Source organism: Dendropsophus ebraccatus, chromosome 2, assembly GCF_027789765.1.
Source record: "Dendropsophus ebraccatus isolate aDenEbr1 chromosome 2, aDenEbr1.pat, whole genome shotgun sequence".
In the NCBI taxonomy this organism is placed as follows: Eukaryota; Metazoa; Chordata; class Amphibia; order Anura; family Hylidae; genus Dendropsophus; species Dendropsophus ebraccatus.
Window position 1 is genome coordinate 87,381,870 of NC_091455.1, and position 72,089 is coordinate 87,453,958.

Genomic DNA, 72,089 nt, shown 5'->3' on the forward strand with positions numbered 1-72,089 from the left:
TCCAAGTTCAGCAGCCCCAGCTAATCAAATGCAGATCGTTCGGGTTTGGATGGACTCGAATCCTAACCCGGTTCGCTCATCTCTAGTATTTACTTATTTAATTCAATTTTTTATATGTTGCTGGGGAGCTGGTAAAAATGGAAAAGGATGAATTATCATTTACCAACCCTGGTCCCCTACAGCTCCAGGTCCATTGACTTTCAGTCCCCATCAGTCTATATTCCTTATTTTTCACTTTTACCACTCCACAAAAATGTAAAACATTTTAAGGTGTCCAAATACCACTTTAAGGGGTACCCATTGCTTTATTGGGACTGTGTGCATTGCTAGAAAGATCATTGCCTGAGCTATTTACATTCATGTCTGTTAGTATTCTCTATGCAATAGCTGGTCAAGAGTCTGTACAGTATATTAATGTTTTTTTTTTCTTATATCGCTCTGGTCTCCAAGAACTTGTCTCGCAGACTGAATGTTTATAGCAGGTAATGTACACTATTAAATGAACACTAAATTTTCAGACCATAGAGTCCATTTAATCAAATGCTACTAACAAATAATGTTAATTGTTCACCTCCATGTAATAGCTTGGTGTTCCCAGCTGGGAGAGTGAAAGTGCTTCTTGTAATAAAAATATTGCCTTTCCAAATTATTCATTTTATAGATTACCAAGGGAAAGAAATATATAAAGAAAAGGTTTATGTGAAGGAACCTGAGTGCTATTTCTCTACAAGTACGGATAAATTACCAGCGTGGGATTTTTAACCTTTTAGATGTATTATGGCTTTATTAATCCACATGACTGTTATGCTTTAAATTGCAGCTATTGTAGCCATAAGGAGGTTTAGGAAATATAACCAGCATAGGTAAAATATAGCTTTAATTGACAGTATTTTCAAGAACTTTATGCAGATCCATTGATATGTTATACATTATAAGCTACTGTTGACATATGATTACATTAATGCATGACCCCTCCATTAAGTTAATGTAGCTGAAACAGGGATTTTTTTCTGCTATAAAACATACAGTCATCTACTTTCCTGGAAAAATGTGTGCATGAAAGAATCTTACTGTCAAGAATTCCATCTGAGCCAACTTAATCCAGGAATCAATATAAATTGTTGACCCAGATAAAGAGCAAAGTCAAATTAAAAATGATTTTTTGGATTGCAGGTTTTTTTTAGACAACACACAACATTTCTATAAAAATACTGTCCAGTACAATAATGATAAAACACTATGTCAAGTCATTATATATCATCCAAAACTTTATCTTAATAATTATTGTGATATCAGATAAACTACTTTTGCAGGGACCTACACTGGGAGCCATGGTAAATATAGTGTTTTCTTCGAATATAGTAAGTAGACAACAAGACATATCCTTGATTTCAAATAGAATTTTAAATAATAATAATAATAATAATAATAATAATAATTAATGATAGTAGTAGTAGGATAACTTTATAAACACACCACTCTACTTACCATTTACTGAACCTGATTTATAACTGATGGTAGAGATGATAGAGTTAATTATACAATTCTGTTGTTTGCAGCTGAAACCAGTTAATTTATTCACAACATGCACACACCATATAGAATAACTGCCACATTTGATTACAACAATCCAAATAATGAACATGCTCATTATTTACTACATACTTTTTTTTCCATCTGTTGTTTTACAGATTGTTTTATTTTCACTCAAAATTACCGTAGTTTTTACTATTTTAGGCCTTGTTCACATTTAAAGTATAACACTGGCCGTTCTGTGACCCAGCCGGATCACAGAACGCTAAGTGATCCCGAAACCGGGAAAAGACCCAGTGTGCCCCGACTCATATAGACCCATTTCGTTGCTGACAGTGGACGTAAAAATACTAGCGAAGGTCCTTGCCAGTCGCCTATCTGCAGTTGTCTCGAGCCTGATCTATGAGGATCAGTCGGGATTCATGCCAAACAGAGCAACCTCACATAATCTTAGGCGCTTACACCTCAACATACAGGCGCTTTGAAAGGTTGGAGGGGCATGCTGCGGTGATCTCACTCGACGCTGCCAAAGCTTTTGACAGCGTCGAGTGGGAATTTCTATGGGCAGTAATGAGACGCATGGGGTTTGGGGAGGGCTTTATGCGATGGGTTCGGTTGCTCTACACTGACCCAAGGGCTAGAATAAGGGCAAATGGAGGACTGTCAGAGAGCTTCCCACTATTTAGGGGCACGAGACAGGGGTGCCCCGTCGCCCCTGCTTTTTGCTATCGCAGTGGAGCCCCTGGCCTGCTTAATTAGAAATTCCACAGATATAGTGGCATTTCCTTGGAGGGGAGGGGAGGAGCGCATATCGTTGTACGCCGACGATATGTTGTTGTATAAAGATGACCTAATTGCCTCCATTAACCCTATAATGTCTATTATCACTAATTTTGTCCGTAGCTCGGGACTCACTATCAACTGGGGGAAATCAGTGATTATGCCCCTGAATCCACCCCTACCTGAACATAGTCTTGATCATATCCCCCTGAAAATAGTAAATAAATTTAAGTACTTGGCTATAATTATTACTCCACATATCAAAACTTATATTTCTGATAACCTTCTCCCCCTAATTGCTAGGATAGTTATTAAGGTGGATACGTGGTGCAGACTCCCTCTGTCAATTGTGGGAAGAAGTACTGTAATCTCCTTAAAATGATACTATGCCACAGGTTTTGTATATATTACATAATTCCCCGATATGGATTCCGAATAAATATTTTAGACGCCTTAATACTATTTTTAGAGAGCTTATCTGGAAGAAATCAACTGCTAGGATAAAACTAGAAACCTTGCAACGAGGCAAAGATGATGGTGGGCTTGCTATACCTGACCCATATATCTACTTTCTAGCAGCTCAGCTGCAGTACATGAAGGGATGGGGACAAAGGGATGGCCTAAGCATCTCCGATAGATTAGTTTCTTGGCTTACTGGTCTGTCGCCCCCCCTAGGGGCTGTAGACTCAGCGCATACTAAAAGTGGACAAAGGGTACTCCCTACGCTGGTCTTGATGGCCCAGGTGTGGGAGAAGGTGAGGGCTCTCCTGGGCCTGAGAAACATGACGGTATTTACCCCACTCTGGCATAATCCAAAATTGCCGGAAGTGTTCAAACTTGAGGGCTTCTCCCCATGGGACAAGCTAGGTATCTACTTTGTTAACCAAGTTTGGAAGGAGGGAGGAATGGTTGCCTTCGATAAACTTAAGGAGGACTTTCTTTTAACAAATAGAATGTTTTACTAATATTTACAGTTAAGGCATGCTCTCCAGGCACAGAATGGTCTCTCCCCTATTAGTCTGGGCTCCCACTCCTTGCTCTGGGATACGGCTGATAGGGGCTCTGGGAAGGGTGCTATTTCGGTGGCATATGAGGTATTGCTATCTGCTCGTATACGCGCACAGCCACTGGCAGTACGGGAGAAGTGGGGTAGAGATCTGGGCTAGCTGGATGATGCACAGTGGGATGAGCTTCTAAATATGACGCCGACCTTGTCTCTATGTGAGGCTCATCATATGTCTCAGTTGCTACTCCTACATAGAGTTTACAAAACTCTGCACTTTCTCCATAAAATTAGATATAGGCCGACCTCCTCCTGCCCAAGGTGTGGAGATACAGAAGCACATATTATGCATATGTTTTGGGCTTGTAGGGAGCTGGAGGTATATTGGAGGGGGATAATTGCTCTTGTGAGAGATATATTTGGTATTGTCTTATCTCTGACACCTAAACATTGTATTCTGGGACGGTTGGGGAGCATTCAACCTGATGACTATACTGCCCTAGGGATACAGCGAATCCTCTACCAAGCCAGGAAAACCATTGCGTCCAAAAGGACACATGCTGACCCACCGACGGTGGGTGAATTTACCCGTAGAATGAATGCAGTAATTAAGCTTGAGAGGGGGTTATATGTGAAGCGGAGATGTGTCAAGAAATTTGAAAGCATCTGGGGGAGGTGGGTGGATACTCCTGGCTTGCCGTCACCTATACTGCATAGAATCTGTAGAAATCCGTTCCAGGTGCTTCTAAATGCAACTTAGCGGTGCTATGATACTCTGACATATCGTTGTATCATACTGTTTTCTCTGACCTGTCTAGTCAGCCTATGATTCATATCGTAGGAGAGGGAAGTAGCAAATTGCTTAGATTCTGATAAATGTTTACAGGACATGTACATGTTTTCTTCTGTTTTGTGTATTCTTTCTTTTATACTACTTTTATTACTGTCAGATATTATTCATTTATGTGCACACAGTTACGATGTGTGATAACTGATTATATGACATGACTCACAGCTGGACACTTTTACCTGTCCTACATTTTTGCATTATTCCAATTGTTTTGGCAACAGTTTTTTTTGTCTACATGTAAGAAAAATTACAATAAAAATGGTCTGATTTAAAAAAAAGTGTTACTGAAGATCATCCCGGCCCAGTAATCTTTAGGCTATGTTCACACTGCGTATGATTCCATCCATAGTTCGTACGCCGCCGTACATGTGCGGCTGAAACTACAGGCGTGGGAAAAATCGACATGCGGCCGGATGCGTACGAACCGCGAACATACTCCCGTAGTACAGTTATGCTTCCCTAGCTTGATTCGAAGCGATCTGAGGCAGGTCATTTACTTGGAAATCTTCGCCCAGCCCCGTAAACCACACAGAACCTTTTGGATCGGAAAATCAAGTTCAATTTGCCTGAAATAAGTACTTCGTACCGGACCGCCGTGAGTTTCAACATTTCCGTCCTCAAACAATGGTCTTGTTCATTTTTCATGGCGCCGTATACGATCCGGCTGTAAGCTCGTAGTGTGCACTGTGTGGGCGTATATCGTATACTTTCAAGCGAACGCATCAACCTCAAAACTACGTGCGTATATTCGCGGTTCGCACTACGGACGGATTCATACGCAGTGTGAACATAGCCTTAAAGTGATACATATCAACATCTAAGTAACCAACGTACTTTAAAATTGGCCATACATTTGGCCATAAAACAACAGTAACACAGCATTTTAAAGGATAAAAAAATGTTAGCAGAGATAGACATCTTTACTTGTCATCTTTATAAAGATTTCCGAAATTTTCAGTTCACAGTTGGATTGATAATAATAAATCAGGGCCATTATTTCAAACATTTCTCCTTTAAAAGAAGTATCTTGCATTTAAAAAAAAATGTATACACAAAATTGAATAATCCTGTTGAATTTGGTTGGATTTCCAAGGCTGGGGTAAATGAAAGCCTATAACATCAGAAGTGGAAGAACCGAATCTTTAAAAATAAACTGCAAAAGCAAAATGGATGTGCTGTCATGTAAAGTAGCTTTCCTTGACTAGTAATTGGGGAGCCACATGTGGCTCTTGGGTCCGCTGTATGTGGCTCTCCAGCAAAATATTGTGCATCAGTAGAATCAGGGAACTCTCAGCATTATCAAGTTTTGTTACTAGGCTCAAAACCATATCACTTGATATTATATTCTTTCACACTGTATTGTGATGCCTCTCATATAACCCTGTGTAATAGCTTTTATAACAGCTAATGTGATATTGTATTAGCATTTGTTATCTACTGTTATCACACAACAATATGATCACATTACTATGTTACTCCACCTTGTTTGGGGCATATTTTTGGATGACGATTTCCTCTCTTTCCTATCTTTAAATTGTATATAAATGTAACAAGTGTATTGTACTGCTGCCATGATTAAGAGACTATTGTCTCGAAACGTGTTGGATATTTTTATAATCTTTTTTGTACGTCCATTTTTAAGGATATGAAATAAAGACTTTACAATTTTTTTTTAACATTGGAAGCTGCGGACCTTCTACATTTTTGTATCTACTGACTGTATAATATGGTTCTACACCATGTGTTGCAGTTGGTGTGTTACACCACTGTGCCTAGACTTGTCAATTTAACATTAAATCAATGGATAGAAGCATTACTCTTCATTTTGAAAGGCTGCAGGTGTCCAATGTAAATAATAGACACCCACTGATTTTAATGGGTGTCCTCTGTATTATCTCTCAAGCCATAGCACAACAATCTCATGCATAGGTAACAGATGCTAACTAGAGCCCCTGACAATTGCTACAAAGTAAATACCTGCTTTAAAATTGGTAAGAGACAAGATAGCCCACAATATCACGCAAATGCATACTGAAAATGTAATGTATATTCTTTTCTTTCTAATTTATGTTAAGATAGTTGTGAAGTTATAAAAAGACTTATTATACAAAACAACAACAAGAGAAACACCATAATCACTTCCAGCTATGATGCCTTTGTATTCATTGTACCAAAGAATAGAACTTATTATATTTTGCAAAGTAGTCAGAAAATGTTGCTGATATCATGATGTTTATTTCAAGTTAAAACTTAACTAAACAGCTATGAAGTTCTATTGTTATGGTAATATCAAAAGGCTATATCCATTTGCTCCAAATTTCGGAAGAGAAATCCAGCATATTTAACATATCAGTACATATACTGCATACAAATGTATATGCTCAAATCACATAAAGGACCAGCCCCCTCCCTAAAGCTAAAACTTTGTTAGATTTGTAGCTGCTTCTATAGAGAAAAGAAGGGAAAGGGGTGGGGGGGCATAATTGAAATCTTTAAATATGCGGGAGAGGGGCCGGAGAGCCACCTTATGTAATATAAATTTAAAAAATGAACACAGGATAAAGGGGACACAATCTGAGATTAGTTGGGGGAATGGCCAGAAATAACATAGGAAAATATTTCTTTACTGAAAGAGTTCCATATGCTTGTGCCGTGGCCCAAGTTGCTGCGACTGGTATTGAACCTGCTGGTGGGCTCTAGTATTTTGGGGGCTACTCCCTCTCTGAGACACAGGGCAACCGGACCTTGGTTAGGACTAATGTGAGGTGCAGAGTGTAGATGCAGGTGCGCCGGTAGAAATGAGTCCCACTTTAAACAACATTCAACTTTACTTAGAAAAGGTATCTTTAATGCAAGAGTAGTAAACAGTGCTCAGGTACTGAGTGCAAAAATCAATAACAGCAACAGGAACTGACAGAAGATGAGTTATTAGAAAGTAACATTGTGGGTGTCAGGGACTAGGAGAGCCCCCTGCCTAATGTAGTGAGTACTCTGCCGAGATGTGGTGAAGTGTCTATAGATAGAGAATCTTGAGGAGAATCCTCCTACTTATATATGGATGAGTCTCAGTTACTTCAAGTGACCGCCTTCTGCCCTTTAATGTCGCCTTTCCGTTCTAATGGGGTAGTACGAGTCCCAGGTCTTTGTCACTGGGTGAAGCTAGCTAGTAGTATCCTTCCTACTCAGCTGAGGATAAGTCAGTAGAGAGCAGCTAACTTGCACTGTGTTCTACTGGGGTAAAATCTTAGTGTTTCTCTTTTTTCTTTAGGTGGTTGACTGTCCTGAAACTAGAAAAATTCACAGCGTAGGCAAGGGGTGAGACTCCCTTGTCTCCGGCTTCCCTGGAGGTGAAGTCTAGCAACTCATGAAGGTTGAGTCATTAGCTCTGGAGAACAGCTTAAACACGTCCTGCCTGGCCTGAAGCCAGGCACTAACTAACTAAAACTAAAGGAAAGTCAAGACTATACTGGGAGGTCTAAGAGTAACTTAACCTCATTTTGACTGCCGCTCATTGCGGGAGAGTGTGGTTGGATTAAGGTACAGCAGCTTACTGTCCTAACTGTGACACTGAAAGGAAACACTTTTGCCTAGGTGTAAAAAAAGAAGAAAACACATATTGGGACACTACATACTCCCCCACTTAGAAAAGTGCTGTCCCCAGCGATGCACCTGGGGAAAAGTGGAGAAGGAAATTGGCAAAGCAAAGGTTAGCAATACACAAAGCACCATATTTATAACAAAGTTTTCACCATGCAAGAGGCAATAGTACAATCGTCCATCGTGCAGGGAACTAGCATATACAAGGCAATGGTGTGCTCATCCGTGGTAACAGAGAATAACACTACTAGGCAATCGTGAGGTCGTCCATAGTTGGGCACATATTTGGTAGGGTGAACCAACAAGGCACCATGGTGTTTAGTAGGGTAGAGTCTCTCTCTGTGACACTGAATAAAAACACTTTTGCCTAGGTGTAAAAAAAGAAGAAAACACATAGTGAGACACTCCACTTGTAACAAAGTTTCAGCAGATGTGGTAAATCTACAGTAACTGAATTCAAAGATGCCTAGGATAAACCTATGTTTATCTTGTTTATGAATACAAAATAAACTCCCAATATACCATTACCAATAGATTTATCTAGATTCATGAAAATGTTTCATTGAAAGAAGTTTTTTTGATGTGCTGAGCTCATATAATTGATGTGAGTACGTCAACCACTGATGGTTGTGGTATGGTATTTCTAGTTCTGATTTTACTTTGCCTATTGTTCTGTTTCATTAGACATGTCTGCCATGCAATACATTGCATTTGCATCATCCCCATGATCTTCTGTGAACACCTTGCCTACCATTGTATTAGTATTTTCTCCACCTACCAACATGTGGCTACAGCTAAGACTTTGATGACCTTTACTACTTGTGTTGGTCCCAATTAGGGCCAGTTTTGAGCCAGCTACAGCCTGTGGCCACTTTTAGTTTTTTTTCCAGGGCCAATTAAAGTTTCCAGTCCATCCCTGTTTGTGTTAGAAGTGCAGGAATAAACAATTATTAAACATATCATCTGGGAAAGTTGCTAACTTTAGCTCTTGTGGGTATGGAATGTGTTTATTGCTAAACCAGACCATTGTTTTTGTGATGTAAACATAATCACAATTTTTAGGTCCTAAAACGGAATGTGTCATCACTTTCATGCTGCTTAAACTGCCAGAAATCAATCTTGATTGATAGATCTCTCCCTTTACGCAAACAGATGGAGAGATCTGGCAAGGCTGGTGGTTTAAGGAGAAACCGCTGGGGATTACCCCAATGACATGAAAGTGATGACAGTTTCCTATTTTACAAGGACCTGCCTACCTCTCATTTTATATTTCAGATGCAATTGACTTTCTATACTGTAGATAAATTAAATATTAGTGACTATGACATTCATGTAAACATTTTTTAAGTCTACAAATTTACTAATGATTTTTCTCTCTTTCCCTGATTAGACAAGTGCTTTCTCAGTCATTGTTTTTTCCCTAGTGATGAGAAAGAAATGTCAAAGAAAAGAAATATATTTCATAATATATTGCATACTTGCATTGTTTTTATATTACTGCCTTTATAAACAACACATTAAACATACTATTCTTACCCTACCACACCCTCCCAGTGTCCTCTTTGGATCCCCGTTGAACATTCCCGCTACCACTTTCAAAATGGACTTGTCTCAGCAGTGACAGCTTGCTTAGGGAATTACTGACTGAAACTGAACAGTGCTGTGGCCAGTGATTGGCTGAGTGGGCTGTCTCTACTGATGTGAGTACCATGGTGGGAGTGTTAAGTGGGGGATACAAAGATGCCGCAGGAGAACTGAGTGTGTTTAGTTAAGAATAGACAGTTTATTATTAGAGTTAGGCAAATTGTAAAATACTGGAGTCATTGCTACTCGAGTCAAGTATTTTTTAATGCTCGAATTCTTGACTTGAGTAATGCGCCCCATACAAATCAATGGGTGATTTGAGCATTTTACCAGGTGCTCACAACTCAAAAATGGAAACTGCCTGGGTAGCATAGGGAATTTTAACTTAGGACGAACGATCATTCAGAGCGGAATTTAATTTTTTTTTGTTCTAATTTTTGTAGATTTTATTCCTTCAGGGAATGTTATAAACAAAAATTAGAATGAAAAAATGTAATAGCTTTATGTAAGACACATTATACAAGTAAGTGAGGTGGGGGGTGCTGGCAATATTTGTGTCAGGAGCCATGTCAAGGCCAATAGTTATGTTCGGCCATCAATTATTTGATCAGCATCTGAGCTTGCTTACTCACCTTTATTACTTACAGTATGTTGTGGATAAGGGCAGCTATAAAGAAAAAAGGGCCAGAGTACTCCTTTAATTCTTATTTAAGACTATGAAATGTGATGCTCAGAGCTTCCTACATCGTACAAGTAAGAGCAGAAATGAATAACACTTCTTGCTGTATTTCATCACCGTGAGTATATTTCATGGTTCTTTTGCTGCAATCCTGCAATTTGAAAGGTTGCATAGATAATGTATGAACACAGAAAGAGGATTTGGAATTTTAAAGATCTCAAGTGAAAGGTCAGCTATTGGGTGCACATTAGAATGGTTACTGAACACAAAGAGCATTTTACCAGCGTCTAAATTAGTTGAAATAATAACTTTATTCAGAGCTGTTTATTACAGCATTAGCATTAACTGTGATAGGCAATACCATTAGCTCCAATTTGATTTCCCCTCTCTCCAGTAAAAATCCTCATTAATCAGGAAAATACTGTGGCACAGGATAATAGATAATTCATGGCCAACAAAGCATTTGATGAGTTAAGCTGCAAAAATGACTTTTTTCATATAAGAGAGGGTTGGTGGGTCAGACACATGAAATGTTTGACATAGAAAACCAGAATGTCAAGTTCATTATTCCATTTCTGTGCTTGAAAACAAGTATAAAAAAGAAAAGCAGTGACAAAATGAAAATGTCCCCCCACCTTCCATTATTTAATGAGGTTGTAGTGCAGTGTTTTTCAATGTTAGAAATATAAGGCCTTTCCTGAAAATAACACCTAGCTGTAGTTATTTCATAAGCTCCCCCCATGCCATACATTAGTGTTAGCTGATACTGTGGTGGTAGGTCTTACCACTGTCCCTGCACTGCAAACACTTCTCCGAGGACAGTTACTGCAGCACATGTGAGCTGAGAGCACATGTCTTTTAACTGTAAATTTGCTCATCTCTAAATAAGACATCCCCTAAAAAATAAGACCTAGTGGATCTTTAGGAGCGAAAATTAATATAAGACACTGTCTTATTTTCTGGGAAACACGGTGTACAAAAAACAAAAAAACTGCGCCACTCACAAAATGATGCAAGGGGGTCAACAGTCACACCAACCCTGGGGGGGGGGGCTAGTGGAGCCGGTGTGGCAGTTGTCACAGGGCTCAGAGTGGTATAAGCACATGCCTGTTAATGGTGTAGGTGTAGTCCCTGGTGTTCCCTGAAGTCCAGATTACTTCTTAAAGTAACAGTACAGTGCGTTTTGTCAACAAGTTAACATACAGCGTTTTGCACTTGAGAATGATTGCTTGCGGTTTCCCTTGAATACTTGTGATAGGTTGCTAGGCAGTTTTGGACTTTAGATAAGGATACTCTTAATGGTTTTAGTAATAAAAGACTTGTATAAGTGGCTAGTGGGCTACCAGGAGGGACAGAATTCTGCCAGGGAGACTCTTTTGTTACTCTTTAGTGAATTCCGGCCGCAAAAAGACCTGTCAGTTCACACAGTGAAGCGAGTGGCTCCGGCCACTTGCTTCACTGTGTGCTATGGGAAGCTCTGATGCGCGCGCGCGCTGATGCGCCTGCATCAGAGCTCTGCGGCCGGACGGATCATCCGGCCAGTACTTAAGTCACGGTCACGGAACGGCCGGTCTGATATGTAGTGTGAACATAGCCTTAGCTGGGTTCACACTACGTATATTTCAGTCAGTATTGTGGTCCTCATAGCAACCAAAACCAGGAGTGGATTAAAAACACAGAAAGGATCTGTTCACACAATGGTGAAATTGAGTGGATGGCCGCCATATAACAGTAAATAACTGCCATTATTTCAATACAACAGCCGTTGTTTTAAAATAACAGCAAATATTTGCCATTAAATGGCAGCCATCCACTCAATTTCAACATTGTGTGAACAGAGCCTTTCTGTGTTTTCAATCCACTCCTGGTTTTGGTTGCAATATGAGGACCACAATACTGACTGAAATATACGTAGTGTGAACCCAGTTAAGGCGTTAATGATAGGCAGCTGTGGGATTACCTTTATTACCTGATCTCTGTTTATAGTCCATTCCTGGTTTTGGCTTCAAATCTTTGGCAGATAATCTGTCAAATAATCTTTCCATGTAAATGGTCTCCTTACACAGGTTTGGACCCTTTTTAAGCCCTTTAGGACCAGACTAATTTTTTTTTTTTTGCTGTTTTGTTTTCTTCCTCCTCGTGTTTAAAAGGCCATAGCGCTTACATTTTTTCACCCATAGACCCACATGAGCCCTTATTTTTTGCAGCACTAATTGTACTTTGCAATGGCAGGTTTAATTTTTGCATAAAGTATGCTGCAAAACGAGAAAATTCAATGTGTGGTGAAATTGAGAAAAAAAAAAAACACATTTGGGTAGTATTTGTATTTACTCCATTCACCCTGGGGTCTTGTTATGCGTGTTCTTCAAGTTATTACGATTACAAGGCTATGTAACATGTACAACTTCTATTGTATTTGATGGTTTTTAAAAAATTAAAACCCTTTTTAATAAATTAATGTTCCTTTAACCCATTAAGGACCAGGCCAATTTTGATTTTTGCGTTTTCGTTTTTTTCCTCCTTGTGCTTAAAAGGCCATAGCACTTGCAGTTTTCCACCTAGAAACCCACATGAGCCCTTTTTTTTTTCACCACTAATTGTACTTTGTAATTTAAGGCTGAATTTTTTCATAAAGTACACTGGAAAACCAGAAAAAAAAATAAACGTATGGTGAAATTGAAAAAATAAAATAAAAAAATAGCATTTGTTTATTTTGGGGGTATTTATTTTTACGCCATTTGCCCTGGGGTAAACCTGACTTGTTATATATGTTCCTCAAGTCGTTATGATTAAAACGATATGCAACATGTATAACTTTTATATCATGTGATGGCCTGTAAAAAATTCAAACCATTGTTAACAAATATATGTTCCTTAAAATCGGTCCATTCCCAGGCTTATAGCGCTTTTATCCTTTGGTCTATGGGGCTGTGTGAGGTGTGATTGTGTGAGGTGTCGGTACCTTGATTGCGCATATGCGACTTTTTGATCACTTTTTATTACAATTTTTCTGGATTTGATGCAACCAAAAATGTGCAATTTTGCACTTTGGGATTTTTTTGCGCTTACGCCGTTTACCGTGCGAATATGATAAATTAATAGTATGGGCGATTACGCATGCAGCAATAGCAAACATGTTTATTTATTTGTTTACTTATATTTATAACATGGGAAAAGGGGGGTGATTCAGACTTTTATTAGGGGAGGGGGCTTTTTATTGACAACATCACTTTTTTTTACTTTTACTAGAAGCCCCCCTGGGGGACTTCTAGTATAAGCACTCTGATCATTCATTGAGATCTATTCTGTATAGTAATACAGCATAGATCAATGAGATAGGCACTCGATTGCTTCTGGCTGCTGCAGCCGAAAGCATCCAAGTGCCGAGCCGGGATCAGCGCCATTTTGGCAAAGACCCCAGCAGGTAATAGACACGGAGATCGCTCCTCCGGGACAACGTCCCGGGGGGGGGGGGGGGGGAGATCTCCGCCACAAGACACCAGGGATCAGATGCAGTAAGTAATCGGATGCATCTGCATCTGATTACTTGATTAGCCGGCATGGAGATGGGACCGTGCCCGCTGATAGCCGCGGCTCTAGGCTACATGCCGCACCGGCGGTCGTGAAGGGGTTAAAATTGCATTATTACCATGCTTATAGCGATTTTATCCTTTGGTCTATGGGTCTGTGTGAGGTGTCATTTTTTGCGCCATGATGTGTACTTTCTATCGGTACCTTGATTGCCATATGTGACTTATTGATCGCTTTTTATTACAATTTTTCTGGATTTGATGCGACCAAAACCGCACAATTTTGCACTCCGGAATTTTTCAGCGCTTGCGCCATTTACCGTGCAAGGTTGGGAATGTGATAACTTAATAGTTCAGGCAATTACGCGTGCGGTGATACCAAATATGTTTATTTATTTATTTTTATTTATAAAATGGGGAAAGGGGGGTGATTCAAACTTTTATTAGGGGAGGGGATTTTTTATTCCTAAAAAAACATTTATTTACTTTTTTACACCCATACTAGAAGTCCCCCTGGGGAACTTCTAGTATGCCTGCTCTGATCTCTCATAAAGATCTATGCAGTATAGTGATACTGCATAGATACATAAGATAGGCACTCTATTGCTTTTGGCTGCCGCAGCCGAAAACAATAGAGTGTCGAGACCGGAATCAGCGCCATTACAGCGCAGACCCCGGCCGGGACCAGAAGCGGGGATCGCTCCTCGGCGACCACCCCCACTAGACACCAGGGAAGTGGCAAAGCAGCATTTTAAATGCAGCTGTTAGCTTTGACAGCTGCATTTAAAATGCTAATTAGCGGGCACGGTCCGATCGCCATGCCCGCTAATTACCATTTTAAATGCAGCTGTCACAGCTGCATCAGTAGCTGTCTAAGTGCCGCGGACCCACGCTACAAGCGGCACCCGGGATCGCGGCGGTTTACAGCAGGGTCGCCATGTGGCCCCCCTCTGAACCCCCCACCCACACGAGGACGTACAGTGGCCACAGAGTTAGACTTTGACTCACAGGGGCCACCCTGGTGTTTCCCTATTTAGGTCCTAAAGCTCGCAACAGAGTGAGGACCTTAGGGACTACGTATCAGGGTGGTTTGGTGCTCTCCCCACTAGGAGGCACCCCTTGGCAATGGGCTTCCTTCTCTGGAGAGAGGGATATCTGGCTATTCCCGTGTTTTGAGACTCGTAACTGAGGCTCCACGGACCCCTTTTTTGCATATTTAAATTTTGTATGGGACAATCAATGGAGACTCGTAAATGAGTACTCCATTGGAATTTTTCACTGTTCTCCCTGAGTTCAGTGATTGTTGTGTTTTGTTGGTCTATTTATCATTGCCCCAGTAGCCAGAATCCTGCTCCACACTGACGAGGGGCAAATACCCCGAAACTGCAGTCTGTGGATGGATGCCTAGCCTTGGTAACCCTTGTCTTATGTCGTTATACTCGCCACAGAGTTACACTTTGACTCACAGGGGCCACCCTGGTGTTTCCCTATTTAGGTCCTAAAGCTTGCAACAGAGTGAGGACCTGAGGGACTACGTATCAGGGTGGTTTGGTGCTCTCCCCACTAGGAGGCACCCCTTGGCAATGGGCTTCCTTCTCTGGAGAGAGGGATATCTGGCTATTCCCGTGTTTTGAGACTCGTAACTGAGGCTCCACGGACCCCTTTTTTGCATATAGGCAGGACCATAAACAGAAAAATATCCACAGCACTCACTATAGTAACTAGCTTACTGTTTTATACAGGAAACTGGGGCTAGTCTCCCATTGGTGGAGAACAACTGAGGCAACTCGACTTCACCTTTACATCTCCCTAATTGTCCACTGGGTTAATATACTGGCAGCTGGGCCTCAGGCATGAAGCGTTATCACTTGCAGAACCTACTGGTGCAGAGCTGACATGACAAAACTGCTGCATAAAATGCCTGGCATATATGAGTATTTTACAAAATTTCAACCTGCTGCTGCTTACCGGTATGCACTAGACCATACCTTGGACCTTTCAACCCACCACCCATGTGTGACTGTGTATGCAGCAGCAGGGTTTAGCAAGACAAGGATATTGTAAAAGATAAATCAGAAAAAAAGTTCTTGGCAGGCTTCAGCACCTGGCCACACTCTACCCCAGAAGGGGGGTAGGTTTTTTAGGGTAACAGAGGAGACACTGAAGCCCCTTTAAGAAGTGTATCTTCAAGAAGTGCAGACACATAACAGTATCTGCCGTCTTTAAAATGTTTTGACACAGTTATTTAAAATGGAATTGATGTGGCAATACTGTCAACTGGTAGACATTTCAGTATACATAAAATATGAAGAGAAAAACATGTAGATATAACACATTAATTTAGGTAAAACTGAGAAAAGTTTGTGGTCACTGACAAAATTAAACCTGCTCTGGTTACCTTTAGTCAGGAAAGACTGTTTTTTGTTTTTTTCTTAATAAACTGGCCAACACTGTTTAAGTGGCCACAAATGCTTTACTATTAGACTCAACGTGAGCAACGACTTCTCGAGCATTGAAAAATGCTTGACACAAGTAACGAGCACTTAAACTCAAATAATGCAAAGATCCTGATCCTTTTGCTGTCTTAGGGAATGTTCACACTGAGGAATAGGTGGGTTTTCAGCGAGGAATGGAAGAGGAAAGTTTTCTGCTTGAAATTCCTCTTCTATTCTGCTCTGGCATATTTTACGCATTTTTCAAGTGGAAATTAAGAGCGGATTCCTCTTCAATTCCTATTTCTCAGTGTGCACATACCCTAACCATAGCTCTCTCCTACTCTTTTTTTTCCATTAAGTCATACTCTGCTTTTCTGCATATGCTCCTGCATTTTTCCCTCTCCTTCTTCCACACAGTCTAATTTTTATATTCCAATGAAAGTATCCACCATTTACACTTTTTATTACCCTTACACATTTTGAATAAATGCAGCTGAATGATTTACTTGTAGATTTAATGGTTGATAATCATTTCGAATGTTTCAGCATCATTTTTATGGCACCAATCTGTACACACTCCATAAAGACTTTTTCAGCTGCTTTTTATATATCTTCCTGTATGGAGCATAAAACTGTATGATGTTATATTAAAAGATGAAATAGGAAACAGGTGGTTCATAAAGATTATGTGTAAAAACCATGGAAAATAGGCTTAGATTTTATAATGGTGTATGAAATGATATGTTCGACACAAATTCAATAGAATGTCAGTGTCTGACAATGGGGAATTACACTTTGCTTTTATTTTATGAATTAAGTTTATTTCAGCTATTACTTCCATTAAATATATAACTCTGCTATTATCTTCTTGTCAGTGTACCCCTATATTTGTTTTAAGTGCCTAAACCTAGCAAATACACCATTTTACTTGTTAATGGCTGCAGCCTCAAAAAGGTAGTTATGTAAATAATATAAGAATAAAAATAATTGCAATAGGTTACATCAAGCTGTTAATCACCAAACTGCTAAGCAGAGTCAATGTTACTTAAAGAGGACATGTGGTCAGTATATTGTTTTGTAGCCTCAGGTGTCCTGATTCCAACACAGTTTCTTGTGGTTTTATCACATGTGGGACTATTTGGGGAAAAGTGCAGATAGTCAGCATAAGGCTATGTTTACACATAATATTTCTGTCAGTCTTTTGGTCAGTCTTTTTTAAGCCAAAACCAGGAGTGGATTAAAAACACAATAATTTTGCCTTGTTAGTTTAACTCCTTCAAAAAAGACTGACCAAAAGACTGTTGGAAATACTATGTGTGAACATAGCCAAATCGCTAAATCCCCATATCTTGAGACCAGGAAAGCGGGAGGGGTGAATCAACACAATACAAACAATGGAATCTTGGCAACCAAGGCTACTTGGCTATACTGTAAAAATACAAGTTAAAGAGAATGTGTCATAAGAAAATGACTTTTTGTTTAAATAATGTTTTTATGTTAAACATATTTTATAAGAATTTTTGGTTAAATTTTTTCAAATTTTTCCATTTTCTATCTATATTATATAATAATTAGAGATAAGCGAACCTCGAGCATGCTCGAGTCCATCCAAACCCGAACTTTCGGCATTTGATTAGTTGTGGCTGCTGAAGTTGGATAAAGCCCTAAGGCTATCTAGAAAACATGGATATAGTCATTGGCTGTATCCATGTTTTCCAGACAACCTTAGAGCTTTATCCAACTTCAGCAGCCCCAGCTAATCAAATGCCGATGGACTCCAACCCGAACCCGGTTCGCTCATCTCTAATATTAATCCTTAAATCTTGCAGTTTTCATTCTTACCACTGGGGCTAAAACTAAGCTGAGACTTCCTGTTGTGTCTGTGGTGATATGAGGAAAGTGATCTGTACAGCATTGCAGCGACATGTGACACCAGTAGATAAAGAAGACAATAGCAGCTCTCTGTAGAATGACCTCATCACAGGTCACAGAGCACAGTCAGAAAAGTGTTACATTCATCTCAAGGAGACAGAGTCTGTCTATTGTCGTGTATGTCCATGAACCTTCTTTTGAAGCAGGTCACTAAATGCTGTTAAAAACAGCTCAGGCAATATGGTAGCCCCCATAACAATCTACAAAGTGAAATAATAAAAAAATGACAGAAAATAAAAACAGATCAGAATAAAAGTACATTTTTTAAAATCTGAGTCTAAACAGTTAAAGAAAATTCAGGTGACACATGCCCTTTAAATTTAACTCATTAAACATAGTTTTCCTACTATTAGGGTACGTTCACACGTAGTGAGTTCGCAGCAAATCCATTGTGATATTCAGTACATTACAGTGAGAATGTAGTGATGGCTTTGGTTAACTATTTGACTGCTGTGGGGTTAAAAAATAATAGTAAACAGGAAATGCTTACCTGCCCGCGATCCCCCAGCAGGCTCCCAAGAAACACGGGCGGGTAAGTAAAGTCAGTTTATATATTTTTACCCCTAGTTAAATAGTTAACCATAGCCATTACTACATTCTCACTGCGTAATGAAAATCTGCTGCCAGAAAGCAGGGACATGGACTTTAATGGTATCGCAGAAGCTTTACTTGAATTCTTCTGTGAACTCACTAACTGTGAACGCACCCTTAACATTTATTACCAGGATGAGAATAATTGTTAGATCAAGGTCAACCTTCACTTTGCCAAACCAAAAACCTTTACTCCTATACTCCCTTTTGTATGGTGTATGGTCCTGCTGTTTCCATATTCCCCATGTAAGGAGTGGGCCAAATAGGAATAAAAAAAACATGGGTAAGCATGTTTAACATAGATATATGTACTGTATATTTAGTATAAACATCCTATATTTGTATTAAAGCCATTTTGTATTTCATTTGTAATATAACAGTAAGATGTATATTTTTGGGGGATTTGCAAGAAATACCAATAATTAGTATAATAATAACTTAGTTCTGTTTAATGATTGTATTCTGCATTTTTTTTTTTTTATTCTAGAACATTCTTGTTGACAGATTCTATTCAGTCACATTAGATACACAGACTTCCAAAGCAGATGAGTATAATAGATTTTTGCCCTTAGCAAACTCCTTTTCGAACTCATTTGAAGTATTTTCTTTCATTAATTATTCATCGTAATTGAGGAAACAAACAGCAGAATAATAATATGTGACTGTCATCTGTTCTTACAGCAAATAAAACAACTTATTTAGCTGTTTATTCTGTTCCACATAAAATAAACTGACCATTACAGCGTATTATCAAGTACTTCAAATAGCAGTCAGAGAAGGTATAAAAGATAAGGTCGTTCTGCAGTAAGCTATAGCAACCAAACTTGTTGAAGGACATCAAATAATACAGTTATATGAATGAGGAACTGAACTAAATCTAGATCTATATAGTCTGGAGAAAAGAAGGGAAAGGTGGACACCATTGAAATATTTAAAGCGAAAGTACCATCAGGTACATCGCTTTAAGATTTTTACATGAATTGACTGGCACTGGCATGGGGATGCCGGTGGCGCGGTCCTCTTTTTGAATCGCGGCCTGGTTCCTGTGCAGTCTGTTCCTAGTCTGGTCTATTCCCAGACACCAGTCTGACGCACTGGAGGCCGGTCTTCCCTCCCGCCCTCAGGGGGACGAAACCCCTCCCCTGTGTGATGCAACTTTATCAGAATCAATGAAGCTGTGTTATTGAGGGGAGGGCCGATCGTCATACTGGGGGCGGACGGGCAGCATCTCTGCACTGGCGCCAGTCTTTTGATGCAAAAATCTTAAAGTGATGTAAATGAGGGTACATTTACTTCAAAAGTAGTAGATGCTTGGAAAAAAAATCAGTCAATGTGATAGGTTAATCAATATAATAGTAAAGGAAATATTATGAGGGCAGACTAGATGGACCAGGTGGTCTTTTTCTGACGACAGTCTTCTTGGATGGATGGAATTATCAAAATGTCAGTAAAGGGCGACATTGTAGTTATGCATGACTTTAACATGCCAGATGTTGCATGCAGTATCCCTTGTGCATCTACATGAAAAGCAAGAATGTAAATAAGGTCCTTATAGAGGAATCTCTAAAACAGCTTGAGAGGTCACAAACAAGAGGAGAGAACATTCCAGATTTAGTATTTACTAATAAGGATCGGGTATCTGAAGTTAGAGTGGAAGAAAATTGAATCAAATGGGTGGGATAAAACATCAGGAGCAAGAATTCAATTGGCAGTACTTAAAGGAGAAGTCCTGCTAAAACTATTTTTTAATATGTTATTACTTATGGAAAGTTAGACAAATTTTTAATGTACATTAATTATGGGAAATGCACATATAGGGCTATTTCCCTAAATTTAGTAGATCAGGGAGACTTCAGATTCTCTGAAATACTGTGATGTCACGAATGTATATGAGTACCATTGACTTCTATATATAGTGAGCCCCTGCTGGACACTCCATTGGAATTACAATGGATGTGTATGTACTGTAAATGTAATTTACCGTATGTTTTTGATTGAATACATTCATGGAATACTTTGTATTCCATAAATGTATTTAACCAGTACATTTAGAGGGCACTGAGCAGGGATGCAGAGATATGCCTATGCATCTACCTCCCTCCTCCCTCCCTGCTCGATGCTGCTGCTGCCACATATACACAGTACTACTCCTCCCATTATCTGCTCATAGTATGAGCAGAGGATGGGCGAGTAGTACCTGTGCTATCCCCATAACGCCGCCGCTGCCACACAGCTGCTCCTCACAAGGGCTTTAGCATGCCCCCTCCGCCGCTCCCCCTCCTAGCTAACAATTTTCAACTATCCTGCCGCTCACCTCCTCTCTCCGCCGCCGCTCACCGCTGCCGCTCTCTGCTCCCACATACCGCCTCCCACTCCGCACTGCATGCCAGCCGGGAACAGGAAGCACCCCCACCCCGCAGGGAGCACCGCGCTTCCGGTGCTTCCTGTCCCCTGCCGGCATGCAGTGTGGACCGGGAGGCGGTATGTGGGAGCAGAGAGCAGCGGCCAGTGGCGGAGAGAGGCAGTGAGCGGCGGGATATTTAGAAATTGTTAGCTATAATGGGTCACTTAATTTTTTTTTTTTACATTTTTTTTTTAAATAGTGCCATACATTAACAATTCCATGTCTGACTGTGAGACTAATCTCATTGATTTCTTTGATTATATCACAAAAGTGCTCTCATTACATTAACTCTTTAAAGACAAGGTCAGTTTTTTTTTCTCCCTTTTTTTTTTTTTTTAGTTTTCTCCTCTTCATGTTTAAAAAGGCCATAGCACTTGCATTTTTTTTCCACCTACAGACCCACTTGAGCCCTTATTATTCGAGAAACAAAATGTGCATCGACAGACTTAACTTTAACTTTAAATATACTGGGAAACAGGAAAAAAAATATTTGGGTTGTGAAATTTAAAGGGGTTGTCCAGCAAAAAACTTTTTTTTTTTTTTTTTCAAATCAACTGGCATCAGAAAGTTATATAGATTTGCAATTTACTTCTTTAAAAAAAAATCTTCCCTTACTTATTAGCTACTATATGTCTTGCAGGAAGTTTTATTTTATTTTCAGTCTGACACTGCTCTCTGCTGACATCTCTGGCTGAGACAGGAACTTTGTCTCTGTTTTCTATGAATCCCCATGGAAAACCTCTCCTGCTCTGGATAGTTCCTGTCTCAGCCAGGGATGTCAGCAGAGAGCACTGTGTCAGACTGAAAATAAAACATTTCCTGCATGACACATAGTAGCTAATAAGTATGGGAAGACCTGGGATTTTTTTAATAGTAGTAAATTACAAATCTATATAACTTTATGATACCAGTTGATTTGAAAGTTTTTCGCTGAACAACCCTTTAAAAAAAAACAAAACAGTATTTTCCATTTAGTTTTTTTTCCCCTTGTTTAGGCTATGTTCACACAACATGAGAAACCAGCTGTTCCGTGACTCTGAAAAGATCATCCCGGCAGGTACTGCAGTATCGGCTGGATGATCTTTTGGGCCGCAAAGTTCGGATGTGGGCACGCACGGATGCAGAACACTCCACTGCACACTATGAAGCGAGCAGCTGGATACGCTCGCTCCACAGTGTGCACTGACATGGTCAGTTGTTTGCGGCGCCGCAAGAGATCCTGGCCGGACTGTATACTATGTGTATACGGTCCGGCTAGGATCCCATAGAGGAATAGGCAACGTATGTTTTGTGAAGAGTATGGTCGTTGTTGCCGATTACAACAACGGCCATACTTTTACGCAAACATACGTTGTGTGAACATAGCCTTAAGCTGTTCACCCTATGGTAAAACTGATATGTTATCTATGTTCCTCATGTCAGTACAATTACATACGTTGAGGCAAGGTATGTAACTTTTATTTTATTTGATGGCTTTTAAAAAATTTAAACCTTTAAAAAAAACTAAACAAAACTAAATGTTCAAAATTGCTCTCCTTATAATGTGTTCATTTTTTGGTCTATGGTGTTATTTGAGGAGTCATTTTTTTTTGCCATTATCTGCACTTCCATTGGTACGCTGTAAGTTTTGACAACTGCATATGAATGGTTAATTAGCCTCTTTTCAGCAAAAATTATGAGTAAGATAAAGGCCAACTCCTTCTCAAACTTTTGGTTATTGGGGAATAGTTAGGAGGAAATTAGATGATAAAAACAGATGCTGCTGTATGCATTTCTGTAGAATCCATTTTTCGGTTGACTTAGATAATAAAAAGAAATGTATTGAAACGGATCAAAGATTTGGTTGACCACGTTTTTTTGTACATTAACCCCTTAAGGACAGAGCCTGAAATGGCCTTAATGACAGAGACAAATTTTATGAATATGACCAGTATCACTTTATTCATTAATAACTTCGGGATGCTTTTACCTATCCGGCTGATTCTGAGATTGTTTTCTCGTGACATATTGTACTTTACATTTCTGGTAAATTGGAGTCGATACTCATAACGAATCTTTATGAAAAAACCCCAAATAATGTTAAAAAATGTGAAAAACTGAATTTTTTCAACTTTGAAACTTTTTTGCGTATACAGAAAGTGGTTATACCACATAAATTATATATTAAATAGCATTAGCAACATGTCTACTTTATGTTGGCGGCATTTATTAAACGATCTTTCATTTTTTTTAGACAATAGGAAGCTTAAAACATTAGCAGCAAATTTCCAAATTTTCTGTAAAATTTCAAAATCAGATATTTTTAGGGACCTGTTCAGGTTTAAAGTGTATTTGAGGGGCCTGTATGTTAGAAAGCCCCACAAAGCACCCCATTTCAGAAACTGCACCCCCCACACTCTGCAAAAGCATATCCAGAAAGTGTTTTAACCCTTTAGGGGAGTCACAGAAATAAAAGCCAAGTGTGTAAGAAATTTGAAAATTTTAATTTTCTGTGCAGAGATTTTATTGTAATCCAATATTTTTCATAATTATAAACCTATTACCAGAGAAATGCACCCCAATAATTATTGCCCCTTTTCTGCAGTTTATAGAAATACCCCATATGTGGCCCTATTGCGCTATTTGACGCAACCACAAGCCTCAGATATAATGGAGCGCCTAGTGAATTTCAACGCCTCCGTTATATTTGGTCATTTTTGACTGTACCACTTCAGGTTGGCAGAGGCTCTGGGGTGCCAAAACCTGAAAAAGACCCCTAAAGGGACACCATTTAGAAAACTACACCCCTCAAGGAATGTAACAAGGGGTGCGGTGAGCATCTGGACCCCACAGGTGCTTCACAGATTTTCCGAACAATATGGCGTGAAAAAAGAAAAATGTATTTTTTACACTAAAACGTTGTTCTAGCCTTCAATTTTTTATTTTCTTAAAGGGATAAGAGGAAAAAAAAGACACAAAATGTGTAGCGCAGTTTCTCCCGAGTACGGAAATACCCCACATGTGGCGATAAAGTGCCAAGGGGGCGCAGGACGAGCCTCCAAAGGGAAGGAGCGCCAATTGGCTTTTGGAAGCTGAATTTCACTGGAAGGGATTTCAAGGGCCATGTCGCATTTACAGAGCCCTCGTGCTGCCAAGACACTGGAAACCCCCCACGAGTGACCCCATTCTGGAAACTACACCCCTCAAGGAATCTAACAAGGGGCACAGTGAGCATATGGACCCCACTGGTGACGGGCACAAATGTGGAACATGTGGGGTATTTACGGACTCAGGGGAAATTGCTCTACACATATTGTGTGTTTTTTTCTCTTTTAACCCCTTGTGAAAATGATAAATTCAAGGCTAAACCAACATTATAGTGTAAAAAATGTAATATTTCATTTTCACGCCACATTGTTCCACATTTGTGCCCGTCACCAGTGGGGTTCATATGCTCACTACACCCCTTGTTACATTCCTTGAGGGGTGTAGTTTCCATAATGGGGTCACTTGTGGGGGGTTTCAACTGTCTTGGCAACACAGAGGCCTTTTGAATGCAACATGGCCCCTCGAAATCCATTCCATCCAAATCCAGCCTTCAAAAACCAAATGGCGCTCCTTCCCTTTGGAGGCTTACCCTGCACCCGCATGGAGCTTAATGTCCACATGTGGGGTATTTCCGTACTCAGGGGAAATTGCTCTACACATTTATTGTTTTTTTTATCTTTTAGCCCCTTGTGAAAATGAAAAAATCATGACAAGATTAATGATTTAGAGTAAAAATTTTACAAAAATTACACTAAATGTTGGTCTAGCCTTGATTTTTTCCATTTCCACAAGGGGTTAAAAAAGAAAATGAACACAAAACGTGTAGGGTAGTTTCCCCTGAGTACGAAAATACCCCACATGTGGGCATAATGTGCCATATGGGCACAGGGCAAGCCACCAAAGGGACAGAGCGCTATTTAGAGGCTGGAATGGAGGATGGAGGCCATGTCGCAATTACAAAGCTCCTGTGCTGCCAGGTCAGTAGAAACCCCCGACAAGTGACCCCATTCTGGAAACTACACCCCATAAGGAATCTAACAAGGGGTGCAGTGAGGATATGGACCCCACTGGTGACAGTCACTTACGTAGAATGTGGAACCCTTGCTCCAGCAGCTCAACCTTCTTCCCCACAGCCTGGCCCCTCCAGGGAAAGGAGGGATTCAGATCCAACATGCTCCCAGGAACTCTTTTCTGGACCCTTCCCTGAGTCTGAGCAACCAGAGCAGTCGATCTGTCCCGATTCCTAAACTATGCATCTCATGCAGTCAGTGGGTGATGTGAGTGGGGACTTGCAAGTGTGGTTTGAAGAGGTCTCTGATGATGACTATGAGACCTGGTTGTCAGATAGTGATGTTGTTGTCATGGAAGTAACTCAAATATGGGAAGCAGAGTGAGGAATTGGAGGAAGAGCTGCTGGATGAGGACGAGGTGACTGACCCTAGCTGGGTGGATAAGCCTAGTGTAGACAGTGCTTCTGAGGGGGGGGGGGGAAGTTTAGAAACTTCATAGCGGTGGCTGTCCCTCTGTGCTCTGCTGTGTCAGGCCTAATTTTTTGGAGGTCGAACGCCTGCCTTATCTACCTTGTTCACCGAGTTCTCACCGCCATGTTTTGTCAGGTTTAATTTTTGGGAGGTTCCATGCCTGCCAAATCTAAAGGCCAGTAAAGGCCACTTTATGGTCTTTTTTTAAATCTTCAATTTCAATTTTCAAATCAAATCGACTTCAATTCAACTGCTATTTTGCAGGGCTGTCAGGTCATCTATTGTATCTTCAAGATACACGCCACAGTTAAAAGGAACAAATAGTGAAAATTTTGGATAATTTTCTTGTGTTGTCCATTTCAAACCATATACTGTAAATTGTGGGTGCAACATTGCAGGTGTCCTCTCCTCTGCCGTCCTTTCATTTTGTAGATGTTTCAAAGGCAGTAGTCACCTGCTCATTATAGGCCACTTTATGGCCTTTTTTTTAATCTTCGATTTCAATTTTCATATCAAATCAACTTCAATTCGACTAATAGTCGAATTCAAATTCGACTATTTTGCAGGGCTGTCTGGTCATCTATTGTATCTCCAACATCTACGCCACAGCTAAAAGGAACAGACAGTGAAGATGGTGGAAAAAGTCTACCCACTACTACCGCACTTGCCCTCTGTTAGATGTATGATTAAACGTTTATTCATTCAAATTTCGGGGCCTCCATTCCTACAATAATTTTGCCTCTCATGCATAACTGCATGAGGGTGTGAGGCTAAATCTAGCCATAATCCTGCTATTTTTATTGGATGATTGTATTGTCCATTTCATACCATGTTATTGTCAAACCCAAAATTTCAACTAATTCGAATTCAAACTCAAATTTTAATTCAAAATCAAATTATAATTCAAATTTCAAAAAATAAATAAAATAATAATTTTAAATTCGATCTCCAGAACTGAAGCGGTGGGGAGAAGTGGTGAGTGACATGGTACTGGGAAAATTACCCCAGCTTGGGTCCCCTGCAAAAATGGGCGAGTTTCCCATAGACTTCAATGGGGTTCGTTACTCGAAACGTGCTCCCGAGTATTGAGAAATATTAATCTCAAGTAATGAGCACCCGAGCATTTTAGTACTCGCTCATCACTACTAAGATCCTCATTTTTTTTTATATCTATAGAGCATTTTAAAGTTTTTCAATTTTATTGTGTGTATGCCGGTGGCAGTATGTACGAAAACCCCTTGCACATGCAGGTTGCTGTTGCACTTTTTGCAAGAAAATGAAGAAGAAGAAGAAGAGGAAGAAGAGCAGGAAAAAGGTCAGAAGGTAGTGCACTCACTTAGGAGCTAAATGCTGAAATAAAAGTAGTGAGTAGGCAGCATAGGGAAATCGGTTCACTGGAGAAGAAGGATGTACAGTACCTATAGGAGTTAGATTTCCCATCAGAGGCTTGGATACCATGCTGGAAAAATTGATTTAATGTAGAGGATCTACGTGTAAGATGGCTTATTGAATCTGGGGGCTACTGTGTATTAGGGGCCATACCAGCATGCTGTGCTAGGAAGCTCCAATGGTTGCTGATGGCATCCATGGTAGGGTACACACAGAGAGGGTCAACAGGCTTCCATTTTTAGCCTCAATAGTAACAGGCTTTTCCTGGAAGAAGAGGAGGAAGAAAAGGAAGAGGAAGAAGAAAAGGAAGAGGAAGAAGAGGAAAAAGAAGAAGAGGAAGAAGAGGAGGAGGAAGAAGTGGAAGAAGAGGAGGAAGAGAAGGAAGAAAAAGAAGCAGTGGAAGAGGAGGAAGAGGACAAGGAAGAGGAGGAAGAGGAGGAAGAAGAGGAAGAGGACGAGGAGGAGAAAGAAGAGGAAGAAGAAAAAGAGGAAGAAGAGGAAGAACAGAAAGGAAAAAAAGAAGAACAGGAAGAAGAATGAGAGGAAGAAGAAGAATAAAAGAGTAATAAGTAGAGGAAGAGGAGGAAGAAAAATAAGATGATTAGGAGGAAGAAGAGGAAGAGGAGGAAGAAAAATGAGAGGAAGATGAAAAAGAAGAAGATGAAAAAAAGGAAGAAGTTAAAGAAATAAATGAATCAGAGGAAGAAGAGGAAAAATAGTGAAGAAGAAGGAGGAGGAGGAGGAAGAGGAGGAAAAAAGAGCAAGAAGAAGAGGAATAAGAATAAGAAGAGGAAAAAGAGGGAAAAAAGGAAGAAGAGGAGGATGATATTGAGAGGAATTAAAAGAGGAGGAAGTGGAAGAAGAAAAGGAAGAGGAAAAAGAAGAGGAAGATGAGGTAGAAGAGGTGGAAGAAGAGCTAGAAGAGGAGGAAGAAGAGGAAGAAGAGGAAGAACAAGAGGCAGAGGGACACGTCAGAGGTGCCCCCTCTCCCCCTTGCTCTTCGCCCTAAGCATTGAGCCATTAGCGATTTAAGATTAGATCTGATCCAATGATTATAGGCTTTGTGGCGGGGGGACAGGGGGACAGGGTGTCCCTCTACATGGATGATCTTCTCCTTTTTTAAAGGAACACAAAATAGCTGTCACTAGAGTAAGGGAATTTATAGAGGGTATGGGTAAATTGTCCTGATTGACAATTATTTGGAAAATCTGTGTTAATGCCACTAGATCCTCGGGGCAGATAGTAACTTTAAATATTTTGGGTGGTGATCTCTAGGAGGATAGAGGATTTTGAAGAACTTAATACTGCAGCTTTACTGAAGGCACTGGAGAAGAAGGCAGAAGTGTGGATAAAACTACCGATTAATCGTATCGACAGGATGACATTAAATAGGACTGTTTGTTTGCCCAAACTTCTGTTTTTGATGGGGGTCTCTCCTATATATCTAAATGAAAAATACCTTAAGTGGATAAAAATTCTTAATTGTTTAATTTTTTGATTTGGGGTCATAGAAGAACCCGTATAAAACTGGAACTCCTTTGCACTCCAAGAGAGAAAGGGGGACTAGCACTGCCAGATATGTCTTTGTATTGCTTGTCATCCCAATAATACTGGCTATGTACTACTTGGCAATCCTTATTTTTTGATTACCTGGGTAAAAAGGAAGAGCAAGAACCTATGGATATATTCCATAGGAATATTAGAAGAAGGAATTTATAAAGAATGGATTTTGGTGAAATCTTTAAGGATAGCATGGTATAAATTAAATGAAAGATTAAAGTAGAAGGCATGTTTGACTTTGCTTCAGTATGGGGAAACAATAAACTACAGACTTCTGAGTGTGTTGGAATAAATAAAGTGTTATAAAGTGTTATATATTATTAAAGTGTTATACATTATGGGCATTCAAAGGGTTAAGGATGTGTATAGAAAAGGTATTATTAAAAATTGGGACATGTTAACAAAAGAATATATGATACCAGAGACATCCTCGTTTGAATATTTAAAAATATCGTCAATAATTAAAAATAAAATGAGTATAGATAAGTTGATTTTTTTAGAGACCAATCAGTTCATAGATAAAATTAGAAATAAAGTGATACGGACTAAAGTGATATCTAGTCTATATTCATGCCTATCATAGGAAGGTAGATATACATTCAGAAGTCAACAAAAGTGCCAGGATAAGATTGGAGGGGAGGAAGCAATAAACTGGTCTATAGTTTATAAAAACATAAAGAAGTCTTCAATAGCTGCTAGTCACCAGATTATACAATTTAATATTGTTCATTGTTTATACTGTATTATACCCCTGAGTTCCTTTGCAAAATTAAGAAATGGACACATGATAGATGCTCCAGGTGTGATGAAGCAGGGACTAATTTTATACACATATAAGGGTCACGCGACAAGATATACAACTTCTGGGTCAAAGTGATCAATTTGATAAAACACAAGCTAAAAGTAACAATTCCCCAATCCGTAGAGGTGGTAATATTGGGGGATACTTTGAAACTCCAGATGTCGCGTAAAAAGAAAATGCTCCTTCTGAGTTGTTCATTCTATACAAAATTACTGTTGGTCCGTAGGTGGATCTCCTCTGAGGATCCTAATGAGCTAGAATGGCAGAGGTGTATGGAATGGTATGAGAAACTTTAGGGTCGAAGAGAAGAGGAGGGGAGTGGAGCAGAATTATAAGAGGGATGTTGCTTGTAATATATTTAGATGTATAAGGGAAGCTAGGTGTTTTTTTTGTTTGTTTTGTTTTTTTCCCCCTGCTGGTAAGGGGAGAGGGGGGGGGGGGTGTTTAGGGTAAAAATTAGATTTAGGTATGTAAATGTTTATATATACATTTTTGTAATTTATGAATTTAAATAAATAAAAACTTTACAAAATAAAAAAAGAAGAAGAGGGAGAGGAAGAAACAGAAGAGAACGAGGAGGAAGAAGAAGAACAATAGCAGGAAGAGGAAGAAGAGGAAGAAGAGGACGAGAAGGCGGAAGATGAAGAAAAGGAAGAAGAAGGGGAAGAGGACAACGAGGAGGAGGAGGAAGAAGAGGAAGAATAAGAATAAGAAGTGGAAGAAGAGAAGGAAGAGAAGGAAAGAGGAAGAAGAAGAGGAAAAAGAGGAAAGAAGAAGAAGAGGGTGAGGAAGAAGAAGAGGAATAGGAAGAAGAAAAGGAGGAGGAAGAAGAGGAGAAGAGAAAGAAGAAATGGAAGAAAAAGAGGGGAAAAAAGTGAAGGAGGAAGAGGAAACAGGAAGAGCAGAAAAAAGAGGGGAAAAAAGTGAAGGAGGAAGAGGAAACAGGAAGAGAAAAAAAAAAGAGGGTGAGGGGGAGGAAGAGCATGAAGAGTAAGAATGAGAGGAGAAAGAAGAAAAATAGGAAGGAGAGGAGAAAAGAGAGGAAGAAAAGTAAGAGGAAGAAGAGAACGAAGAGGAAGAAGAGAAAGTAGACGAGGGAGAGGAAGAAGAAGAGGAAGAGGAAGAGAATGAAGAAGAAAGGGAAGAAGAGGAAGGAGAGGAAGAACAGGACAAAAAAGAAGAGGAAGAAGTAAAGGAAGATGAAGAAGAGAATGAAGAGGAAGAAAGGGAAGAAGAGGAAGAGGAAGACAAAGAGGAAGAAGAAGAAAAAGAGAAAGAGGAAGAAGAAGAGTAGGAAGAAGAGGAAGGAGAGGACAAAGAAGAAGAGGAAGAATAAAAGGGTGAGGATGAAGAGGAATAGGAAGAAGAAGAGGAAGAAGAGAAAGAAGAGAAAGGAGAATAAGAAGAGGAAGGGGAAGTAGAAGAGAAAGAGTTAGAATAAGAGAAAGATAAAAGTAGAAAAGGACGTAATGCTAAAATAATAGCAGTGAGTAGGCAGCATAGGCAAATCAGTTCTCTAGAGAAGAAGGATGCACAGTGCCTATAGGAGTTACATTTCCCATCAGAGGCTTGGATAAAATGCTGGAATTATTTACCTTAAGGAGAGGGTCCAGGTTTAAGATGGCTAATTGCACCAGGGGGCTAATTGCACCAGGGGGCTTCTGTGTATTGTGGGCCATAACAGCATGCTGTGATGTGAAGGTCCAATGGTTTCTCATAGTGTCCATGGCAGTGTGCTTACAGGGAGGGGCAACTTAATTCCATAGTTAGCCTCAGTGGTAACAGGCCTTTCCTGTAAAAGGAACTCCTGATGAGTTGGTAATTGACTAGTATCCAGAGGAGATAAAAAGGAGAACAGCCAGTGTGAAAATTAAGGATCTAGAAGTTTTGTTGGTTGGGAAACCTAAATTCTCCATAATGTGGGCATTTTAAGGCATGCAGATAGGCATGTTGGACACAGCATGCATTTTATGAATGTGTCTTTTTTTTATGTGTCTTTGTAATTAATGATTTTTTTTTGTCTTACAGTTTCTGTTTTTGAATTTTGAAACATGACACTTATCTTGGGTGCCATTTTTTTCTATTTGATTGACAAGGTCATTATTGTTTCAGTTCCTTGTCACATTAGCAGGAACAAGCTGTCACCATGACAGCCTGGTCTAGGGAATTGCACTGTATTACCCTATCAATCAGCCATCAAACTGTTAACCTTTATATACAGATTGTAGTCTCAAAGGAGTTAAAAGGTTTTGCTGTGTATGCATTTATAATAGGCAGTAAAACTAAAGAAAGGTGATCAACAATATGAGGACAATATTTATAATAATACTAAAAGGCTGTGAACAAGCACTAAAGTACTAGTACAAGTACTTAAAAGGGCTGTGAACAAGCACATAGTTACGTGTGAAACAGCAATAAGCCTGATACTCATCCGTTATCCATGTGTTGCCATGTGAAGGAATAAAGTTTTTTCACTATATATGTGTGCATCCAGCGCCACTACTCTAACTCTGTTGATTATACGGCAATACAGTGTAATGGAATAGATGGAACTTACTTAATCCAGTAATTCGTGATGAGAAGATGTTCTCTGTGTAGTTATCCTTGGTTGCGTTGTGTTGATCGTGGCAGTATCTGAGATGATTGGTAGAGGCAATGAATCAGTCTATAGATTGTTATGCCGGGAGCGCGCTCCGGCCAGTAGCGCGATCTCAACCGGCTGCGGCGTTCCGTGTGTGTGAAGTGTGACGTCACAGTCTCAAAGGGACCATCCAACGTTTCAGCGTGACTTACGCCTTCCTCAGGGATAACAGCCCCCCTTTGCTCTCTCCTTTTGAAGATGTCAGCGGAACGTTACCAATCGTATAGGTGATCCGTCGTTCATATTCTGCGCTTTCCTCTCCAAAAGTTCTTTTGTTACCATTATATATTTATAGATTCCATATCCTAATTGCTTTCGTTGTTAATTTAAAAATGCAAAGAGTTCCATGTCTGCGTTCAGTCCATTTGGGATAATGGTGTTAAACTGAAAAATCATTTTGGTTTCAGCGTGTGACATTTGCTCAATAAAATTGCCCCCTCTCCAATGTCGCTTTATTTTCTTCAAACCCCCGAAAGTTGTATTTTTCATTTCTCCCCCATGTTTCTCTGTGTAATGTTTTGATAGCGGATGTCCTTGAAATTTTCTTTCTATATTGTATATGTGTTCCTGTAGTCTTTTACATAGCATACGTTTAGTGCGACCTATGTAGATTTTCTCACATGGGCATTTGATGAAATAAATTATCCCTTTATCTTTACACGAAATATGTCATTTTATTAAATGGGTGTGTTCTCGATTTTTTAATTCTAATATGGGATTTCTTATTTTGCATTTTTGACAGGCTTTACATTTTTTACATGGGTAGAAACCGGGGGTTGTTCGGATATAATTATCTAAATTATTTTTGCATTCTCTATCATATTTTATTGTTGGTGCAATCATGTTTCCCACATTTTTTGCTTTCCTGAAGATGAATGTCGGATTTTTGGGGATCTTTTCTCCTACGATTTTATCTCCCCTCAGTATGTCCCAATATTTTTTTATTATTCTTTTGAGAATATGACTATGGGTGGTGTACGTGGTTACAATAGGTACTTTTATAAGATCGTTTTCATCTTCCCTATCCGTCTTGCTTTTCTCCTGTAATAGTGTTCCTCTTTCTATCATGCCTATTTCTCTGCATGTTGTTGTCATGTGTTCCTTGTTGTATCCTTTGGCTAATAATTTACTTTGTAATTCGGTTGCTTCTTCTTCATAGTCCTCTATGTTCATACAGTTCCTTCTGAGTCTGGTAAATTGTCCCTTAGGGATGTTGGTTAGCCATAGGGGTAGGTGGCAGCTTTTTCTATCTATGTAACTGTTACTGTCCGTAGGTTTACTATATGTTTTGGTTTGTAAGCAGTTGTTTTTAACATAAATAGTCAGATCTAAAAAATTGATTTCTTCTTTGCTAAAATGTGGTGTGAAGTTCAAATAAAATTCATTTTTATTAATTTCTTCTAAAAACACTTTTAGACTTTCTTCTCCTCCCTTCCAAATAAAAACAATATCGTCTATAAAACGGTGCCATATTAAGAGGTCGGCGATGAGCACTCCATTCGATGTTGTCATTCTCCCACTGTCCCACATACAGGTTTGAATAACTGGGTGCGAATTTCGTGCCCATCGCCGTGCCCCATGTCTGTTTGTAAAATTGTCCTTCATAAAAGAAATAGTTATAATGTAAAATAAATGAGATGCATTCTCCTAAAAACGTTATTTGCTCTTCTTCATATTTTCCTGATGATCTTAGAAAAAACTCAGTTGCTTCTCTTCCTTTATCATGCTGTATAATCGTATACAGTGAGGTTACGTCTAAAGGGATAAAGGGATAAAGATAAAGGGATAATTTATTTCATCAAATGCCGATGTGAGAAAATCTACATAGGTCGCACTAAACGTATGCTATGTAAAAGACTACGGGAACACATATACAATATAGAAAGAAAATTTCAAGGACATCAAAACATTACACAGAGAAACATGGGGGAGAAATGAAAAATACAACTTTCTGGGGTTTGGACAACAACATGCAGAGAAATAGGCATGATAGAAAGAGGAACACTATTACAGGAGAAAAGCACGACGGATGAAAACGATCTTATAAAAGTACCTATTGTAACCCATAGTCATATTCTCAAAAGAATAATAAAAAAATATTGGGACATACTGAGGGGAGATAAAATCGTAGGAGAAAAGATCCCCAAAAATCCGACATTCATCTTCAGGAAAGCAAAAAATGTGGGAAACATGATTGCACCAACAATAAAATATGATAGAGAATGCAAAAATAATTTAGATAATTATATCCGAACAACCTCCGGTTTCTACCCATGTAAAAAATGTAAAGCCTGTCAAAAATGCAAAATAAGAAATCCCATATTAGAATTAAAAAATCGAGAACACACCCATTTAATAAAATGACATATTTCGTGTAAAGATAAAGGGATAATTTATTTCATCAAATGCCCATGTGAGAAAATCTACATAGGTCGCACTAAACGTATGCTATGTAAAAGACTACAGGAACACATATACAATATAGAAAGAAAATTTCAAGGACATCCGCTATCAAAACATTACACAGAGAAACATGGGGGAGAAATGAAAAATACAACTTTCGGGGGTTTGAAGAAAATAAAGCGACATTGGAGAGGGGGCAATTTTATTGAGCAAATGTCACGCGCTGAAACCAAAATGATTTTTCAGTTTAACACCATTATCCCAAATGGACTGAACGCAGACATGGAACTCTTTGCATTTTTTAAATTAACAATGAATGCAATTAGGATATGGAATCTATAAATACATAATGGTAACAAAAGAACTTTTGGAGAGGAAAACGCAGAATATGAACGACGGATCACCTATACGATTGGTAACGTTCCGCTGACATCTTCAAAAGGAGAGAGCAAAGGGGGGCCGTTATCCCTGAGGAAGGCGTAAGTCACGCTGAGTCCCTTTGAGACTGTGACGTCACACTTCACACACACGGAACGCCGCAGCCGGTTGAGATCGTGCTACCGGCCGGAGCGCGCTCCCGGCATAACAATCTATAGACTGATTCGTTGCCTCTACCAATCATCTCAGATACTGCCATGATCAACACAACGCAACCAAGGATAACTACACAGAGGACATCTTCTCATCACGAATCACAGGATTAAGTAAGTTCCATCTATTCCATTACACTGTATTGCCGTATAATCAACAGAGTTAGAGTAGTGGCGCTGGATGCACACATATATATTGATTAACATTACTATCATTTGGAGGGAACGGGTCTATCTCCAGACTGCATCCATTAGCAGCGAGCTACACTCCGCCAAACATTGAGCGCCGTATCTGCAACACTATCACTAGTATAGAACGTTTTAAAGTTTTTTCACTATTTGCTACAATCTGGTGAGTGCCTCCACTGTTCTCTTTGCTGGACTGTCTTGCATATATTGCCTTCTGTACGGGAGTGCACCATCTGTAGCAGCAGGTCTTGTTGACGGGTCTCCAACTATCCCTAGCTTTGAAGCCCTGTAAAGGTAGTGCCGAGGCATATCTGAAATGGACTGTCAGGGCCCCAGGAAATAAAGACACAGGACAAGTGGGCCCTATGGCTAACAGCCCCCCACACTGTCCCTACCTACTTGCAGTGCAGGTCCTAAATGACCGTCCGCAACTGTGCGGCATTCCCTACGCTGCAGTAAGTGCAAACACAAAACAAGACGAGACAAACTAACACAATAAAGAATAGTCGGCAGGCAAGGTTGGCAACAAACGGCAGCAGAAGTACAGAGTCAAAATCCAAAAGCAAAGTCGAGGTCACAAAATCCAGGTCAGAAATACTAATAAACAAGGAACGGAGATTTGTTACAAGGAAAAGGTACAAGGAACTATACGCAATAACAGACAGTAAACAAGGTCCACGGTGAAGCAGAAACCAGAGACAATAACCAGGTAACTAGAGGACAAGGCAAGGAACACTGAACCAAAAGACAAAGGCAAGAAACAAGCAAAGGGATCAGGAACTAGGAATACAGACAAACTGAGCAAAGGCAGGATCTAGCTGACAGACAAGCTGAACAATGCTATCAAGAGCACTGAGTGAAGGGAGAGGCACAGGTATAAGGGATCAGAAGTCCCGAACTCCAAGCTGATAGGTGGAGCAGGAGAAACACACAAGAAATCACAGAAAGCCAGAGGTGAGGAGACCTGTCCATCACAACACAGCAGACAACAATCAGAGAACAGACCACAGCAAGGAAAGTGCAGGGAGAACTAAGAAAACATGGACCGGAACACAGATGACATAAGCAAAGAACACAGTAAAACTAGGAACGGATTAATGCCAAAAGCGCAGTCTTTGGCGCAGAGGTCGGATCTACACCGCAGAGGGTGGCACTGATGCCTTTTCAGGCACGATCATGACATGGACTGATTATAATACTAAAAGGCTTCAAGCATTGGACTCTATTGTTGGACAAGTGATAATACACATTAAATATAAGTTATACCATCTATTCCAAGGCAAACAGGGAATAGGAATGTGGTTTAAATCAGGTGGAAAGTGTAAATTACACAATTGCGTACACGGCAAGGTAAACGTTCACATGTTCGAATATGTTCGAAAATTATCATTATAACCATTCCGATCATTGAACAAATTTTTTCATGATCCGCGAACACATGCACTTAGCGTCATGTTTATACAAACATACAATCATTTACGAACATGTTTGCTCATCTCTAGTTATGACTATTAGGGTATAAACCCACACACCGTATAGGCAGCGTATTTACTGCTGCGATACGCAGCAAATAGGCAGCAAATACGCAGCAAAAACGCAGCAGATTATATCTAAATAACTGAACACAGCATTACATCTGTACCAACAAATCTGCTGCGTATTTGCTGCGTATTTGTTGCGTATCTGCTGTGTATACGGTGTGTGGGTTTGTACCCTTAGGATATATTCATGTTGCAGGTTTGCATATGGCAAATCCAACATTTACTGTATTTTCAATAGCATCCACAGCAGAACTCTAAGGCTGACACTCAGATTTTTACTTTTGATGTGCAGTTTGTTGTGTGGTGCATCTGCTCAAGGATTAAAACCTTTCAATTGGGCTAATCAGCATAAAGCTAATCTGCCACATTTTCTGTGTTGAATCTGCAAGCATAAATAGCATGCTTCGTTCACTTACAGATTATTTTTCTCTCTTCACCATGCAGACAAAAATCTGCACAGATTTTTTTCTGGATCATGTGAATGTCGTTCCAGATATCCTATTCACTTGTATATGTGGTGTAAAGTTATTGGATTTGATAAGAATTTCGCACAATCTATGTTGCTATCTCCATTAGATCTTCAGTATGTGAATTGGCCTTTATACTTTCCAGTGGCATACATACCAAATGCACAAAACCGAGAAATTGCAATCAATATTACTTTTAAAAGTAGACTCTTGTCCATATGCCCTGTTAGAATACATGGATGTCACCAACAAGCAGTGTTTCCTGCTCTGGTGACATGAGTCATTCATGCATTTCGTGGATGACCATTAATTTGATGTAAATGACCACAATAAAAAAAAAAAAAAGAAAATCAATCAATCCATCCCTTTTTACGTATTTTGTGAACTTCAAATGCAGAGAGCCAAACATCTAAACCCCACAATATATAGAATATCATAATTGTAACCAAAATGATATGAGTGAATACATAATTACAGATTAATGGGGTAATTCAGGAAAAAAACCTTTTTCCCCTATCGGGGAAAAGTCGGAGGTCGCAGGCAGCCCGCTGATCTCCGTATCAGGCCCCGCCAGCTCTGTTATGAATAGAGCCGCAGGTATGGGTAGAGCCAAGTGCAGTGCTCTTCCGGTGTAGTCTGCTCTTTCCTTTGCCCCATAGCAATGAATAGAGCCGCAGGTCACATGCCGTACCCGCAGCTCTATTCATAACAGCTGGTGGGGCCCGATTGTCGGGGGGTACAGAGGTCAGAACCCCTGTGACCTCATACTTTCCCCCTATCCTCTGGATGGGGAAAAGTGATTTTTTTTCCTGGACAACCTCTTTAATGTTGCTTCTACACAATATTCTGATTTTGTGTATTTGATGTGTTAAATGTGGACTTAAAACAGAATCTGAGCATGTTGGTGGGATCCTTGTAAACAGTATAAACTAATAAACATCCAGGAAATCACAAAGCCCCAACATTGTTTCTTTGTAGTCAGGTATTATATTTATAAATAAAATGGTCAAACTGCTATTGACACAATTTGTCTTGGATAACCATTCACTAGTTGGCAGTCAATTTCTGGCCAAAGCTTCAAGCAATTCGTATCTTTCTAATACACATTTAGTTGTAAAACTAATAAGGTGTCAGAATGTATATTGTACTGCTGTTCCCAACATAGATGGAAAAGAAATATGCCAATTATGAATGAGACTGTACATCATCTAAGGCAATACAGGCATTTTATTATGTGGGCCTTTTACATTACGCTGGGAATTCTGAGCGCTTAGAGGGAATTGCGTTTAGTTCCTGTTATGGCTCCTTTGTTTGATGTGTTTGACACGCATGATATAAGGTTTGGGTGAAATTTTTTTGTTATCTGGAAATTATTTACTCTACATTCTAGAACTATGCTTTCATCAGCCAATGGTGTGAACTGTAAAATTAAAGTATAACAAATTAAACCGACCCCTATATATAAAATATATAGATTGATATCAAACAATGTTAGTAATTTGAGAGCTTATTTTTTAAGTTGTACTTTCCACTCTTTATTTTACCATACAATATATTTTCAAGACAGAATAAATTATTTGTAGGGCAAAACATGAAAAAAATTATGCAATAATAATGCATTAATAATAATCATCATTGTCATTATAATTACGCTATGGCTGTGTTCTACCTTCTATACCTTGTTTCTTCTCCACCTATGATCTGTAGTTTATATATGTACCACATTTTTGAAAATGTGTCTTTTTTGATCACTTTTTACCTTTTTTTTTTTTTTTTTACAGAATGTGATGTGTCAAAGGTCAGCAATTTCGGACTTTAATATTTTTTCACATTTATGCCAAAGAAACAATGCCATATTGTTTCTATTGTTGCCTTCTTTGTACCTAATATTAAAACCCTTGCTCTACATTGGTCCTGCTTTGTCTTGTACAATGCATTGAGGTGCTCTACGATTTCTTTTCTATGCTCCATTATTGGTGTAATCCTACTCTCAGAGTTTGGACTCTATTTTTGGATTATGGAGTGCTGTACTAATGCATTTTATAACTCTTTACTTTGACTATGAATCTATGTTTTTCTCATGTTTACATAATCTAGGCATGATGGTCATTTGCCAATAATAACTGTTTTGAGTATGAATAGTTACCATTGGATAAATATTCTATGTATATATAGAAGGAGAGAACCACTCCAGATGATGTATAGTTTGAATGAATTTGAATACAGCACTTAAACTGTGTTTCTCATTTAATCCTTTAGCTGCTTAGCATCTAACTGACAGATCCAAACACTTACTTTGGTAATGATCTCTTGTTCAATTCAAGCTCACTTACAAGGTCCTTAATTTTCTTAGGTACAATCCATCTCAATTTGGCTACATTATGTCTCATAAGTGTATAACTAATGGAGGGACTTTTTCCCTATGGTAATTGTGAGTGACACTTTTATGTGCGCTAAGACTAGTTATAGGGGGACTGACTTGTCCTACATGATTGCACCCTCAAGGGCATGAGTTTGTAACTTTCTAAGAACTGTGAATAAAAGAAATTCATGGTGCAGGACTTCAATAAAAATGCTTATATCCTAATGTAGAAAGGAAATAGTAAAAGGTGCATCATGAGCCCTATAAAAAGTCTCCATTACCGAACCTGTTGGTTAACACCCTATGTATTAGTCACAGTGATCAGCCAATGAACAAGCAAAGACTCAGTTGATTGTATCTTTTATTTACGTTTATAAAACTATCATTATTCAGTCAGATATCTCCCTGTTTAATACGGGATAAGTGGCTGAAATAAATGGCCGCACAAATGATCCAGTGATTGCTCATGTGGGCAAGGCCATACAACTGGTTGCTGGATTGTTCATGAGGCCCTTTACTGAGCCATGTAATAGGCTCTTTAAACAAGCACCAATCTACCTGACCAGCACTTGCATTAAGCATGGGTTTGTCTATGTACTATTACCCTCTGGGTAAGATGGCCTGAGTAAGAGCTGTAGGCCACTTATGTCCTCTTTTTGTGTACCACAATCTATACTAGCAAGGAACTGATAGAGAAAGCTTTGCGTGAAACGTGCGTTGGAGGGGAGCGTGCACACACTTTGACCACAGGTATTATGACCATTATGTGATTTTTCCTCTTTTCTGTTTACAATCTTGGGCCACTGGGTTTTTGTGTAATACTTTCAAAGAAGGGGATTATTGAATGAATCAATACTTTTAGACTGCTGTATATCTTGTTTACCGATTCTTGTGCAATACTGTTCCAAATTTCCTGTGTATAATTAGTCTCATGTGCATGGCTATTTGGCTTTTTATCATGGTCTATCATGGTTTTAATGAAATTCATTAATAAAGATTACAATTATTGATTACATTAATGTCCTTTTTTGTAGGAGTTATAGCAAGGAACTGGAGTAGATTCATGCCAATGGTCTGGCGTAAATCTTAGAAATTGTGTTGGGCTTTGGGATCCATATTTTCTCCTGTCTCTTGCTAAGTCCCACTTCTGGAAAACTGAAATGGTTTTTGCACAAAATAAGCCTTGCACAAAAAGGTTGTGACTTTTGTATGCCAAAAACCTGTCATGCATTGTTACCTGTTAGAAAATTGGAACAGGCTGCAGTGTCGGACTGGCCCCCATTGTCAGATCCTTCAGCCCTCCAGAACCTGTTTTAGAACTAGACCGAAGCACAGGTGTAGCACATCCTGCCTGGCCTGTGGCCAGGCACTAACTCCTAGCTGAAGGGAAGTTGTCACAGTAAGTAAGGGAAAAGTGTGTGTAGCTAGACCTAGTGTTAGCTGCAGCTGTTCTGTAAGAGTGTGACATCTAGTGGTTGGAGTAAGGAACAGCGGCCTCCTGTCCTTACCTGTGACACTAGAGTGGCACTTTAACCAACGTGCAAAAAGAAAAAGAAAATCACGTAGTGTGACACTACAGCTGCACATCAGACCCTTTAACTACATCTGCAATAACACTACAACACCCAGCATTAACTGACAGTCTGCAGCCCTCGGGATGTGCTGAGAGTTGTAGTACAGTAAACAGACAATCCTCTGATAACCACTGGTGCTGTAGAGATTTATTACTGGACCTTCAAAGCTGATGGTTGCGACCCCCCGTTGCGACCCCCAGATTGCAGTGTTGTCCTCTCAGAAACTACAACTCCCAGCATACCCTGAGAGCTTCATAAGTGTATGGCATACTGAGAGTTTTAGTTTGACTAAAAACTTTTTTCATACAAATGAGTTAGACATAGATACTGTACAGCTGAATCCAGGATGGAGCATATGGCTTCTCACTTGTTCTTCATTGGTGGGCCCCATGGATCATTTCCTATGGTGGACCTCTGGGTACCCCAATATGACACTGAATAGGCAGCTGGCAACTGTCTACACTGCTGGTGGAAGTCATCTTAACACATGTAGACAAAACTAATGCACTATTCCAAGTTTTATTATCAGTTTTTAGTGAAACAAGGAAATAACACATTGTAAGGCTGTGCATCTCCAAAGCATTGTTGCCTGTTCCATGTTTTTCAGTTCTCTGTTTCATGTTTTTCAGTTCTCCCTGCACCTTTTGCCTAGTTGCTAATTGTGCCTACTGTGCTTTGATGGACAGGTCTCTCCCCTTCTGCCCTTGTGTGCTTTTGTCTAGCCATTAGTCTAGGCTTTTCTGCCTTGACCTATGAGTTTTGGGTCCAGGACTTAATTTCCCACATAGGAATCTCCCTTCCTTCTGTCCAGGGCTCTTGACAGCTTTGTCCAGAGCCCTTTTCAGCTTGATTCAGCGGTTTTTCCTGCTTTCAGTGTTTTCTGGTATCTTGACCTTTTGCTTGTTTCTGGCTACTCGTTCGCATTCGGTCTTTGTATTTCGCTGCCTTCTCTGTTCAGACCTCTGCTCATTTTTCTGACTTACCTTTGCCTGATGTCATTGTACCTTGCTAGCCCTCTCTACTGCTGAACCAGCCTGTTTGACTATTCTATTCTGTGTCCTGTCTTTTTGTCTGTCCATGCTTTGTATTTTCTTGCACTTCTTTTTTCAGAGCAGGGACTGTCACCCAGTTCAGGATGGTTGCTTAGAACCTGTTCTGCAAGAAAGCAGGGGCAGTGTGGGGGATGCTAGCTTTAGGACCCACTTGTCCTGCCTTTTTTTTTCCCCCTGAGCCCTGACAGTATCCCACTGCATGCTTGTATACCTCTGATGGAGATCTGAAGCACAATATGAGCCTGGCCTTATGCAAAAATTGCAGTCAATGTTTGGGCAAATTAGAAACCCATAATGACTGATAATAAATGATATATCAACAGCTCAAAGTACTAAGAGGAACTCAGTAGAAGCATTGCCTATACTACTGTGTTTCCACTAAATTAGGACGCCCTCCTAAAATAAGACACTCCCACCTCACACCGCCATGTCCTGTCGCACGTCCCAATGTATGGCGCTGCAAATCCCGACGCACAATGCCGCATGCCCATCCTGCCTGCTTTCCCCGCTGCATGCCACCGCCCATCCAGCCAACATGTCCTGCTGCACGCTGCTGTCCATCCCGCCGACACATCCCGTTGCATTCCGCCAGCTGTCCCGTAAGGATATGAGCATGTGAGGGGAGGTCCAGGAGGAGGGAGGATGCCTTAATTCTCTCCGCTCGGCCAGGGGAAGAGAAATAAGACATACCTCGAAAATTAGACATAGTGCCTGTTTTAGAGTAAAAATTTAGGCACTGTCTTATTTTTGGGGAAACACGGTATGAGCTGCAACATTATACTTCTAGTTCCCATAAGCTGGTTCAGTACCTCCAGCCTCAACAAAGTCACATAAGCATGTTTTTTCATGGATGTAGGAAAAATACTCTATTTTACAGACTGTGCAGAGCTCAATGTACAGTAGGCAACCCTGTTTCACTCTATTCTGTATGTAGTACTACAAGTTTTATGGTGGGTTAAGTTTTACTCATTACTTTGAGAAGAATTTTCAATGATTCTTACACTAAAGGAAATAATTAGTTCAAATGCTCAGAAACAGCTATAAATGAATGCAACTCCTGCCTGCTGTTAGCATCTGCTCCTCACTATGTCAGCCAACGCTCATTGACCTTGTGTGAGCATTTTCAATATGTGGTATGTAGTAAAAAAAAGAAAATGGCAGTAATTAGATTTTTCACAGTAGAAACTGTCACTGCTTGGTCCTGTAAGCCCAAAGTGCCTCTAACATTAATTTGCTATAGTATATAATGATTTTGTAGCTGAATATATGATCAAACATAATTGTTCAGGCAGTGGTAATGGTAAAGAGAACATTTTCAGAAATTCTATAGATGTATTATTTCTTGAAGATTAAAGAATAAGTACATAATACAGACTTGCCTGCAACTGTGCTATTGAGTTGAGAACAAAAGAAACTTAAAGGTGACAAAATGTCTAAGAAATCATTTAAATTAAAGTACAATAAATTATTTCACACATAAGAAAATGTATATGGAATATTTTACATCATATTTCTTCAAGGTTTTTTTATTCTGATATATGTTACCTACTTATTTCTGCTAGTTATAGTTTCAGTTTTATAGTATGTCAAGTTACGATTATGGAAAGTAAATGTTATACCATTATGGATGGATTATCATGCCATAGTTTGGTTCTATAAAAGTTGCAGCTCTAGGGGCATTGATTGGGTCCTAAAACATTAGGGATACAACCCCGTGAAATAATCTTTAGGCATATATTTATATATAAATATATATCATAAAAATGAAAGTGTCTGTCTGTCTGTCTGTGTCTGTCTGTCCTCTATAGACTTCCAAACGCCTGAACCGTTTGACCCCAAATTTGGCCCACAGATACATTGGGCAGGTTAGAGTGAAGGGGTCGTGGGACTGGGGTTTACAGTATTAGAAACTTTGAAACCTCTTCTGTGTTGTCCTCACCAAGGGTGAAAGGTAGTGCCTAAGAGGGCCAGATTATGATGATGCAGGATTGTGTATGCTCTTATTATTATAAGCTGCGGGTTTTCTGCACACACACTTTACTTATAGTCTGCAGTCAGCAAGGGGGAAGGACCCCAGAACTATACACTACAGGTATACCGGACCCCAAAACTATACACTACAGGTATACAGGACCTCCACCAACTCTATACTACAGGTATACAGGACCCCCAAACTACACACTACAGGTATTACATGACCTACACCAGCTGTATACAGGTATACAGGACCACCACTAACACTGTCAATGTTGTCTATAGACAGGCTCAGCATAACACTACCAATGTTGTACATAACCAGGCTGTATACAGTATACCACTGTCAATGTTGTACATAACCAGGCTCTGTATATAAAACTGCCAATGTTGTATATAACCAGGCTCTGTATACAGTCTGATCACATGACATCTTAGTTTGGCTATTAGGTATTTAGAATATTATAGAAATTATTTTGGTTTATTTCTAATGTGCATAAGCTACAATTTACATAAACAGTGCAGAATATATAGGTATGGGTATATAGTGTATAAGGGGTATATAGGGCTCCTGGCGATTTCCCCTTAAACAAAAAAAAAAAATCAAGGGCATAGACTTGCCTCCTGGGCGACCTTGGAACAAATCTAATTAACACACTGACACTTTATACCCGGGCAGCGCCAGGTACATTTTCTAGTGTATATATATATATCTCTTTCCACCTCTACCCACACCATTTTACATACTGGGTCTACATGCTAGATGCACTGGCTCAGGAGCATACTGTCCCAGGACACACATGACTCTTTAGGCTACGTCCGTAAATTAAAAGCATAATGTCAGGGCCCCCGGGAACAAAGACACACAGGACAAGTGGGCCCTATAGCTAAGACCCCCCTACTTGCAGTGCAGGTCCTAAACAATCAGTCCGCAACTGGGCGACGATCTCTGCACTCAAATAAGTGTGAACACAGACAAGACACAGTACAGACGAACAAGGTACAATGACAGCAGACAAGGCAAAGTCACAAAGACACACAGAAGGACAGGACCAAGAAAGCAGCAAGGAACGGAGGACCAAACAAACGGAGGACGAAAGCCAGAGATGCAACCAGGTAACGGTGAAGCCAAAGCCAGAACAGCGGAGCCAAAGCCAGAGATGAAGCAAGAAGAACTGAGCACTAAGCAAGGTAAACTGAGGACTAAGGAGAACACTGAACCAAAAGACAAAGGCAAGAAACAAGCAAAGGGATCAGGAACTAGGAATACAGACAAAATCACAAAGGCAGGATCTAGCAGACAGACAAGCTGCAAAACTATCAAGATCCCTGAGTGAAGGGAGAGGCACAGGTATAAGGGATCAGAAGTCCCGGACTCCAAGCTGATAGGCTAAGTAGAAGAAACACACCAGAGAATAACAGAGAACCAGAGGAGAAGAGACCTGTCAATCACAACACAGCAGACACAATTAGTGAACAGACCACAGCAAAGAAGGTGCAGGGAGAACTAAGAAAACATGGACCGGACCACCGAAGACACAAGCAGAAAATACAGTAAAACAAGGAACGGATCATGGGCAAAAGCACAGTCTTTGACGCAGAGGTCGGATCTTCACCGCAGAGGGTGGCACTGATTCCTTTTAAGGCGCGATCATGACACATAATATGGCAGTAATGTAAAGAAAAAATAAAACAGTTTTTCTCATCTAATAATTTGCTGCAATAGAGTCTATGGCTATGTTCCCACATCAGGTAACAGACATAGTGTCATCCTCAGCGCCCCATGCGCACTAGGAAGCTATCAGCAGGTTAAATTCATCTCACCTGCTGATAGTTCCCCTTCAACCTTTTATTGGCTGAGTGGAGAAGGTAGGAATATGGTCCAACCTAAAAATTCTTGCTTTAGTCTAGAACATCTGGGTATTGTACATCCAAGACCGTGTGTAAATCCAGGACCGCAGAGTGTATTAGTCTGCCCAAGTTTACACTGCATTATGAAAAAGTCGACGTTGTATTGCAAAGAGTTCTGTGTAAAGAAGAAATTATTTTTTAGTGGGTGTGGTCTGTTTTTATTTTGCACCCTGTTAGCATCTCACTGACAACAGGATGCCAAGGTATTCTGTGGTAGAGAGCAGCAGATGGCATTCATTTCAGTGGCTCAAACTGGGTCAACTAGTAACTCTGTTCAAGCCATGTACAATAATTTAGCAGGACAAATAACGCAGCAGACCACGCTATTAGGTCTCATAAATTTTTTTGTATGCAGCTATAATGAAATCACTAGATGTAAAACTTACTTACTGTGTACAAAGATCTTCTCCCACACAGAGACTGAGGTTGGCCCAAGCTACAAGGAACTAATCACTTCCTATTTTGCTCTCTGAACTTCAACCCTGCTGATACTATGCAACAGTTCCCACACTTTCCCACGATATCACTTGCTTGCAGGCTGAGTGGAAACTAACTTCCAGTACCTCCTGGATATTGACATTGAACTGAGCATTCCTGGCCCACATTAATGCACTGCGACCGAGGACAAAACAAGGCAGCCGCATGGAAGATTCGTAAGTCTATATTTCTCAAACAGGAAAATTTAAAAAATGCTTGTACATTTAAAATATGTTTAATTTTATATAATGCATCAGTTTAGACCTAGCATGTATGTTAGTGCCCAACCCAGAATACACTAACATGGTGTGAACATAACCTTACTGTCATGCCCATATCTGTTAGGACCTCAGCATGGTCCTCGACTCGTGGTATAAAGGGCCTATGACACGTAATGATTATCATCTGTACTCGGCTGATATCGGCAGTTACGGCCGATAATCTTCCTGTGTAATAGAAGGCAACGATCAGCCAACATGAACGATGTTGGCTGATCGTTGCAGTCGTTTGTCTTTCAACATGTTAAAAGACAAACAACTATGATAGCAGCAATCTGCTGCCGTTGCTCCGTGGAACAGGAGCGGCAGAAGCAGACCGCCGATATTCTCTATGGACTGCCCGGACCATCTAGCGATTACCAGGACAGCCCCCCCGCTGCTCCCCCCGACACCCCTGCACTCCCCCTCTCGCTGCCGCTGCGTGTAATGACAGCGCTCGTTTGCTCCTCCAGTTGCCCTGTGTAATAGGGGCTTTAAGCAAAGACTGCGCACTTAGCCATTATTTAGTATTCGAATTAATTTGCACTAGTCTTAACACTGTCTGAACATGTTTCAATTGCTTCTGTCTTGGTAATTGATTCTCCACCACACCCATTTCTTCTCTTTTTGCAGGTAGTCCTCATACTGTATAGATCCCTCCTCTGCAGTAAGGTCCTTGTACTGTATACACCTGCAACCTCTGCAGGTAGCTCCTATACCTTGCTGAGAGACCCCTTAATAATGACTTAACTGCAGCATCCCCCTTCCCAAATATCATCCACCTCTGCCTCATGGCAGAAATGGCCCTGCTTGTCAGTGTCTGAGGTTCCTGGTCCAATCACATGCTGGGCCTCAGTGTTTGCTTGTCCAGTAGTGTTTCCTAGCTGTTTAGTCTCTCTGAGCAGGATAAGTGTACCCTGTACCTATATATCTGTATCACGTTACCTGGTTATACTGATCTTGGCTCTTGTACCTCAGACTACTATTGTGGATTCTGAATCTATATTGCATTTTCCATCAGGTTTGAACCTGGCCCGTGGAACCACCCCTTGGTGTTTTGTCCTTCTTGTCTTCGTTCTGTGCTTCATACCTCAGACTCAGACTTGAGATTCTGAATTGTGACAGACATCATGTACATGTCCATGGCTATATTTTTCCAAAAAATCCTCTTCTGTAAAGATTTTAAACAAATTTAAAACTCTTTTATATTTTTAAAGTGTGTAGGAACATTAAGAATAGTGGAGATTACCACTGGAGGAGCCTTGACAGACTTTTGTAGGAAGATTGTGGTGTTAGCACATTTTAGAAGTTAGATAATTTTTCAGCTTTATATCTCACTGAATGTGCTAGTAATGAATATTGATGAATGGAATTGCAGCTCATTAAATTATACAACAATGTGATATTAAATGAAACATAATACCAGTCTACTACAGATTGTTATTAAGAAGCTGATTTTAATTAATTTTAATTAATAGCTGATGACTGTTAATTGAATGTGAGATTAGGCCCATGTTCCCTCCCACGTCTTAATACAAGCTGAAATAAATGTGTTCACATTAACACTCCTGTGAGATACAGTCCTGCAAATCTTCTCGGTACACGTCACTTCCCAGACACCACACTAGATGGCAGCCATACCATATCTAAACTGCTCAGCTCCCTTCCCCCACACATTTATATTCTAGGTAAATATTAGGTCCATTCAGAAAATGCAGCTGACATATAATTTTAAGTAGTGGTCAATGTGTGTTTAGAAATGTGCACGTACTGATTTTTAATGTGAGACAAGAAGTCTGGAATTTTTTAAATGCTGCTTTTGACAGTTTTGAACATTAAGCCATACTTTGCATATAGGAAACATTGCTAAATAATCACATATTTCTAAATATTTGTAGTATACTATGTGAACATGCTTTGATCTTGCATAAGCTGTATGTAGGCTAGGTAAAAAGAGTGTGTGATCTGGCGTCACTTCCTAAAAGTGACCCTTAATATTATAGAAAACACATCGCATAGAGTCTTACTAAAATAAAGCTATAGTGCATATTGTTTATACAACAAGGTCTCCAGATATGTATTTAAAATATCAAGATAGTATAAACTAAAAGTTATGCTTCTACACAATTGCCAAGTACTCTGTACATAAGAATACCATCTAATAATTAAGAATGACTGATACATACATTTATAACTATGATAAATAATGAAACATACTTAAACTTGTTTTGTATGGTAAAGCTGTATGGTTATAGCATAGCAGACAAACAGGCTTTTTTGTATTTTTTTTTCTGGTAACAAGTGGTTTTTTTTGCCATCTATAGTAGAGCAATTGAGCATACAGTAACCTGTATTTAATGTTAAGGGCCAAGTCTGCAAGATATTGAGTAAATGTGAAACCTTACATTTCTATAATATACATTTGTACTTAGGCACACTCAGCTTTGCTTATATATTATTTTATATTGTAAACTGTTATGTAACTACTAAGCCATTACAATCATTTTCTATACAGTAGGTGGCATGCCTGTGCCTGTCTGGAGCTTGGCGTAGCCCTCAGTTTATGGTATTAGTCTGAGCTCTGTCTGAACACTATCCTACTCCTTCTGCTTTGCTGATTGATTTATCGGCCACACCAGTCTCCTCCCTGCTGGCTTCCTTCAGCCCACCTTACAGTTAACCATGGAATCAGAGCCAAGATTCCGCTTGGAACCCCCTGCGTGGAGTCCGAATCCTGCCTTCAATCTCTTTGAATGGGAGGGCTTGCGCGTCTCTGCTCTCTGCACCTCTCCACTCAAAGAATTGACAGAGTGGATTAAGCAGAGAGGGGCATGAGCCCTCCTATTCAAACTTATTGAAGGCAGAATTTGGTGCCACATGGGGGGTTTCCGCACAGAATCCTGGCACCGATTCCGTAGTGTGAACATGGCCTTAGTCTTTTAACCATGTTCCAGCTATTAGTCTTTTTTGTGAAAGGTGATAGTGTATCCTGACCTCGGCTCTGTTACCTGACTATTTTCTTGGATTCTGTTTTGGTACCTAGCTGCCCTTTGGTTTTAATCCCAGCCTATTGACTACTACCTTGTGTGTAAGTTTGTCTTGTCTGTGTTTTGTCTATCACCTTACTGCAAATAGGGACCGTCTCCGTGGTTGCCACAGTCACTTAGAACTGTTGAGGCAAGTAGGCAGGGTCAGGTGATGGGACTAGATTACTGTCTACAGTATGTGCTTCCCTGCTCCTTTGCAGGCTACCCTACCTACAGTCATGACAATAGGCTGTGCCAGAAGCAGGGCCGGCTCCAGGTTTTTGCAGGCCCTTGGGCGACAGACTCAGCAGGGCACTCATCCATCCACTATGCACAATCACTTGAGACACCACTAACATACACAACCCACATTAGTAACACACACACACACACACACACAACTGAAACACACATTACTGATTGACACACACTGGCTGATAAACACTTACTTACTGGCTGACACACATTACTAAAACACATTTCTTGCTAACTGACACTCACCCATTTCTGACTGAATGACACACACACACAGACACACACATTATTGACTGATACACACACACATTACTGACTGGCGCGCACATACACACACATTACTGACTGTCACGCACACACACACACACACACACACACATTAGTGAGTGACACACACACACACACACACACACATTTTACTGATTGACACGCACACATTCTCCCTCTTCCTCTCTGTTAGGCTGATCTCCACACTGTAGTATTGAGGACCTGCTGGTCATGTGGTAAGGTCCTTCATCACTCTCTCTGCAGGACGCTCACAGGCCCTGTTTTTTCTCTGTCTTCTCATGTTCAGCGCTCACCCTGCACTACAGTGAGTGGGCTGAACGTTAGAACACCAGGTCCCTCATCCTCTCTTCTTGCCTGGATAGGCCCTGTGCTGACGCCAGCCCTGGTCAGAAGGCCAACAAACAAGTGCTAAATGTAATGTGTTAGGCTGGGTTCACACTATGTTTTTGCAATCTGTTTTTTTTATCAGTTTTTTGGAAAAAAAGGGATGAAAAACGGATAGAAAAAAATGGATGCGTACGTGCATCCGTTTTTCCATTGAATTTCATTATAAAAAAGCGGATCAAAACGGATCCGTTTTTTAACGTACACGAAGTGTACAAAGTGTCCGTTAAAAAAAAAAGGATCCGTTTGATACTTTTTTTTATAATGGAATTCGATGGAAAAAACGCATCAAAACGACTGCACACACAAAAAAAACGGATGGAAAAAACGAATTGCAAAAAACGTAGTGTGAACCCAACCTTACTAATGTTTTTTTGGGGGGACACATCTTGAGGTTTGTGTGTTCATCTACTGAAACCTCTTAGGGGGATATAAACAATCACAAACTGTTATCATTAGAACCAGCTAATATGAAGGTAGGCTACAGATTCATAGCTCAGTGCCACAATGTAGTCATGTGAAAAGCCATGGTCAGAACAGGCTTAAGGCTTCGTTCCCACTGAGCAAAACTAGCGGATTTCCGCGGCGGAATTGTCTGCCGCGGAATGCCGTTAGCCTCCCTCTCATAATGGGAGTCTATGGGAGGAGCGCGCTCCTGCTCTGTCCGTGCTGAAGAATGAACATGTTCATTCTTCAGCGCGGACAAAGCAGGAGCGCGCGCGCCTCCCATAGACTCCCATTTTGAGAGGGAGGCTAACTGCATTCCGCAGCGGACAATTCCGCCGCTGAATTCCGCTAGTTTTGCTCAGTGGAAACGAAGCCGACTTCTTATAGAATAAGTAACAAGGCACATGGATAGAAAAGGCAGTGTACAGAAATAAAGGCAGGAGTCAGACCAAATTAGAACCAGAGAAACGCCTTTGTGGAATAATGGTAACAAATGAACCTATTTATTATAAAAAGTTATTAGAAGAAGTCTGCTTCATGGAGCAGATGATTTATAATATAAAATATTTGTCTCCCTATTCATTATGTCTATGATCTCGGCAGATATTGGTTACTATGTCTTGTTTTCATTGCTCCATCACATGCATTTCTTCTAAAGTATTCTGGTTTTAAGGGAATGTATCACTTTGATTTTTTTTTTTTTTTTTACTGATTTGATCCTGGTACTAAAACCTGTTCTTTTGCAAAGGTCATTCCACAATGAAGGAGGGACTAAACTGTAAACTTCATTTGTTGTTTTCTCTATCTACTAATATCACCTTTACTGTAATTCTGTTCAGATACCTTTTCAGCAGCATCCTACTGAAATGCTCCAGTACACTCCTCTGCTAGGCTCCATACTTGTCCTGGGGCTACCTGTGTCTACCAGTATCATCTTCCTCCTCCTGCTGCAATGACACTTTTTACTATGGATTTTTAGAGGCAGCTTGTCTCCACCTGCAACTATTTCAACTAGTGCCCCCTCCAAGCGTTGTTGCATTCCAGCACACGTAACAAAGGTGTTTGTCTGTTCAGCCTTCTGAATGTATCCTGACCTGTGCATGTTCTCTGGATTACGCTTTCTGTATGACCTTCGTCTTTACAGTCCGCCTTTCCTGTTGTTGACTCGGGTTGCCTGCCCTGCCCTGAAGCCGCCCGCCCTGACCCTTCGTCTGTCTGACCATGATTCCTGTTTTGTCCCTGGTACTGGGTTCCATGATGAACCTGCCTGCTGACTATGTATACTCTGCCTGTTCCCCAGTGCTTTGCACAGACTCTGTCTGGTCCTTGGGGGCCAGCTTCTCCTCACACTGGGAACACTTGTGGAGCGTTCTGGTGTCCTCTAGTCGCAGAAGATCAGCTTTTACATTCTGGAGCGGGATAAAGGGTAAAGGCTTCTTCTCCTTTACTGTCTCACTACTCTGTGGTTCTCCAAAAATAGGACCTACCCCCAAATATTTCAGTTCATTTTTAGTAGGCTTAGTAGTCCCTTCCCTAAAAAATAAGCAAGTCCCGGTGTCTGCAGTATCCTGCTGCTGTGTCTGCTAAGAGCTTCCTCTGTCCACACCATATAAGCAGGGCCTTATTAACAGCTGCTGCTGCCCTAGGCACTAAACCTGAAGACGCCCCATCTTGGGGAGCGTGGAGTAGGGTGGTTTCGGCCACATGCATTTCTCTATATGTAGAAACATTGTCTGAATCATGTTTTCATGGTTTTCATTCACAATGATCCACATTGAATCAATCATTAGAGCGGTCTGCATATTGTCTGAAGGAATTCTCACCAAAGGATTGGTAGATTGGTAGGTAATAGCCCCAGGCGTCACGTTTAACACAGCCATACCAGACCAGACCAATATTGCTATACTGTGACTGGATAACACAGCCATATCAGACCAGACCAATAATGATATACTGTGACTGGATAACACAGCCATACCAGACCTGAACAATACTGCCATACTGTGACTGGATAACACCACCATACCAGACCGGAACAACACCACCATACTGTGACTGGATAACACCATACCAGACCTGAACAATACTGCCATACCAGACCTAAACAATTCCAGCATACTCTCCCCCCCCCACCTCTAAAGTCAGCAGATTTACTGGCAAGTCTGAATGGGAGGTGAGAGACTAAAAAACTAAAAACTAATAAATTTTTGTTTTTTCGCTGCTCCCTGGTGCCGCCCCCCTACAAGGTGATGCCCTAGGCACCGGACCAGGGGTGCCTAGTGGTAAATACGGCTTCTAGGACAACATTCCCTAACAGTGACAGCTGCATGACAGGTCAGGAGCTGTAGTTCTGCCACAAGCTGGAGAATGCTGCTGCAAGATATATGAACAGATAAGTGATCTACGGTCTGTGTGGGGCCCGGACTGACAGGATGGACCTTAAGTGGCGCTGTATGACAGTCTCTGGGAGAAGGAGATAAGGAGTGAGGGAGAGGAGGTGGGGGTGGACACCCATCGCTTCCTCCTGTGTCTGGGCTAGGGCAGTGGCTGACTGTTGCTTCCACAGGAGGGTGACCTTTGAGTGATGCAGATAAGGAATGTAAATGAGAGAAAAGACTGAGGCAAGGAAAGTTTCTTCAGAGAGGTAAAAACAAGCAAGGAGAGTGCCTGCTCTGTGCTATGTGGTATTTGAAAGGACCTTCATTCCTTCACACTGATAACACCTCAGCCTCGGCTCTACTGTTTCTGCTTCCTGCACTTTGCCTCACTCTAAGGGCTGTATTACATGGCCCGAAATTTGCTGTAAGCCTATTACACTCCTCGAAGAACGGGCAGCAAGGGCTGTACAAACATTCTTGGTGAGGTCTGTGCAGCCATTGCTGAGTATATAGAAAATAATAAAGTTTTACTTACCTCTCCAGGTTCCCTGGTGTCCTTCTGGATTTTACCCGCTCATCACAGCTGCTGCTGACCAGTCTCTGCAGGGTCAGGCTGCTCAGCCAATCGCTGACTGAGATGGTACAGCGGCACAGCCATGATTGGCTGAGCAGCCTGTCACTTCAGAGATAGCTACATACTTTATCGGCCAATGATTCTCCAACTAGCTGAAATACAACAATCAGCAAAAAGATAAAGGTGATCTTTATTACACGGCGTGATATCTGCCTGATTCTGCCTGACTGGGTAGTCTATCGCCCTGTGTAATAGGACCATAACAGGTCTGCTATATTAATCTGCTACAGACCTTAGAAATGGATGGTTCTCTCTAGTACAGTGGCATTTGTGATTATTTTTTTCCCTTAATTCTTTATTTAAGTTTTTCCACTTATTAAAGCAAACATTAGAAAATTCCAAATAAAAAGCTCTTTGTGTTACTTAATAATAACAATGAAAAAAACAAAACAAAAACATTCCCATGGTAATATAGCATTAGTATGAATGTTTTTATGTTTCATCTCATAAGACAATATAAAAACAAATACATTGTATTTGATCATAGAACGTAGAACTGTAAAAAAAAAACAAGATAAACCAAAAACAAAAGTATTAAATAATGTGGATAGCATTGAGGAAGGCAGGAGGTGGGATGAGGGCTGAGTACAGTGTACATGGAGATTTCCTCCGCATAGGAAATAGTCTTCATTGGTATATTCTTTATCATTCAAATGTAACTTCAGATCTATAGGCTAGCCAAGTGACCACACCTTTTGAAACATAGATTGAGTATGTGCTATTGTGCTGGTTAATGCCTCTAATCTCCAGATCTGGTTGACTCTATAAGCACTGCGCCTTTGTTTTACGCCGGGAAGTAAAGAAGAACTAAGAGCTTAGCAGCTGCCACCAGGTGCACCAATATTGAGTATTCACTTGATACTAATAAATGAAAGTCTATTACACTGTTCCATACATTTTTTTTTATCTTTCTTGTTTTTGTTTTTTTTGGCCTTATCAGGTATATGTAATCTGGACCTATTTAGCATGTATGTTGGTGCCCAGCTCAGCATACACTAACATAGCATGAACATAACCTTACACTAAATAATGAGATTCTGAATAGGGACAAACAGCATGTAACTGTTCATGGCTATATTTGCCTAAAAACACTCCGTTATTTCCATTATTGAGTGTCAAGCATGCACACCTAAAGCAGAGAACATTTTCCATCTGCTCTGTCAGTGCAAAATCAATTTTTGGTAAGTGTACCAGTCTTTTTTTGTTGCACGCTACTTGTGAAAAAGCAGTGCATGTAGTATATTTTATCAGTGTTGTTCACCGACTGTTTCATTGCAAATTATAGGGTAATCCAGGTAGGACCAGCACAGATTTGGAAGAACAATTCTTTGGACAGATGAAACCAAGATAAACCTCTAGCAGAGTGATGGAAAGAAAAAGGTATGGTAAATGCATGGTACAGCTCAGGAACCAAAGCATAGCACATCATGTGTAAAACTCGGCGGAGGTAGGGTGATGGCCTGGGCATGCATGGCTGCCAGTGGCACTTGATGATGTGATGCAGTACACAAGACTCCAGGCAGTCATTGGCAACAAAGCATTTTTAACCTTTAACCTTTAACATTTTATTTACAATTATTTAATATGTCCAATTACTTTTAAGCCTCTGAAATGAAGGGATTGTGTACTGTATATCTCTCTTCTGAAGTCTTTGCTAACATAGAACTGCTAATATGATACTCAGATATAGGATTACTCCTCCCCACATGCATTATTTTACATTTGGAAACATTGACGTGCAGTTTTCATTGTTTTACCACATGTATAGTAAATCATTTTCCATATTACTGACCCCTTCAGAAATATCAACCCTATTGCACACTTTTGTGTCATCAGCAAACAGACAAACCTTTCCTACCAAACCTCCTCCTATGTATTCTCCTTCTCCTAGATATTAAAAAGAACAGGACTCAGAACAGACCCTTGTGGCACACCACCTGTAACCAGTCTCTGCTTGGAATATACATTATTAAAAACATACCTCATATCTATTCTTCAGCCAACAACAAATCCACTGAACTATCCAGGAATTATGTCCAATTTTCAGCTCTTTATGGGGAACTGTATCAAAGGCTTTGCTGAAGTACAGATATCCACAGCACCACCTCCACCCAACACTTTTGTGACATAATCAAAGAAATCACTGAGATTAGTCTGACATGATCTGCCCGCAGTAAAGCCATGCTGGTTTGGATCCATCAAATTGTTGATTTTCAGGTGATCTATTGTGGGTATAGCCTTACAATGTAGTGACACATGCTCCTTTATTTGTTATAAACAAAGTACAACATTCATACTAAAATTTGTATCTTACACTCCAGATTGCGGTTAGAATCCAGAGAACATACCATATAACATCCTACCCAGGTTTTATTCTATTTTTCATTAGGAGCTGTGTTGCCTATTATCAAGATTACATCCACAGTGGCGAAGAAAGCCAATGAGCATGCACAGTGAGCAGACTTCCTCTTAAGGAACATAGAAGACGCAGTTCTCCTGGGTGGGCTTTGTCAGGGCTGCGGCGGCGTCCCGCGCTCTGGACCGCCGCTGCACCCCCTCACCTTGTCCTGCAGCCGCCGGTGTCCACATGCAGGGACCCAGTGCTGCTGCCACTTCGGCCCCTGGGGGCGCCTCACCTCGCCCCGCTCCTGTCCGTCGCTGTGCCAGCCGGCGCACGCGTCGCCGCCTCCTAGGGAGCGCGCGCGCCGGCTGTCTCGGAGTTAAAGGGGAAGTCCGTCCCTAATTGGTTCCTGCTCACACACTCTCCTATAAATTCCAGCCCTGCCCCACCACAGGTGTTGGAGCCTCTTTATGCTTCCCATAGCCTTTACAGTAGGCTCCAACCATGGATCCCGGCGAGGGGCCTGATATCCGTGACATAGCCAGAGTGGTCGCCTAACAGGCTCAACAAATCCAGCAACAGTCACAGCAGATCCAGCAACTGACGGCCGACTTACAGCAGCATACTACAGCCCAGCGCTCACCACCTTCTGCTGCCTCTTTGAAACTTCGACTGGCTCTCCCGAGCAAATATGGTGGTGACTCCAAGTTGTGCAGAGGATTCCTGACTCAATGCACCATGCACATTGAACTTTTAAGCAGCCATTTCTCCACTGAATGCTCTTAAGTGGCTTTCATCATCAGCCTCTTGGAGGGTAGGGCCCTGGCCTGGGCCACGCCACTGTGGGACCGAGATGACCCGATTACTGCTAATCTCTGAACCTTCCTGGCAGAGTTTCGCTCTGTCTTTGAGGAACCTGCCCGTGCGTCTTCAGCAGAGACTGCTCTACTCAATCTCTCACAAGGGAGTTCCTCCGTTGGCGACTATTCCATTAATTCCGCATGCTGGCAGCAGAGCTAGACTGGAATGAGGCTGCTCTAGTAGCCACCTTCAAGAAGGGCCTGTCCAGTCGGCTGAAAGACGTGCTGTCTGCCCGAGACCTTCCTACCTCCCTGAACGAACTCATCCTACTGGCCACCAGGGTGGATACTCGTTTTTCTGAGAGAGAGGAGGAGGTCCGGCAAGAACGGCGACTAAGCCTGTCCCGTCGCCATCACCAGCTGGTGCCGGTCTTCCAGAATCCTGTCGTTCCGGTGTCCCAGACGACTCCTGAGGTTCCTATACAGGTGGAACGAGCTCGCCTGACGCCTGATGAGAGAACTGGCTGAATCTCTGCCTCTACTGCGGGGGCCCTGATCACTTCCGGCAGAGATGTCCCCAACATCCTCAAGCGTCCGGGAAATGCTCGCACCTAGGTCAGGTGGGAGAGGCCTCCCTAGGTGTGAATGCCACCTCTCCAAGGTTGTCTATGCCAGTCGCCATCCAGACACCCACGGGACAAAATCACCAGACTACTGCCTTTCTCGATTTGTGGGTCAGCAGGCAGTTTTATTGCAGCCACATTGGTCCAAAGATAGCGGCTACCCGTGACCCAACTAGCCAGACCCCTGACTATCTCCTCAGTCACGGGCTAGATTCTTGCCGACCATGTGCACTACCAGACCGCACCTCTGGTCCTCCAGGTGGGCACTTTACATCAGGAAAAGATCTCCTTCTACGTCCTGCCCCATTCTTCTTCCGCCATCCTCCTGGGACTCCCTTGGCTGCAATTACATGCCCCTAAGCTGGACTGGAGAACCGGGGAGATTCTTAGTTGGGGTCAGGACTGTTCCAACCGGTGTCTGAAGTCACCTCAGCCCAAGTACTCTATGTCGTCACCTGACCCCGCCAAGCCTCTATCCGGCCTACCGGCGGAATACCATGACTTGGCTGATGTCTTCTCTGCCAAGGAGGCGGACTCTCTACCACCTCACCGGGCGTACGATTGTCCCATAGACCTCCTTCCTGGAACTTCTCCTCCACGAGGTCGGGTGTACCCTCTCTCCGTACCTAAGACTGAGGCCATGTCCTCCTACATCCGGGAGAATTTACAGAAGGGTTTCATCTGCAAATCCACGTCCCCAGCTGGCGCAGGATTCTTCTTTGTGCAGAAGAAGGACGGTTCTCTCCGCCCATGCATAGACTACCGGGGCATAAATAAGGTGACTGTCAAGAGTTGATATCCTCTTCCGCTTATCCCCTAACTATTCGACCGTCTCCGTGGAGCCAGGATCTTCTCCAAGCTGGATCTCAGGGGAGTGTACAATTTAATCCGTATTCGTGAAGGAGACGAATGGAAGACCGCCTTTAAAACCAGAGATGGGCACTACGAATACCTGGTCATGCCATTCGGCCTATGCAATGCCCCAGCGGTCTTCCAGGAATTCGTCAACAACATATTCCATGACCTCCTCTATGTCTGCGTCATCGTCTATCTTGACGACATTCTGGTCTTCTCCCCTGACCAGCAGACTCACGTGACACAAGCAGGGCCGCTTTAACCAGAGGGCACATGGTGCACGTGCAACGGGCCCACTGGTTAAAGGGGCCCCTGCGAGCAGGCCGGCCGTTGCTATGTGCGACCAGTGCGGTCGCACAGGGCTCCGGCCACCAGCCTGTCAGGGGGGAGCGCCATGGATGGGTAATCTACTTACCCCTCCATGGCGCCCCCTGCAGGGCCCCCCGTCCGCCGCTGCCCCCGCCCGCCCGCTGCTGCTGCGGCGCTTCAGCAGCAGCGATACTGACAGAGAGAGAGCCATTGGCTCCCTCCCTGTCAGTCACTCTTGTGGCCGCACTTCCTGCGGTCACAAGAGGCCGCACTCTCCCTCTAGCGCCCAACGTCACTAGAGCGTCGGCGCGAGGGTAAGGGGAGTGCAGCCTCTTGTGACCGCAGGAAGTGCGGCCTCAAGAGGGAAGAGAAGAGGAACGCGTGGACCCAGGTGAGTAAAAGTGTTTTTTTTTTTCAATATTATATGGGAGGGGGAGCGCATATGCTACTGGGGAGCACAGGGGGCTATATACTATGGGGGGGCGGCTATATACTATGGGGGAGCTATATACTATGGGAGGGGCGGCTATATACTATGGGGGAGCACAGGGGAGCTATATACTATGGGGGAGCACAGGGGGCTATATACTATGGGGGAGCACAGGGGGCTATATACTATGGGGGAGCACAGGGGAGCTATATACTATGGGGGGGCGGCTATATACTATTGCGGAGCACAGGGAAGCTATATACTATGGGGGGTTATATACTATTGGGGAACACAGGGGAGCTATGTACTATGGGGGGGGCTGCTATATACTATGGGGGAGCACAGGGGAGCTATGTACAATGGGGGGGCGGCTATATACTATGGGGGAGCACAGGGGAGCTATATACTATGGGGGAGCACAGGGGAGCTATATATTATGGGGGGGTTATATACTATTGTGGAGCACAGGGGAGCTATGTACTATGGAGGGGCGGCTATATACTATGGGGGAGTACAGGGGAGCTATGTACTATGGGGGGCGGCTATATACTATGGGGGAGCACAGGGGAGCTATATACTATGGGGGAGCACAGGGGAGCTTTATACTATGGGGGAGCACAGGGGAGCTATATACTATGGGGGAGCACAGGGGCTATATATTATGGGGGAGCACAGGGGAGCTATGTACTATGGGGGGCGGCTATATACTATGGGGGAGCACAGGGGAGCTATATACTATGGGGGAGCACAGGGGAGCTTTATACTATGGGGGAGCACAGGGGAGCTGTATACTATGGGGGAGCACAGGGGCTATATACTATGGGGGAGCACAGGGGGCTTTATAATATGGGGGATCACAGGGGAGCTATATACTATGGGGGAGCACAGTGGGGCTATATACTATAGGGGAGCACAGGGGAGCTATATACTATTGGGGAGCACAGGGGAGCTATATACTATTGGGGAGCACAGGGGGCTATATACTATTGGGGAGCACAGGGGGCTATATACTATGGGGGAGCACAGGGGGCTATATACTATGGGGGAGCACAGGGGAGCTATATACTATTGGGGAGCACAGGGGTCTATATACTATTGGGAGCACAGGGGTCTATATACTATGGGGGAGAGCACAGTGGGGCTATATATTGGGGAGAGCACAGGGGGGCTATATACTATTGGGGAGAGCACAGGGGGGCTATATACTATTGGGGAGAGCACAGGGGGGCTATATACTATTGGGGAGAGCACAGGGGGGCTATATACTATTGGGGAGAGCACATAGGGGGCTATATACTATTGGGGGAGAGCACAGGGGGGCTATATACTAATGGGGGAATGCACAGGAGGGCTGTATATAACTGGAGGAGCACATGAGGGTCTATATACTACAGGGACACCTTAAAACTATGGAGGCACAGAGGGGTGTAACTATGTAAGGGTACGGAGGGGTGTAACTACTATATAGGGGTACAGGGGACCTAACTACTGTATGTGTTGGAGCCTAAAATATTTCTCTGACAGATTCTGGAGAGAAGATTCACAGCCAGGAGAAGACTTCAAGGTGGCCCAGGCTGGATGAAGAGAAAAAGAAAAGGTGACAGACTCTGATCGGAGAAGAGGCCCCCGGTGAGTCACTGGATGTAACTGCACTCTGTTATAGGGTTGTAGTGTTAGGGGTCATGATGTGGCGGTATTATGTAATGGTATCATTGGTGATATCTTTCTGTTTTGTTTAGTGCAGTTTTTATGTAATATGTAATCACTGTATGGTGGAAATAGTGTTATAAGGTAACTACTGTATGTATTGGGGCTCTTAATACAGTGTGGGGGCAAATTCAGTACATTATACAATGTGCCAAAAGGAAAGGGGGGGGGGGACACTCTTGAGGGCTGTGCACCGGGCCCACCAATGTATTAAAACGGCCCTGGACATGTCAGGTCCTACGAAGGCCAATCATTTGTACGCCAAGCTGGAGAAGTGCGTTTTCTATCAGCGCAGCCTTCCATTTCTTGGGTATATTGTCTCCGATCGGGGTCCACAGATGGATCCAGCCAAACTCTCAGCTGTTCTCCAGTGGCCATGTCCTGTGGGACTCAGAGCTATCCAACGCCTCCTAGGATTTGCCAACTATTATCGGCAGTTCATCCCACATTTCTCTACCCTGGTCGCACCCATCGTGGCTCTCACTAAGAAGAAGGCGGATCCCAGGCATTGGCCACCTGAGGCCGAGCAAGCCTTCACTAGCCTAAAGTATGCCTTTGCCTCTGCTCCTGCTCTAGTCCGCCCGGATGCCACCAAGCCGTTTTCACTTGAGGTCAACGCATCTTCAGTGGGCGCTGGAGCCGTCCTATCACAAAGGGATGCATCAGGCAAGACCAGAACCTGTGGGTTCTTCTCAAAGACTTTCTCCCCTGCCGCGAGGAACTATACTATTGGCGACCGAGAACTCTTGGCGATTAAGTTGGCACTAGAGGATTGGCGCCATTTCCTAGAGGGGGCTAGACATCCGGTCAACATCTACACGGACCACAAGAACCTTCTCTACCTCCAATCGGCCCAACACCTCAATCCCCGGCAGGCCAGGTGGTCGCTCTTCTTCTCACGATTCAATTTCATCATTCATTTCCGTCCAACTGAGAAAAACATGAAAGCCGATGCACTTTCCCGAGCATCTGATGTTATGGGGCAAGAGGAATCCCCTCATCACATTATACCCCCTGATCGCCTAGTGCCAGTCGCCACCTCTACTCTTCAGAGAGTACCTCCCGGAAAGACCTATGTGCGCCCTGCACTTCGAAGACGAATTTTGAAGTGGGGTCATTCCTCTTTGGTGGCCGGGCATCCGGGAGCTCAAAAGACCGGGCAATTGATCTCCCGCCACTACTGGTGGCCAAATCTCCTCCGGGATGTCAAGGACTTTGTGGCTTCCTGTGCCGTTTGTGCCAAAAACAAGTCATCCCGTCAAAGACCTGCCGGCCTACTTCAGCCCTTGCCAGTTCCAGACCATCCTTGGCGCCACATAGGGATGGACTTCATCACTTATTTGCCTCCATCTGTGAGCAACACAGTTATTTGGGTGATTACTGACCACTTCTCAAAGATGTCTCACTTTATGGCTCTTCCTGGACTTCCATCTGCTCCCCGTCTGGCCCAGTTGTTCTTTCAACACATCTTCCGCTTCCATGGTCTTCCCCTTCACATCGTGTCCCACAGAGGCTCACAATTCGTCTCGAAGTTTTGGCGTACCCTCTGCTCACAGCTCCAAGTGAAGTTGGACTTCTCGTCTGCCTATCACCCCCAGACCAACGGGCAAGTGGAGAGGGTCAACCAGATCCTGGGCAACTATCTACATCATTTTGTCTCAGCTCGCCAAGACAACTGGTCCAGCCTACTTCCATTGGCAGAGTTTTCCTACAACCATCTGGATTCGAGTTCCACAGGCAAGTCACCCTTCCATGTGTTCTATGGGCCTCTCTCTCCATCCTCCGAGGTCCCAGCCGTGGAGGAGTTGTTGTCTGACCTGCAGTCAATCTGGGAACAGACTTGACAGTCTTCGAACAAGGCATCTGACCGCATGAAGGACCAGGCGGATAAGAAAAGGAGACCTGCCACAAACTTTCTCCCTGGTGACAAAGTCTGGCTCTCGGCCAAATATGTTTGACTCAAGATTCCCAGCTACAAGTTGGGTCCTCGATTCCTCGGTCCTTTCTTGGTGCTAAAACGCATCAACCCAGTCACCTACAAACTCCGTCTACCCCCTACTATGCGTATCCCGAACGCCTTCCATGTTTCCCTCTTTAAGCCAGTGGTCCTCAACCGATTCTCCAATAAATCTTCGTTCTCTGCTCCACAAGCCATCTCAGACGACGTCTACATTGTTAAAGACGTAGCGTTTGGCCCAGCTCCCTGTTGTTCCTGACCTCAGTCCTTGTTCCTAGTTCCTGTCCACTGTCCCGGTTCCTAGCTCCTGTCCGCTGCTTAACCCATTGTTTCCTGAGTTCTGTCTGCCACCTGCGGTTACGCCTACAGACCTCTGCCTGCACTATCTTCTGCCTACTGCTCCTGCCACGCCTCACCTGCTGTCACTAGCAACCAAGCCAGGGGTAGCGACCTGGGGGTCGCCTGGCGCAGCAAGCCCATCCCGCCTTGCGGCAGGCTCTGGTGAACACCAGTGGCCACTTAGACTCTGCTCCCTGGTGTGGTTAGTGCCATCGCTAGTGACGGTTCAGTGGATCCACGATTCCAGGCGTTACAGGCTTATTGCTGAATATAGTTGTACACATATGTTGTTCTCTGACATTTTTCTTTATATATAATAGTTCTCTGAAATTAAGACAGGGCCTTATATTTCGTTCTCTGAAAAAAAGGCTAGGGCTTATTTTCAGGGTAGGTCTTATTTTTGGAGAAACAGGGTATGCCCCTCTATATACAGCAGTAAGTTGCCATAGTGTTCTCCTTAAAGTGTCACTGTTGTTATAACTTTTAAAATCTAAATCAACAGTAATATATATATATGTATGGCTTGATCAATTCATACACAAAATTCTGATGTGTTTTTTATTTAGCCTAGCGGCACTAGTATCAGCCGTAGGTGTGAGGTGCAGCACTCTGTTTCTTCCCTGAACCGCAATATATATATATATATATATATATATATATATATATATATATATATATATTCATTTTTTTTTTTGTTATCATGGAAAACACAGCACTTTTTGTTTTCTGACTCCTTTTTCTCAAAAAACAGGAAACAGTCAGAAAACAGGAAGTCCTGTGTATCCAAGGCCATCTGAGTGCTCACAGAGAGAAGGCAGTCATGTGATTGATGGACACATTGAGCCGTGACTTTCTTCAGTAGAGGCCAGTACTGTAGCCCGAAAGCTCACATTTTGTCATCATCTTTTTCAGTCAGCCAATAAAAGGTTTTAACTACTGAGACTTCTGAGTTTTTTTTCACTTAAAAGCTCTGTTAAAATCATGTCAGTTTTGGGTGACTTTGGATGAAATTTCACATTTGTGAAAAAGTCACATTTATCTAGATGGATCATGCAAAAAAGTATATGGAAATGATTTTCAATCACAGTTTGTAACAGTTTCTCATATTGCAAGGCTACATTCATATTGACAAGCCCTACCATGGGCTGCAATGCGGCACACATCACCATTCCCTAATAAATGGGTCCATGCATTGCGAAGCGCTACAGATTCACGTTCACAGTGCTGTCTATAGCTTTGGGTCTGTGTCTACAGATGTGTAAATGAGGCCTAACTTGGTTTAAAGAGTTTCACAGATTTGATGCATACATATGTTAAGAATCTTTGGTTTATCGATGTTCTGCTTTCAAAATAATAACTTTGCTGCCTGTAAATTAAATTTAAAAGTTTGTGATGGTTAGAAACTTTTCATTACACCTTCTGTTCATACTGTCTTCCAGTTCACAAAGTCTTAAAATCAGTTTACTATATATGAAATAAAACTATACTTATTCTAGATAAATTATAAAAAAGCTTGCCTTTTAAATTTCATATAGCAATGAATCAATATGTCTCCATCTTTAGAACCATCGAGGTCAGTAAAGCACAAATGAAAGATATTTATTGTTGTTTATTGTTCTTTTATTGCTTTTTAAAACTTTTGTTCTGTTGTATTCTGTGTAGTGTTTCTCTGAGGGTTTTTGCACTGGCCAGGTGTTTTGGTAGCCAGAATTTGGAATTCTTGTACTTTTTTTATTATTATATTGTATAAATATTGTATTATATTGTCCTAAAAAAAAAATTCAATTTTTTTTTCACACTCTTAATTTATCTATCTGAAAATATGCCCACTTTTTAAGATGTAGGCAAAAAAAGTGTCAATTGAAAACAGGATTTCTTTTGCTCATAATTATAAATGTGTCTTTCATTGTGCGCGTCACACTTAATATACCAAGTTTAATTCTTTCAAGGAGGAATCTTTTGTATTGGAGGTCCCGTGCACAAGGCGTCTTGGAAATGCAGGTGCTGAGTGGCAGGTTACAGACCCTCATCAATTGACAGATGGGAGTCCTAGTGCTTGTAATACAAATCATGTTTATTTTAGATAACACATTTTGAGGGGGTCACTCTTCCTTAGATAGATCTGAGAAAGAGGGACTCCCTTGAAACGTGTTATCTACATGATTTGTATTACAATCACTATGTGCTAGGCCCCCCACAAGTGTCCCTGCCTACCAGATGACCTGACCCTAGGCAGTCAGTGACTTAGCAGCAGTCCCTTCCTACGTTACTGTGTACGCAAAAAAACAAACTAAAAGAGACAAAGGAACATAACAAGGAATGGTCAGACAGAAATAGGTAAAAACCACAGTTAGCAAAACCAGTACCAAGCACGAGTGAAGTTACAGAAGTGGTTAGCCAGCCAGAGGTCAGAGGATCAAAATAGAAAACAGGTACAAAGCTAGCGAAATCAAGACAGGCTTAAAGGAGAAGTTCAGGGATTTTTTTTTTTATTATTTTCAAATCCTGCAAGGGCAGGGGGGAAAATCACAAGGAACTACTTACCTCTCCCCGTGCCCACGAATCGCCGTGCCAGAAGGACCAGGACCCCCACCGGAAGACACTTTCTCCCGAGGACAGCCCGCTAAGCCAATCAGTGGCTGGAGCGGCATCCCATCCTAGTCATTGTGTGGATGAGTGGGCTGACCTTCAGCCGGGTTGTGACATCGGCTGAGAAGAAGATCCCAGAGGCCGGCGGGGGTCCCGGAGCGACAATCTGGCGCTGGAGAGGCATGGGGACAGATGAGTAGTAGTAGTGGGTATTATGTCCCTCTTTCACCTTCCAAATATAGTTGCAGCACCAGACCTCTTCTTTAAAGCAAGTACAGAAATAAGAGTCAGAGGAACACTTATATGATGTTAGGTCCCGGTTTGGTATTTGGTGGATCAAACCTCTAGCATTCCCACCATGTATACAACCGGCTAGTGAAAAGGAATAAGAGTGGTGAGGGGATCTGTCAATCACATCCAGGTTAACCATCTGCAGTCCAAAACCAGGTTGTCCAACAGACGGGTGTGGTGAAATTCAATCAACTCTGCAAGGAAGGAATAGAATAGTGTCCAGACCATGAAAAATTAGTGCACAAAAACAGAACAGTGCAAACCACAGAAGTTACATCTACTTGTACAGTATTATTAGGACCTATCCCTTCCTATAATAGTACTGATTTCCTCATACATGTCTTGGTGGGATTTACGTATTTAAACAGACCCAGATCATCTGACATTGTGCATTTTGGCTAAGAGTTACCTTTCAACATGTGCTATGGCTGATAAAGGTCTTAACATTATTATAACAACATGGGACCCCTGTATAAGACAATAACAGCTTCTTGTATAATGACCTCTTTAAAAGGAGTTTGCTCAGTAATGTTTTACATTCATTTAAAGGGGACAGTGTCTCTCTATTTTCATCTATTTCCATGAGGCTTCCTATGAAGCATATCAGTAAATGTTAAAAACAGCCAAGATGCCAAGTCAAGATGTTAGCCCCCGCAACAATTTACAAAATAAATAAATTACGGCCAGGAAAAAAAGATTAAAGCACACAAACAATTCTTGGGATGTGGGTATATAAGCCAAGAAAACATGCCTTAGTATTTTGCTACATTGATCTTTTATAATCAGTAACAGTGCCACATTGGCACATTGCTTGTTGTATTTATGCACTGAAGGTAAACTGTAGGTACATAGGCGTTTTTTCATATATCCATATTATTACACATGCATTATTCTACAATTGCTTAATGATTCATTCCAAAGCAAGAAGAAAAAACTCTTTATCTTACATTTGCATTCCTATTTTGTCTAGGAAATGAATAAATGGATCAATTAATTAAATTCTCTCCCCAGAAATGTAATCAACTTCTGCGGCATAGAAAAAGGCTTGCTTACATTCACTCATTAAATAAAACAAAACATGAACTCTTTTCCTTCCATACAATATACTTTGAAATGAAATGCACAATGTTAGTTCAAAAGAATTTAAAAAGCAATACAAACCTCAAATAGAATCAAGACTTAGATAGAATAGAATGTATCTAAATCTTTTGAGACGCCAAAAATTCCCAAATGACCTTGACATATGAAGGACACTTCTTAATAAACAATAATTAGACATAAAAGACTGTTACTTCAAGTAATTTAAACAGATTCTTTTGCAGCATTCATCTAGGCAATAAAGACAATTCTTTACAGCAATTGTAAATTTCCTTTTCTTTCTTAAAACCCTATTGTTCGCCTGCAGAAGTTAAACTATAATGCAGGTAGGCTTACTGAAAGAAGACATGTACATAATTATAATGCTTACTTCCTCCTCCTCCTCATTTGTTGGATTCAATTATACTTTCGGGTTGGCATTTGCTAAGTAATTATGCAAAATGTTTGTGGAAAATGAATAGAGAATAGCTAGGTGAGAACTATGCTGAGCAAAAATAATCTCAATAAATAGTGTGTGCTGAAAGAAAGGGGAAAAAAGATGGTTGCTAAAAAGGAGACTGAAAAACATTGCTGCTTAGAAACTGCTAATCATGGTAAATGACCAGAAAGACCAGAACATTCCTATCAAGCACAAAACAATAAATGTACTGTACCCTGTAGAAAATAATAAAAATAGCTATGAAAGACAGCAAGGTGGAAGTAAAGTAAGTAGCCTGGAAAGAATAATGGAAATTAGGCACAGTAAGGGGTCTCACAGAGCCCTACTAGGAGCAGGAAACGGAATGATTTCATGTTTTGATTCTTTTTCTAGCTGAATATAGTGGATAAACCAGTATCGACTATTGCTAATACTGCTTCTAATTTCTAATTCTGGAAATTGTACATATATATATATTTGAATGAAAAGGCGGCTGATTTTCATTTAAAAAAAAAAAAAACCTCATATTTTGCCGCGATTTAACAGACTACAATGGCTATGCATTGAAGTCAATGAGAGGACGGACGTCCAATGCACACAGTGTATTGAATATTTTTGGACGTCTTTTGCAAATAGCAGACGTTTTTTATTAATAGTTCACACACAGTTTTCCTTTTGTCACCGTTCTTTCTCTGTCTTTACTATTAAATTCAATGGACTTTTCAATTAAGCCACAGCCAAAGGCCAATTAGTAATCTCAAACTAAAATAATGTGCAAACACCAGTCATTGCACTAAGGGGAGGCCAGGCTGCTAAATAACATCCGTTATTTAAGACTAAAAATAACGGACGTCATTTTAAACGGAGCTGAAAAAATATTGTGTGAACATAGCCTCTCTCTGAACTGTTTATTTTCTTCAGTAGATCATTATGGCAACATACATCATGATCTGTGATATGTACAGAGGTCATTCTTGGAAGAGAGGAAGGAGGAAGAGCTGATGTGTTCCCATCACCTATTTTAAGTGGTGTGAACCTGTGTTATCTTCCTCCAGCCTTACAGTAGAGGTGTTAGGTATCATTATATATTATGATGATATTAGGTGTCTGTATAAAAGTGATCTCTGTAAAACAGCAGGTGTTGGCCTATTGAGAGGCCAGTGTAAAAACGGCAAAATCTATTATTTTAGAGGTTTATCTGAATTGAATATTATCATTTATTTATAAAGTGCTCTTAATTCCAGAGCGCTACTATTAAATATTAAAGAAGTGATCCAAGATAGCTGAACAGTGCCATACCTGTTATCAATCTGTATTTGGCAATAGAACTGAACTGCAATACCACATTTAGGCTGGGTTCACACTACGTATATTTCAGTCAGTATTGTGGTCCTCATATTGCAACCAAAACCAGGAGTGGATTAAAAACACAGAAAGGATCTGTTCACACAATGTTGAAATTGAGTGGATGGCCGCCATATAACAGTAAATAACTGCTATTATTTCAATTATTTCAACAGCCGTTGTTTTAAAATAACAGCAAATATTTGCCATTAAATGGCGGCCATCCACTCAATTTCAACATTGTGTGAACAGATCTTTTCTGTGTTTTCAATCCACTCCTGGTTTTGGTTGCAATATGAGGACCACAATACTGACTGAAATATACGTAGTGTGAACCCAGCCTTTAACTGCGGACAAGAGTGGTGCCATTTCTGGAAAAAATCAGCTGTGTTTTTACTAATCCTAGATATCCCCAAATATAGGAAGAGACTAAGATAAATTGATGAATTCAAGGGTACTTTTCCTTTTAAAGGCCCTTTCTAGCTCTTTGTTTTCACCTCCAAAAGCAGCTACCTTCTGGTATTGATGCATTTCTAGCTTCAATAATTCAAGACACATTTTTTTTCCACATTTATCATTACCATTTACTTTTTAAAATCAGAAGTTGAAATCATCAGTTTGAGAGACAGGGATTGTTGTTACTTCAAGGCCGGTCATCAACATTGGATTCAAACTTAGTGCCTAAAGCTGAGATCACAAGTATAGATCAATTTCAGCAGTTGCAGAGGCCAGGCTCGATACAGAAAATAAGCTCCAGGCAGAGAAAATCATATCACGAAGAAGGCAAATGCAACTATTTCATGAATACTTTACTAAGCTGAACCCAGTGGTCCCATAGCCATTTAAAGTTTTCATTGCAAGCTGCAGTAACTCACTGTTCTCTTGCTTCGGCTGACTGCGAGAGGCATTAATATTCACAATCATTGTATATGGAAATGTTTTAGCATCAGTAATTTGAAAATGTATAAAATGTAGTTTGCAATAAGCTGTGTTATCTGGAAGATAATAAAGAGATGCTATAGAATGAACAATATCAAAACTGCATTTACCATAGAGAATTTCGCATATAATAGCGATATTTTAACCAAATATGTTATATATAAATAGTTTATATAGGAAAGAGGGTAAAATTAGTTCAATTGTGAAAGACACATTCCTAATGGCATAAACAATTATAGATGTATAGGATTTTTGAGTTTTGTGAGAATGACTGTATATAGAGATACATACAGATGTAGTTTCATTAGAATCACCATTGATGCAACAATTGTTAAATCCATTAGAACATTGAGTTAAACTCATTATTATGATCAAGTTAACACAGGCTACATCTGTACTTGGATCACTAATGAATATAGATACATATGTGCATCATACATTCACAGTGCATCAGCAGGGTAAGAAAGGGATTTCTGAACTTTAAGGCTGGGTTCACACTACGTATAGAAAACCTCTCCTGCTCTCCAGACTGCAAATAATCCACCACTTCTTGCAGGAAAAAAAAAACAGCTGATTTTTTAGTAGAAGTAAATTACAAATCTCTGTCACTTTCTGGCACCAGTTGATTTGAAAGATTTTTTTTTTGTCTGGGCAGATAAAACGCTGGATTCAAAGGTCAGAAAGGTCAGTGCTTAATTGGAAACTTAGTGAGATAAGTTAGCAGGATGATATCTCCCCTAGGCCCTTCCGCCCTCCAGGATGCACATCCTGCTGCGAGTTTGTCAGCAGCCCACCCCGTTAACCCCCCGGCCACCGGAGCATATACTTCGCCTGCTCCCCACTCCTGCTTGCTTCGGGGCAGTGCACTGACCTGACAGGAACCCCCGAAGCAACTCGGAGCAGAGACCAGGTGATGTATACGCTCCGGCGGCCGGGGGGGCGCTGCTGGCAAACTCGCAGTGGCATGTGCATCCTGCTGTGAGTTTGTCTGCCATTTAGTGCACAGGGCAGGGATATTCACAGCGAGACCCGCTGCGGATTCCAGTTTGTTTGTATTTACAGTGTATACAGTAGGGGGCTTACCTGCCGGGTGGTGGTGTTGGGGAATGTATACAGTAAGGAGGTGTTAGGGAATATATACAGCGGGGGGGCTACCTGAAGGGGGAGCATATACACCATGGGGGCTACCTGCAGGGGGGAGCGTATACAGCATAAGGGCTACCTGTAAGAAGGGGGGAGTGTATACAGTATGGGGGCTACCTGCAGGGGGGAGTATACACAGTATGGGGGCAACCTGCGGTGGTGGAGTGTATACAGTATGGGGCAACCTGCATGAAGGGGGGAGTGTATACAGTATGGGGGTACCTGCGGGGGAGGAGTGTATACAGTATAGGGACTACCTGCAAGGGGGGATGTATAGAATATGGGGGCTACCTGCAAGTGGGAGGAGGGTATAGAGTATGGGGGCTACCTGTGGGGGGCAGTGTATACAGTATGGGGGTTACCTGCGGGGGGGGAGTGTATACTATATGGGGGCTACCTGCAGGGAGGGAGTGTACACAGTATAGGAGTGCCTTCAAGGGGGGGAGTGTATACAGTACAGGGGCTACCTGTAATGGGGGGCGGTTACAGTATTACAAACTTTGAAACCTCTTCTGTGTTGTCCTCACCAAGGATGAAAGGTAGTGCCTAAGAGGGCCAGATTATGATGATACAGGATTGTGTATGCACGTATTATTATAAGCTGCAGGTTTTCTGCACACACACTTTACTTATGGTCCGCAGTCGGCAGGGGGGGGGGCACAAAGTATACACTACAGGTATACATGACCTCCACCAACTATACACTACAGGTATATAGGACCCCCAAATTATACATTACAGGTATACAGGACCTCCACCTACTCTATACAACAGGTATATAGAACCCCAAACTATACGCTACAGGTATTACATGACCTCCACCAGCTATATACTACAGGTATACAGGACCTCCACTAACACTGTCAATGTTGTGTATAT